Here is a 71,027-nt window from a genome sequence, read left to right on the forward strand (position 1 = left end):
TTAAAGACGGAGCTTATATAAATTGCGGAAAATAGGGTTATTTCGCTAGGGATTATAAAGATGGTTAGAGTTACTATATAATAAAAGGAACTAAACTAGCAGACGATATATATATACGAAGGGATAATAGTATACTATAAGGAATAAAAGAATGTTTAATTAGAAGTTTTGCGTTTTGTTATAACAACGTATGCCAAATTTATAAAGACGCTAAGTATAGTATAAGCTATTGGCTATAGAAGCCAGAGTTAAGAGGACTTAAAGGAATTAAAGAGTTAGATAAAGAATAAGATCAACTCTATAAGCTAGATTAAGATGTTATAGTAATATATGGATAAAGATTAGTAACAATAACAATAGAGTTAAAGTACTTATTAATTAGTAGTAATAAGGACAAAAAAGGAACTAACTGGGGGTATCTAAACCTTAATAACGTAATAGAAGTAGAGACTAAGACCACTATAGAGCAAGGTTTAGTAACGGGTATTATAACACCGTTAGATACGGCATTTATTACTTTATAAAACGGAAGGAGAAGTATTTATAAGGGATTAAGTAAGTAGACGACTGCTAGTGCTAGCTTACCACTTAATAAAGGTAAAAGGCTAAAGGCTTAAGATTCTTAAGACGAGATAAAAGAGATCTAAGATTCCGAAGTAAGGATAAGGATAGCTTAAGGACCCATAATGGACGAAAACCGATAGAGCAGAGTAGTAGCTTAATTTAAGGATATATAAATAAGTAAGGGATAAGAGTTCTTAAAGGTATAAGACTTTTAAGATAAAATAAGTAAGATTTAAGACTCTTAAGATGAGATGAGAATACCTAAGCCTAGTTAGACTAAGGTAGGAGTAAAGCTTAAGTTAAAAGCTAGCTTAGGATTAAGAATTCTATAGGACTAAGACTTTAATATATAAATAAGGACTATTAATAAGGGAATTAAGAAGTAAAAAGACTTTAAAGATCTACTTATAAGACGCGAAAAGAAAGAAACTATGGCAGAATTTAGGGCGAGAATTACTGCATGGCAAGAACAGAAACTAGATAAGAGATTTAGTATATTAGGCCGTATAAGGGATAGAGTACCTATATATAGGGTTACTAATAGACTTAAGATAGGCACATTAAGAGCTAAGTGGCTTACTAAATTAAAACAAGAAGAGGATTTAGGGATTTTAACTAGATTTGAAGAATGATATATAAAAGGCTATTATGACGTAATAATGAAGAGATACTTTCTAACGGATAAGCTGTATATACTTAAGGAGCTATACTAAAAGTAGTATAGGTAATAATATAACGATAAGTAGGAAGATTTCTATATATAGTTAAATAAATGAGTTATTTAGGACCACCTAATTATAGAGAAGGCTATAACTTATATTAAAGGAGCCTTAATTATAACGTTAAAGGATCTAGAGGAGTAATTAGAGGATTAGAGAAGCGAAAGGCGAATCTTAGTACTTATAAATAAAGTTGCAACGCTTAAATTAATACGAGAAAGGTTTAAACTTAAGAATAAAGACGAGCTAAAAGTTAACCTAAGACACTAAGCGTATTACACGTTGGTATGGATCGTATATATAGATAATATATATAATATATATAAAGTACCTAAAGATAAGAACCGGAAGTACCTAGTAAGGATATATTAGGCACTGGATAAGGCAAAATATTAAAACGCTAAGTATATATATAGTTAACACCTTATAGAAGTTTAAAAATAAGGGGACTTAATACTTTAACTAGGAAAATTCCTTACGGAAGAATGCCTAGATAGATAATAGTGGTGGGAATGTCTAGAAAATACCTATCTATAGTATATTAAAGATAAAAAGCGAACTAAGTATTAGCTAAAAGTAGACTAAGTATAAATAGGATCTAGTAGCTAATAGTTAGGAAAAGTAGAAGCCTATAGGACCAGAGGGAGCTAATAGTAGAGCCTTAGACCCTTAAAGGAATTTAAGAATAATACCTAAATTTAAGAGTTAAATAGTAAGATTAGTAGTTTAAAGTATTAGTAGATAGTAAAGTAATTAGGAACTATATATTACTAATAGCAGTTAAAAGGATAGGGCTACTATATAAGCAGAAGGAGCACCTATATTTATTAGTAATAATTTTAGGAGATCTAATAGCCTATAGAGGAGGCATTATTAATCTTAAAATAGGACCTATTTAGATAACTATTAAAGGGAGATAAATTAAGATATCTTTTAATATATTACTATTAGGAAATAATAAGGCAGTATTAGGAATGCCTTAGTTATAGGAATATAATCTAAAGATTAATTGGGTTATAGGTTAGGTTAATATTAAAGATACTTAATAACGTAAGATGTAATAATAAACTAAGTTAGTATGGTACTAAGTTAGAGCGATATATAAAGAGACTAATTAAGGATTAAGTTATATACTAAAGAAATACCATAAATATAGTAAAAAATTATAGTTACTAAAAAGTAAAAAGCTATTAGAGTATATAGTATAGGACTATAAGATAGAGTTAGAACTAGAAATAAGTCTAAGGTTCTTTTTAACCTATAAGCTTACTAAAGAGGAAGGTAGAGTATTAAAAGAGTTTATCTAAGAAAACTTATAAAAGGGATATATTAGACTATTATAGTTATTAGCGGGTTATCTAGTACTGTTTATACTAAAGAAAAATAGAAAGCTTAGGTTATGCATTAATTATAAACAGTTAAATAGTATTATAAAAAAGGATAAATATCCTTTACCCTTAATTAGCGAAATCTAAGATAGGATCAGTAATGCGCAAATCTTTATAAAGATAGATCTAAGATGGGCGTACTATTAGATTAGAATTAAGAAAGGCAATAAATAGAAAGCAGCCTTTAGGTTAAAGGAAGGACTATATAAGCCATTAGTTATGCAATTTGGGCTTATAAACGCACTAGTAACGTTTTAAAAGCGAATTAATAATGTATTAGGAGAATACCTCGATAAGTTTATTATAGTATATCTTAATAACATTATTATCTACTTAATAACTAAGGAAGAATACGTGGAATATATTAAATGGGTTTTAAGGAGACTATAAGAAGAATAAATGCTAGTAGCAATTGAGAAATATAAGTTCTTTATAAGGAAAACTAATTTTGTTAGATTTATTATTAAATTAAGTAGATTAAGTATGGACCTAAAGAAAATTAAAGCTATAGTAAATTAGTAAGAACTAGGAAACGTTATATAACTGAGATTGTTTTTAGGGTTTTGCAATTACTATAGGAGGTTTATGGCACAATAGTTAAAGAATATTAAGCTATTTACTTAATTAATAAGGAAAGAGGAACTATGGGTATAGGAAAAGGAGTAAAGAGAATTGTTTAAAGAACTTAAGGAGTTGTTTACCTAGGAACTAATCTTTAAGATCTATTAACTAAAGTTAAAGACGGTTATAGAAATAGATATATTAGACTTTATACTAGGAGTATACTTTATATAGAAATATGAAGATGGTTAGCACCTAGTGGCGTACTATAGTTAAAAGATAACACTACTAGAACTAAACTATGACATCTATAATAAAGGGTTATTAGGTATAGTTGCAGTACTAAAGAAATAAAGAGTATTCTTGTAAGGAATAGAAAAACTATTTATAGTTAAGATAGACTATAAGAACCTAATAGGATTCCTAATAATAAAGGAACTTAACTAAAGATAGGTTAGATAGGCAGAAACACTTATAGATTACTATTTTAAGATTTAGTATACTAAAGGTATAGACAATATACGAGCAGATGCTCTAAGTAGAAAGGCTAAACTATAAAATAATAAGAAGCTATTAGGGGCTTTACTACAAAAAGATATAGATGGATTAATTAGGTATAATTATCCAAAAATTATAGTAACTTAAGAAGATAAGCTAGAAAGAGTCTATAAGATACTAGAAAGCTTTTAGGTATAAAGAATTCTAAAAGCATAACTAGAAGATCTATAGATGGATATATATAAAAACCAAGAAGTATAGCGGAGCATTTTATAAAAGACTTTTATAAAGGAATAACTTAAGGACATAATGGAGCTATGGGCTTAGTGTTAAGACTCTAAGAGGAATATATTATTAATGGAATCTAGGGTTTAGCACGAAAAATTATTAAAGAATATTTAAATTGCTAAAGGAACAAACTAATAAGATATAAGCTATATAGAGGGCTATAGCCTATTAAAATACTAGGAAGACTATAGGAGGTTATATTATAGGACTTTATTATTAAGTTACTAAAGTTAAGAGATCCTATTACTGGGTAAGATTATAACGCGATTTTAGTAATAGTAGATAAGCTAATAAAGTGGGGATACTTTATAGCCTATACGGAAGAAATCTTAGTAGAAGATGTCGCTAGAATCTATATTAAGGAAGTGTTTATAAGATATAGAGTACTAAGTAAAATTATATTGGATAGAGATCTAAGATTTATAGTAGTATTTTAGGAGGTATTCTTAGCGGAATAAGGAGTTTAAGCAGTAACTTCTACTGTATATTATCTGTAGACAGATAGTTAAATAGAAAGACTAAATTAGACACTAGAGCAGTATCTAAGGTATTACGTTAATTATGTATAAAATAATTGGGTATTACTGTTACTAGTTATATAGTTTATATATAATGCCACACCATAGGAAGGAATAGGTACGTTACTATTTAAGGCGAATTATAGGTATAAGCCAAGAACATCGTTATCGCTATATTAAGTAAAGAAAACGAGTAGTATAGCTAAAGAAAGAATGGAGACTTTAATAATTCTTTATAAGAACCTTATAGAAATAGCTAAAGTAGTACAGCAAAGAATAAAAAAGTACTATAATGCTAAGAGATCTAAGGGACTAGATCTTAGGGAGGGAGATAAAGTATAGCTACTATATAAAATTTTTAAAAGTTAACAACTAAGTAAGAAGTTAAACTACGTTAGACTAGGACCTTTTAAAATTATATAAAGAATTTTACCAGTTATATTTAAGTTAAACCTACTAGCTAAAATAAAAATCTACCCTATACAGTATATTGTAATACTAAAGCTAGTATACGGGAATATTAAGTTACTAGTTTATAAAGCAGACACATATAGAGGATAAGAAGAAGACAAATAGTAAGTTTTAAGGATTATTAGTTACGAGGACATTAATAATAAAATATAGTATAAAGTAAAGTAGATAGGCTACGATAAGACTACCTAGGAGCTACTAGAAAATTTAAAGAATGCTATAGGAAAGGTATAGGAGTATTGGAAGAAAATAGGTTAAGTAATATTAATAAAGAAAGATTGCCAAAGAATAAGTTACCTAAGGGGGACCTAAAAGGAGCAATTGCCAAATTACTCGGAGTTGTTTTCCTCTCTGTTAGAGGAGAATTAGTTCTCTTATTACTAAGTTCCTATAGACCCTATTCTATAAGTTTCTACTCCTTAGAATGGACCTTTTTATAAACCTTCTTAAGACAAAGTAGATAAGTAGACGCCGTAATGCGAGTATTTAAGGCCTTCTGTTCTGTATTATAAGAACGCTTAAGCTTAGCTAGGGCCTATGCTAGGTTACTATTAAGCTTTATAGCAGTAGATTGAATATAAGACCCTATAATAAATTACTTAGGGAACTTAAAGACTATTAAGAGTTATAGGACGCGTATACTTAGCGTTAGAGGTAGAGCGAATATCGCAAGATAAATAAATATTTGCTTTAGTGCACTCCGAATATAATGAGGGTTGTTAAGAGGATGGACTTGCCATTGCGATATACACTAACCCCGCTTTCGTATAATGAGAATACGAAGACAGTATAATTTTACCAAGTAATAATATTGCAGCAATAGTACGGGTATGACGTTGCGCGTATAAAGAAGAGGATGCTTTAGGTATAATAAGTAACGATATTAACCAAATTAATTAGACGGACATTATACCTCTAGTAAATGACCTAGAGATACTAGGTATCTTTAAGGACGAAGATAAAGGGGAGGGAGATGGTGTTACGGACGCTTTAAGTACGATATTACGACTACTGGAAGAAGCTAGTTGGTTAATAGAAGTACGGTCTAGGATAGAACCGGTAGAACTATGTGACGAGGAATGGTAACTAAGGTTACATGACATGCTACGTAAGGAACGCGAGATATAAGAGGAACTTACGTAGCTTACGTACCTTACGTATATTACGTATAAGAAGGATTTTATAGGAGTACGGTTGTGTATTTAAGGACCCTTAGTCCCTACCTAGATAGTTCCTTCCTTGTAGTAATTCTCAGAATATAATTAGAGTTAATCTGTTGGGCAACCACTCCACCAGTTGTTATTACGTTGTTAACTTCCTGCTTTACCTACACACCTAGCCCATTAATAGGACCTACCGTAGTTCTTGCTATAAGGTTCCGTTACACTACTAAAGTTAAAAAATCCTATTACTAGATAGGGGTATAATATAATCCTAGTAATAGTAGACAAGTTAACTAAGTAGGGCTACTTTATAGCATGCATAGAAGAAATCTTAGTAGAAGATATTACTAAAATCTATATTAAGAAAGTGTTTATAAGATATAGAGCACTAAGCAAGATTATATTAGATAGAGATTTAAGATTTATAGTAGTATTTTAGGAGGTATTCTTAATAAAATAAGGAGTTAGAGTAGCAACTTTTACCGTATATTATCCGCAAATAGACGGATAGATAAAAAGATTAAATTAAACGCTAAAATAGTATTTAAGATATTATATTAATTATACGTAAAATAATTAGGTATTATTATTACTAGTTATATAGTTTATATATAATATAATACTATAGAAAGGAATAGGTATATTACTATTTAAGGTAAATTACGGGTATAAGCTAAGAATATTATTATTATTATAATAAGCGAAGAAAATAAGTAGTATAGCTAAAAAAAGAATAAAGATATTAATAAATCTTTATATAGACCTTATGGAATTAGCGAAAAAGGTATTAAAAAAATAAAAAGGTACTATAACGCTAAGAGATCTAAGGGACTAGATCTTAAAGAAAGGGATAAAGTATAGCTATTATATAAAAATTTTAAGAGTTAATAACTAAGTAAGAAATTAGATTACGTTAGGCTAGGACGTTTTAAAATTATATAGAGGATTTTACTAGTTATATTTAAGTTAAACCTACTAGCTAAAATAAAGATCTACCCTATATAGTATACCGTAATACTAAAGCTAGTATACGGGAATATTAAGCTACTAATTTATAAAGTAGATATATATAAAGGATAAAAAGAAGATAAATAGTAAGTTTTAAAGATTATTAGTTATAAGGATATTAATAGTAAAATATAGTATAAGGTTAAGTGGATAGGCTATAATAAAACTACCTAAGAACTACTATAGAATTTAAAGAACGCTATAGGAAAGGTATAGGAGTATTAAAAAAGAACGGGTTAGGTAATATTAAGAAGAAGCTAAAAATAAAAGAATTAGTTAAAGGTAATAGATAAGCCGGATTATTTAAGGGATCTACTACTAGCGTACTAGTTATTTCCGCCTTATCTTAATTAGAATTTTTTTTAGCCTTTTTAGCCTTAAGCTTAGATAAACCTTACTCTACTAAACGTAACTCCTTTAAGCGCACCTTTTTATAAACCCTTATTAAATAGCTTAGGCGAGTATAAGTATCTAGTTAAGCTTTTAGAGCCTAAGACGCCTTATTAGAATAACGCTAAACCTTAATAAGGGCCTTGGCCAGCTTACCCTTTAGTCTTTTAGCCACTACTAATATATAAGACCCTAAGGCAAATTAGATAAGGAACTAGACGGTTATAAAGAGTAATATAACGTATATATTTAGTATTAGAGATAGATTAAATATTATAGGATAATTATATATTTACTTATATACACTTAGCGTATAAAGAAGGTTAGTAACTAGACGGAGCCGCGATTATAATATATACTAACTTCTTCTCCGCATAATAAGAATAGGACGGCATAACTTTACTAAGTAAAAAAATTAATATTACTAGCTAATTATAATGATTAGATATAGAGGATCTAATAAGAGGTATTAAAAATAATAAAGGTTATTAAATTAAAAACGGGAATGTTATACCTCTAATAAATAACTTAAAAATAGGAGATATCTTTAAGAACAAAGATAAAAAGGAGAGGGATAGTGTTATAGACCTTATATTAATAGTAGTATAACTACTAAAAGAAAACATAAATAGGTTGGTTAAGATAGTATAGGAAGTACTAGAACTAATTAAGCTATAGAATAAAAAGTAGCTAAGTTACGTAACTAGTTACGTTATAAGTTTAGAATATAGGAACGTAGGAACGTAGAAACGCGACGTACTAACGTACTAATATATTAACGTACTGAACCTTTACTATGGGGAGAAGTTATATATTTAAGGACATATAGTCTCTATAGATAGTTCCTCTTCTTTATAGTAAATCTTAGAATATAATTAGAGTTAATCTATTAGGTAACCACTCCACTAGTTATATTTACGTTGTTAACTATTCTATACCTATATACCTAGCCCATTAACAAGTCTACCGTAGTATTTCCTATAAGGCTTTATTATAGAGTACTTATATAAAATATCTATAGAGCTCTACTAACACGTTTTGGCGCTATAATAACTTTATATAATAAGGTATTTCCTTTATTAGTTAGAAGATTAACTTAGTAGTTCTTTAGTTAAGTTTACCCTTTATCTAAGCCCTTTACTATTCTTTCGCTACGTCTTCCTACTCTATTTATACTCCTACTACTATAATAGTTATTTTAGTAATTAGCTGTGGTTTAGGCTTTATAGCTTCTTATTTTAGCTATAGCTTCCTAAGTTACGTTATTAAAGTAGTAAGAATAAGATTTTTTTTTAAACTTAACTATAATAATAGCGTAATAGAGTGCTAGTGCTAAAATAATTTCTAGTATAATGTCTAAGTATTTAAATAGGTGTCTTGGCTTTAGGGTAGGCTGTTAGTTAATAGAGCTAAGATAATAAAATATAGATAAAGTAGTGCTATATAAAAGTTAGAACTAAAGACCTAGATAGCCTCTAAAAAATACTAAAGAGAAAAATAAATAAAAGGAGTATAGAGAGAAAAAGAGGCTTAGAGAGGGGATATAATATTAACCTTTCTAAATCTAGCGTATCTATTTAAGATAGTCTATACTAAGATTATAACGGTAGTATATAGGCCGTAAGAGTAGAAACGATAGTTAAATATTTAGGGATTGTTAGCTAAGAGAGTATATATCTTAGTATTATTTATAATTGGAAGTTTAGTATTAAGGGGTGGGCGGAGGCCATAAGGGTAAGGCTAGGGCAGAAGTGGAATTTTAGGGAGAAAGAGCCGGTAGAGAGGGCAGTAAAGGCGATGAAGCATTTTATAGACATTAAAAGCGGCGGTCGGCTAAGCGAGAGAGCGATGCCCGAAAACGGGTGTCAGGGCCCGGGCCCCGCTAAACTTAACTAGGCAGCGCACCCGGACACAGACCACTCGGATACCTAGGATCCCGTTTTCGGTCTTAATACTATAGACGAGCATTAACGTTTCGAAGAAATGCGGCCATGTCTACCTTGTTTCCTTCATTGGAGACCTTCTCGCGACCGTATTCGGCATATAGTATTCGGTAATACCTATCGCAGTCTACGTTAAATATGAACCGGGAAATAATCTAGCTTGCTCGGCCGGCGTTGGTGGCTGCAGTAGTGCTAAAGTTATTGGCTAATCGTCTTTATAACCTTCGCTACGTACTAGATATCCGAATGGCTGAAGAATACAATCTGTCACACGGAGACGCAAGTGTATGATGTGTGAGGACTCCATAAGGTGGAGTCGTCATGAAGAACAAGAATATATACAACAAGCGAAGCTATTACACGATCGCAGAAAGCTCCTGTGAATGTCCACGTACCCCCTCCTACCAACACAATCTATACTACTATCTTCGGCGTATACGGGTTATGGTACTTCTGCTCTCGTAACTTCCCCCGTAGCGCTATACGGGGTATAGTTTTAGGAGCATTAGCTTTGGCAGCTTGTTAGTGGCCCTAATTAACATGCTGCGTCAGTTCTGCTCAGTTGCTTAATAATAGGAGGCGTCGTAAGGAAACATGATCGGGGTAATTCTGTTCTGCATTTTGGGCTGTCTAATTAGTATTTTAGATTGGGCCGTGTAGTTTCTTAACCGATATGCGTTCTCTTATATTGCGTTGTATGGGAAACCGTATATTGCCGCTGCGAAGGATACATAGATGTTCACTTTTTCTCTATTCTTTTTCCCCTGAACTTTGCTAACACTTGTCTGAGCCCGGAGTTCTTTATTGGCTAGTTCGACATAGAAGGCCTAGTGGCTTCACGTGATGCTGGGCCATGCGTTTAATATCACCCTTGACTTTTGATATAATGAATGCTAATAACCAAAACAGGATGATCAAGAATCGTGGCATTGATGCGCTTGTAAACGAATGCCTTATCGGGCCTGTACTTACAATGGGTGCTACATTCATCGCATATGTCTGCGCTCTCTTGGCATACCTTTATCTCATCTTCACGTCGCCCGCTTACAACAGCAGTGACACCTACACGCTAGTTGTTGTGGCTTTTGCGTTCTTGATTGGCCTTCAGATCTGCAACATCTTTACAACTCCGATCGATTCCGGCATAGATACCATATTCGTGGCATCAGCATGGGATCCGGAAGAGCTTATGAGAGACCACCCGGACCTTTACGGGCGAATGGTAGCAGTGTATCCGCATGTGCGGCTGTCGACGCCCAATTGGCCCAAAAAGACCGGTCCTTTTGGCGAAGCCAAATAGGACGTATTTTATCGGTTGACAGCAGCAGTCTATCCATGCGTAGAAAGGATGTCGCGTTAACCGAGGTTATGTGGCTTCGTTCGGATGAAAAACCTTTTCATCGAGCTGGGCTGCCTGTGTCTTTCAATGCGAATTCGCGCATTGAATCGTAAGTGCATAGATGGAACGTAGGTACCGGAATCTTTACCGCGCGAATGGCTGGGAGGGGCAACTGCGAACCCCAGATCCTAGACAGTAGAGTGGTTCGTCACATGGTAGGGCCGAAAGGTGGCGTAGACTAAAACGCGGGAGCTATTAACAATACCTCGTCGTGATCAATGGCGTCGTACCCCCATGGTCAATTAGCGTTCAGTGACAGTGTGTTGACATGTGCTGTGGAAATGGCTTCAAAGGAAACTGTTGAAAGCAGGGAGCCTAAAATAGCATGCCTAGCGAGTCTTATTGTGTTGACCGCCAACTGGCACCAAAAAGACCGGTCCTATTGGCAGTGCCGATTAGGACAATATATAGCCTCAAATTCTGGTCAACATATTGTGACACAAGGCCTAGCAAAATATTATCATCACACAGCTGGTAATGCCCCGAGCGCAGTCTGTGCTGGGCAGCAACGCCCTGTGACGCCTGCGGTATTAACGATTTTGGTGGGGCACAAGTTCCCCGTGGAAACAAATACGTAGGAAGCTTACGGGCCGTAACTCCACGACGACTGTTTTTGCGGGCCATCTCCATTAGGGACCTGTGGTCTTACTTTTGTAGTACTACTGCTGTGCTTTTATCGTGGCGCTGCCTCTGTCCAATTGAAACCTGACTGCCTGCATCATCACCGCACCGCGGGGAACTGACCAACTCAGAGCCCACTGAATCCCCACGCCTTGTGCCCCCCATTCTTGATTTGAATCCAGAATCGTCGACTGCACTTCTCACGCAGCTAACTTTGAATCACACCGCATTGTGGCAGGTGAGAGTTCAAATATTTTTTTCAGAACCTCTTTCCCCTATATATTTCTACTCGCTGACAGCTTGCTCAATCCTCTAGAACAGCTCAGCACCAACTTCTCCTCCAATCCCACGCAACGTCTCTAGTCCATCTGTTGGACTTTTCTCACCGCTTCGAACCCTACCAGACCTTCCAATTCCTCATCCAAAACACACAATATGTATGATAAGAAGGCAGTACACTTTGGAGGCGGCAACATTGGCCGTGGCTTTGTGGCCGAGTTTCTGCACAACTCGGGCTATGAGGTCGTCTTCATTGATGTCATGGATAAGGTCATCGAGGCTCTGCAGCAGACGCCCCACTATACCGTGACGGAGATTGGCGAGGATGGCGAGCGGACGTTCAACATCGACCACTATCGTGCTATCAACAGCAAATACGAGCTCCCAAAGGTCATTGACGAGATTGCGACTGCTGATGTGGTGACCTGTGCTGTTGGACCCAACATCCTCAAGTTCATCGCAGAGCCAGTGGCCAAGGCAATTAAAGCCCGCAAGCTGGACTATCCTATCGCCGTCATTGCTTGCGAGAACGCCATCAACGCTACAACTACATGGAAAGGCTTCATCACGTCGTACATTGAGACGAAGTTGGACAAGTCGATCCTGGACACGCTCGACACAAAAGCCCGCTTCGCTAACTCCGCCATTGACCGTATCGTGCCGCACCAGGACCCAGATGCAGGGCTGAACGTCAAGATCGAGAAGTTCTTCGAATGGTGCGTTGAGCAGCCGCCGTTCAAAGGCGCCAAGCAGCCCCAGATTGAAGGTGTGCACTTCGTCGACGACCTACAGCCGTACATTGAGCGCAAGCTCTTCACGGTCAATACCTCACACGCAACGGCAGCCTACTACGGCTACAACCGCGGCAAAGCCCTCATCCACGAAGCCATGATGGACAAGGAGATCCACGACATTGTGCGCAACTGCGTGCGGGAGACGGCGCACCTAATCGTGAAAAAGCACGGCATCTCGACGCAAGAGCAAAACGACTACGTAGAGAAGATCATTTCGCGTATCTCCAACCCGGCGCTGGAAGACAAAGTGGAGCGTGTGGGCCGTGCGCCACTACGCAAACTGTCGCGCAACGAGCGCTTCATCGGCCCCGCGGCGCACCTCGTCGAGATGGGCGACTCGTGCGACTCGCTGCTCGGTGCCGTCGAGATGGCGCTGCGCTTCCAGAACGTCGAGGGTGACGACGAGAGCTTCGAGCTCGCGAAGATCCTTAAGGACCATAGTTCTAAGGAGGCCACGAGCAAGATCACGGGCCTTGAGACTTCCCACCCGTTGTACGACCGCGTGGAGCAGATCGTTGCGAAGGTGCAGAAGAGCTCATCTCTATAAGCTCACTTACAGGCAGTAGAGCGGGCTTTGTTTTCCGCTAGTGACAGGGATGCTTGGGGATTTCTTTCTTACAGATTAACCTTCTGATATCTTGTCACCATAAAAGAAACTTGTTTTGACGAATTGACGCTTTTAAGTCATTTTATTTTCACCTACACCCCCAACTCCCATGTCTGTCCTTTTCTTTCACCGAGCTCTTGAACGAGCACTACGGTTATGACAAGCGGATACTGAACTTATAGATCACGGTGATACTCGTGGAATAGAGCAGTTTTGCAACTTCCCTGTGGTAGCTGTTTTTGAATGGCGGTGATGATTGATGAAGTGGCGTTGCTGCAGATGCCCTGTATTCGACACTCCGCATTCACTGGCCCGGATGGCCTTCACACAGCCAACACAATGATAAAGTAAACTAGCAGAGACGTAGCAAGATCTTCCCGGAGCCCAGAAACTTTTAGATAAACCTCCAGCTGACTATACCAGGTCTCCCCAGATCCCTCTTCTACATACACAGAACTTGGTAGTGGAAGAGGTAACAGGTGTATATACATGCATCAAGCTCAATACCAACCATTGGAGCGGAATGCGTAGCTCCGATTCTCATGTCGCTGGTCTTTTACGGCATACTATCAGGCGCAGATGCGCTTCTAGGTGAGGCAGATTATTAATGAGGCAGTTGCGATGCCGAGAATTCGGAGGCCAACGATGACTAGACGGCTGTTCTAACTCGGGCAACTGTGTGCTACTCCCTCCGCTATCGGTGAGGAAATGACGATAAAGAATGTCTGCTGGCGCCGATTAGAGTGGAGTCTTGGGGCGAACGCCCTGGGAATGAGCTGAGCTGGGTAAGGAGATAGGGAGCGTGCTGTGTTTCGGAGGTGTATCCCAAGGTATACTCTCCTGTGCTTCTCGCTTAAGCTTCCCAAAGGGGCGATCAACCGAAACAGCAAGCGCACAGCGACAACACTCCAACGCAAAGTACTCCTATGGCAAGGATTAGAGATTCACATCACCAGTGCTGCTAAATATTGCTATAGATTATTATTTGGCGATGACAGTGTGCAGCACCTTTATCTCCCGGAGACTTTCGTTATTTAATTTTGCTATATATATTTATCTTTTACTTCTAGCAATGTTAGTACCTAATCGAGCAGCGGAGTGTCAAGAGAAAGGTTTAAGAGGCCAACTAGTCCGCATAAGGGCCAAGGGGACGGCGTTGACAGATTCGATTTCTTAGGCGTCGGTGTCGAGGGAACGCCATCCTCATTCTTGATCCTGGCAGTAGCCTGCTTAACATTAAGCTTAATAAGGTCGTAGAGAAGGTCGAAAAAGCTAGGGTGATGAGTTTGTATATTAAAATCTGGTCCCTAGGTTCTAAAAGTTGCTGCAGATTGTAGTAATTTGATGTCGCGGATATATAAATATGGCCTAGAGAACCACGTTATAATTCTTCTGGTTTGATAGTCTACCTATTCTAGTAAGTGCGTGCCCGTTCAAAGTTATTTAAGTTAACAAGCACTCTCTTACCTACTATAAAACGTTACTTACTCCCCGTCTCTAACTGCTTTACTCACCCCGGCTCTTTGTGAGACTCTACCGCCAATAAGTAGCTAAATGTCATGCCATTCATCTGCCCGAGGCAGGCAACCAATCCGGGAAACGGATATTCCGAAGTATATATCATCGCTCTCCCCTCAGTTCTCTTCTTGAAACCTTCAAAGAAGTCACCTAAAAAGATTGCTAAGTACACATAACCCTTTCTCGGAGTTATTTCAGATGGAGGCTCGGATAATGAATGAAGTCCCCCGTGGAAGCAATGTTGCTATGAATGTGACGGCCATCGGAGAGGTTCCAGGAGGGTAAAAATGCTTATTATAATACATAACCTAGCTTCAGGAAGATAAACAGCATGAAAAGTAAATAATAACGAGCATCGCTTTAAGGTAGAGGTGAGAATCCTGATTGGGTGCTTTTAGTCGCTATCTTTAGACGTAAGGAATGTTAAGCGTTATTACGCCTTAAAGACGAATTGCTATCTCGACTACTGAGGATTGGGGTAAACCCTCTTGTCCGTAATTTCACGGCTCGCCTTTCGTGCTGGGACCCAATGAAGTTGCTCCAAAGCGAACCAAGACTAGAGAAATCTTCCAACCAGGACTAGAGGGAAATTGTCAAGATTTCCTTCGGACTGCTCAGTGAGATACAATTAAGCGCCGGTCTCAATCACTTTACAGACGAGGAAGCAAAAAGATCAAGAGCTTTCAAGTTCCGTGGCTCTAGTCGACAATAAGAAGCGGTGAAGACTGAGCACTCCATCAGATTATAGAAACATTGTTTATAATCGCTGTCTAAATCCTGTGTCCTAGTCAATCTAACGTAATGTAATGCAATGCCCTCCGCTCTACGAGGTATCGCTCTAGTGAAGATAACAGCATATTCATACCAAGTACTTATACCAAACTCTTCCCCTTCTACAATGCATCCTCCCTCCATCGACTCCTCACCCGTTGCCAACTCTCCATCTCCTTCTTCCCACCCTTATTTTCTAACCCCATGCCGCGCTCTATCCACTCCTGACTACCCATCTCGCTCAACCGGCTCAGTGCTCTCGCAAATGCAAAGCGCTCCTCGTCACCAGAGAACAAGGACGAGTTCTTCAACATCGACATGTTCATGCCGAGGTCGTCCATGAGGTTGCGCATCACGTCTGAGACATCGTGGTGCGTGTTGGCCTGAGGGAGCTCGCCTTTGAACTGGCCAGCGTGTATTGCTTCGTCGAGCTCATCATGTGAGAGAAAGAGCCCTGTTAGAGGGACGGCGGTTGTCATGACGAGTTTGGCCTGGGAATGTTAACGCCAATGCTCTTCTCCCACATTTCCTCTCTTCGTCTTGAACCCGGGTTCTTTGGTTCAAATATACATTATAACGCCCGTGAGAAATCATACATACCCGACTCTCATAAATGGCGTCAATAAGCGTGATAAATCTCCGAGCAAGATCCCGCGTTTTATGTGACATTCCCGGCACACTAGTAATAATAAACGCTTCGTAATTCCGCATCAACTCCAAGTAATCTGCCGCGCCTGCAGCTCGTCTAATGATTTCGTCAAAAGTGAACATAGCAGCTTTCCCGCTCGCTCTCGGCACGTTGATGTCTCTCCCCCAGACAGAATGCGTGGCCCGGTGCGGCGGATCGTGTTCGAAGTCTCCGAGAAAGCGAAACCAACGCTCGGCGTGCGTATCGGCAGCTTTGTCGAGCGGATGGTGGTACACACCGGACGGCGGTCGTGGGATTCGGCGGTAATCTGTGTGGGAGTCAAGGTTTATGACGCGGAGGCGGTCTTTAAGCATAGTGATAGCCGGGATGAACGATTCGCGCTGGATGCCGTTTTTGTACAACTCGTCCGGGTGTCTGTTCGAGGTCGTGACAAGTACTACTCCGTGGGACATGAGCGATTCGATGAGTCTGGCTAGGATTTAGCTCTTCGCACTCTTTTTCTCCTCCCGCATTCGGAAGCTATTTCAAGTCCAACGCATTGACACATACCGCCGCAGTATCATCGCATCTGCTACATCTGTACACTGAAATTCATCGAAACATAGCACTGTGCTCTTCTCCGCGATCCCTGCTGCCACAAAGGGAATCGCATCTATATCGTTCCCGTGTGCCATCTTCATTTTATGTAGGTCTTTATGCACATCTTGCATGAAGTTATGAAAATGTATCCGTGTCTTCGCTGTGATATTTGAGGGAAGAGTATCGAAAAATAGGTCCATCAGCATGGTTTTGCCGCTGCCCACATCCCCATACATGTACAAGCCTTTCGGGAGATTCGCAGGTATTTGTGGGAGTGCTCTTCGTTGAGATTTTTGGCTGAATAGGGAGGAGAAAAGAGATTTTTTGGGTGGTTGGAGAGACTCAGTGGTGGGTTGGACTACCTTGGGTTGCTGGTAGTGAGAGAGCATATCGTGGAGGTCTTCAAGGTTATGTATAATGCCTATACAGACATGTTAGATGAAGTTCTGAAGTACACAAGATACTTTGGGACGCTCATTATACCTCGCTGGTGCTCGTCATCTCGAAGTCTTCCAGATTCGACACGTGCATCGTACTCCGCCAGAGGGCCCTCTTTCTGGGACCCTTCTGCGTTTGCATGTTAGTGAAAGCTCTAGTTTTACACCATTTTTAGTAGTCATATACCAGGTTGTACTGTCGCTAGTCCTCTGTAGGTTCCTGCTGGTCCTCTCACCCTACTCATAGATTTTATTCGTGGCAAACTCTCCCTTCGGCGCGCTGCCTCAGCCCAAAGACGAGTCCGAAGGCGCATTATCCTCAAGCAATCCAAGCATAACGTCCTTTTGCCATCGAATCTTCGGCGAGAGCGATGCGATGCTCGAGCAAGGTAGCGGAAGGCCTGAAAGGCCTCAATGGGGTTCATGACGAGATAGTCAAGAGAGCGTAGGAAGACCACACCGCGAACGCTCAAGGACAGTCTAGTGTTGTATCATGTCTATGGTTTTTCTGTATCCAACAGTGGAAACCGCAAAAAAGGAATAAACACAGGCGGCCATTCTAGCACGGCTTGGTCACGTTGGCCTCGGCCATGTTGTCGGCATGACTTTTTCAAGTTTAGCTTGCGTCACCAAGCGCTTTGAAATTCCGCATTCGACACCAACGATTCCAAGCGTCAAGAATAATGTCAACGTGTGCTGGTACAACTGATACACCTGCTTCAATATTTCATTCATTCTTAAATGATTCTCTAGTTTTACAACTTGGTAGTCTCAGACTCGATCCTGAGACCATATTTTCCTTGACCAATCATACAACAGCGCGAAATCTACCGTCCAATCATGTATTTTTATTTTTATCTTTATTTTTCTTAAATTCAAGTCCACCGTCCAACAAAGCCATGGTACGGATAGGACTGCATTTTTGAGTTAAGTCCAGACCACTCCTTAAGCCTGACCCATCCGCTCCAGCAAAAACAGGGTCTATTATCAAGGACTCACTCTGTCACTGCGGAGCTTGTATTTTCTTATTCTGTCTCCCTGCGTATCATGGGAAAGACTTGAAACCTTAAAATTTCCTTCCACTTCACTCCCCCATCTTCCTATTTAGTGCTCTTAGATATGACGATCCTTGATTGGCTCCATTACATCCTCAATTTCTGGGTAATCGTCCGCAGGCACACAGATATATATTCGACTTTCAGGCAACTTACGCTTCTAGCGGTTGCAGAAAATATGAAGTGCCGTCATGGCGTCCCGCAGGTCGATGCGACGGGCGAGCTTCTAGGCTTTGAAGGGTAAAGGAGAGGACTCCATATCCAAAGGCGAGGCATTAGCAAAGTCAGCGAATTGCTGGATCCGGGTTCCTGGAAGCTGGAGTATGAGTCAGCGCGCCCCAAATGGATGAAGGAAAACTACGAGTAGGTTGGTTTTTCGTCGATAGCCAAGCTAAGAAGAACCATGGAATACAAGGCTAATGAGCCTTGGTGTATGCCGAGAAGTAAACATACATCTGCGTCACCCTCCCCACGGTCAAATAAGACGGCTCCACCGAAGAGTCGATTCAGCCCCAACAATGTCTGCAACTCCCTGGGGATATTGATCGAAGGCTTCATAAGAGTCATGGAAGAATACTGTTGGCCGGGGGTTGGGCACGTGATCGGGCACTGAATCATAAACTTTAAAAGGGTAGTGTTGTAGTTGGCTTGGGATTCCAGCCTTCGTATTCTTTATGAAATCCACCGTCCGGTTTTTGGAATAGGAGGACCGTGGTTTCATGGCAAGTAATAGCAGTTGTGTTGGCCGTCCGTTATCCCTGCATATCTCTACGGTATGGGATATAGAAGGGAGGTGAGGTAGCTGGACACCTGGATTATGCACCGCAGTATTGCAAAACCACCGGGTTCATACTTGAGTTCATGTACAATAAGTACAATTATCCGTAAGCTCGCTTCCATTTCCTCTAGAAAATACTGCATAATTACAATGGTATCGTCAAACGCTGTCATCTGTACCAACTGCCTCGTAATTCCCCCCTCTGCCTTCTGCCCTTCGCATAATCATGCGTGGAGGTGGTTCATAAATCTTTGTATAATCCACCCTTTGTCCTCCTAGCAAAGCCATACCAGGATCCTTACTTCCAAAAATCGGCGTTCCATCGCACCAAAAATCTTTGCAATTGGTAAAGATACCCTGCGAGAATGGGTTGCCACGATCACGTGCTCGGTTTGCCTGGGAGCCCCGGAAAGCAGTCGCGAAGAACGTGTCGAGTCCCAGAAGCCGTTTCCATTGTCCCCATACCGAGTGTTTTTTCTGGGTATGACGGGGCTGATCACCTGTGTCCTGGCCGGAACCGGCGCCATTTAGCGGTCCGCTGCCAGTTTCCTGTGACGTTGCGCCCGTTGTAACGAAGGTTGTGAGCGCTTCTGCTGGTGTATGGCTGTTGAGATGGCCCCTCATACTCTCAAACGTGGTCAAGGCCCTCGCAATTTGGAGCAGCTGGACAAGAAGAAGCATGGTTACCCAGGTCAGCTGGAACGCTGCCCAGCCGGTGAGAAGGATGGTGTAAGGGTCTTTATGCAAAATCTTGCATAGGTCTTCGGATATTACATTGCATGTCACTTCTTTTGGTGTTGGTACAATGGAGAGATCTTTTGTAAATTAGCATTAAATACCGTATTTAGAAATAATGACCTTCGAGACTTACACGCAAGTACCAACTGTACGAAGTATAGGATGCCGACTTCCAAACTCAAAACATACAGGACAAAATGGCGATGGTTATTGTTTGCAACACAATTGTTCACCCACGGGCAATGACTGGTAAAGTCAGTATACGAAAACCGTTATTAAACAAGAGAACATACTGATCAGATTTCGAAACACAACGATTACATCTCTTACAATGCCTACTCCGAAGTGGTTTCCGAACCATGCAATTTACGCAAAAATGATTTTCGTCGAATTGCCGTAACTCCAGAAGCTCATCGATCACGGCCTTTTGCTGACTTCGACTACCTAGTTTAGGGACGAACCCAGGATCTCGAACCATTGTGAAAATGTAGAAATACGCTGTTAATCCATAGAAGATCGCAAAGAATAGATTGAGGAAAGGGTTCGACATGTACGTCCCTACTTCTTGTCAGTATAACACATTTAGAGTCTCGCCTTCGACATCTTACATGGCAATACTGTGGTGATCCAGCGAACGCCAACCCAGAAAAGCGTGCCAGCAAATATTCCAGCTAAAAACGGCTATTTAAAATAATTAGCTAGGATTTCTATCGATTATTTTACGGAGGATATATTCCACTAACAGTGTGGTGTATGTTTTTCATATTAGGAGGCGCCCATCGTAATAATTTTTGAGCAACCCATTGCAGCGAGTACGCAACAACGAGTGCTATGGGAATCGCAGCATATACGACCATATGGCTGAGAATGTATAGGCCGCAAAATATGATGATGAATGGCCAGAGAAAGATGACTCTTGAGAGAAACGTCCTTGTGTCCTTAACCATGAAAGACAGGGGAAAGTCCCTTGAAGTCCCATCGGCATTGTAGCCACATTCTGAGAGAGCGCGGTGCCATTGTCGAAGGCTGTTCATTTCTTTTGCTGTTGCCGCAGGGGTTTTGCCGTCATTGTTCTTTGCAAATCTATCCGAGCCGTATTCAATCAACCTTTGCATTGAGCCTTGAGATCCTTTCACCAGCGCCCAGTGTAAAGCTGTAAACCCTTGGTCGTCTCTTGCGTAGACATTTGCGCCCCACCGTAAAAACAGATCCACACATGAGGGAAATCCTTTGTATGCCGCCCACATCAACGGTGTATGTGATTGCGCATCTGGGATGTCCACGGGTATGTCCTGGTGGAGGAGTAGAACTAACTGAAAAACATTCCCGTCAAGGGTAGCAGAGTGAAGAAGGTTAAAGCCTTGGTCATCGGTGAGCAGAGGGTCGGCGCCATGTTGTAGGAGTAGGTTAACCACGTAATAGTGGCATCTCTTTGCGGCCCATAGCACAGGAGTAGCGACCGCATCTCCGCCTTTGGCGTTTATGTTGGCGCCTTTCTGGATGAGAAAGTGGCATAAGGCGTAGTGGTTATTGATCGCAGCCCACTAGGTACGATAGATATGTTAGCAGCGTCCTCGAAAATTCCCAGACATTAAAGTGCTTGCGTGGGCGTACATGAAGTGGTGTAATGCCCTGTTCATCCGCGTAGTTGGCATCAAACTTCCCGCTATCAAACAGCTTCTGTATTGCTCCAATTTCGCCTAACCTTGCCAGCTGCATTATATCCTCCTCCACCGGAAGACTCGGCTTCGATGAAGGAATCTCGTTAAGCTCGACATGTTCTCCGCCGACTGGTTTCCCGTTCGAAGGGCTCTGTTCGGCGCGTGATGACGTGTGATTCGGCGTAGACATATCGGGCCTGGTTCTGACTAGTCGTGTAGAAGGGAGGATGGAGATCACCGACAGTTAAGCATATTGCTTGAGTCCAAGTTGAAACATAGGGGAACCCGTATTTTAGAAAAAGGTGTGGAGGGCGTTCGTCAGCCATTGATGCTTCAGCCCTTAAGGTTGGTGGCTGTGCACTGCCGAGAGATCCCGCCTATCATGGTCACCAAAGCATCAACCGTTTTAAAGGGACCCCTGAAAGAACATAAATACGGTGAGGCCTATCACCAAGGAACGGTTAAGAAAACGTATATTCCTCTAGCAACTGTTTGCTTTAGAATATGGCTCTAGCAAAGACCATATTCTCTCGAGTATCTGATAGCTTTGACCTCATCGAAGTTTATGGGATTTCATAATCAAAACATTTATTTTAACTCTCAGAGGATTTTCATTGATTATGAGGATATTTGATGAAGCAGGCTCTCACTATACATGACTTTCTAGACGAACAAATGCGTGCGCCTCACATTATCCCATAGGAACGCCAACCAAGACACCCACTTTTCTATCGTCATAGCATTTCATCTAAGTAGACTTCTTTGCGAACTCGACTCTCAGAATCAAGTGACCAAAGCCATCTAGGAAATTTGTCAGCAGGTGTCTCATCGAGCCGGATCAAGGTTGAGTTTCTTACAGCCATCCATCTTCTCACAAGCTTTCGCAGCATCTGATCGGTCTGCGTAGCTGACAAAAGCAAAGCCCTTTGCTCTTCCAGTCTCCCGGTCTTTTGCCAAAAAGACTCTTGTAACGTGACCAAATCGCGAGAACATATCCCTGAGGTCCTGTTCTTCGGCAAATTCGCTGACCTTTATCGTAAGTTAGCACTCGATCTACGCTAATTTCTCAAGAATACATACGTTGGTGACCCGCAGAGTAGCCAAGTCATCCCTCTCATACTTGCCACCCATTTTTTCGCCCGCTCCAGCACCACCTCTTCGCAGATGAGGAGGCACATAACTTGACCCGCCTTGGCCAAGAGCTCCTGGTTGTTCTTGCGCATCACCGTCCATTTCTGCGGCGCTAGGCTCACCTTCAGGCGCCATCGTATCCTTGAAGGGACATTTCGTTGTCCAGTGGTCACCGCTGCAAATACGACACTTAATCTTGGCATCCTTCAGGACGGTCTTCTTCTTCTCTGCCTCGCTCTTGTCTTCCGCCGACGCTTTCCAGTTCGCCATTGGCCTAAATGCTATGTTCTCTGCGATGCTGGTGGTGTCGGTTTGAGGACCTGCGGGTTTGCCCTTTTCATTGCCAAACTTCGCCCAATGCTTCCGCTCTGCGACGCGAGGATTGACGACTTGCTTCACGACTATCTTCTTAATCCGCCGTGTTGTTTTAACCTTTTTGCCATCTTCGCGGATACTCCATGTTATGATCGTTTCGGTGCCGTCTTTGTTCTTGATAATTTGCTGCTGTGGGAGCTGGATTGAATCCTCATCTTCTTCTTCCGCCCAATCGGTGCGTCTGTACAGAAGCTTGTCAGCCAGCGCATTTTAAAACAGAGATAAAATGTTACTAACCCAGCAACTCTTGACATGTTTGATGATACTGTAGTGGAGTTCCTTCGTTTTGGTGGTTGCGTCTTGCTAGGAGCAAATATGGCGTTGTGGGGCATAGAAATTATGCGGGCAGCGGTAAAAGTTTGGCGATCCCGCGCGATGAAAAAGGTCGGACGTCTCTCACACTTCCGAGGGTGCTGCAAGCCACAGCGGAGGCCGGCTGAAGCAATCAGGGCTCGTAGAAGCGAATGGAAGCCTAGTCAAATGCTTCCAATGTTCCTCTGAAGTCACATAATCCATGACAAAACTCCCACATTGCTGTGTATGTACTACGCCAAAGAGTTTCGCCACAACACCAGGTTTGTAAGCATCGCGATCGACGGTGACCAGAAATACCGAGATGATTAAAGCATCTAGTGCTAGCTCAAGGCTACCTTTCTTGGGCAAGTTAGCCAAGCTACAAGATAAGGGCGCCTTCTGCAGGGTGAAAATATATAACAAGCTCATGGAATGCGTCAATAGCAAATATATCTTAATTACACCACTATCGTCTAATGCATGTACTTATCCCGAGAGGTGAAATAATCACGGAGCCTTGATCCTATTGATTCTATTGGCCAGCCCTTACCGATAACAGTAGGACGAAATACACCAGCGGAAGGGATAACAAAGAGCTCCCCTCCAACAACCCCTAACCTTCACCCCATAGCTATACAGATCTTCGACTGCACAATACAACTCTCAGTCATGTCGAAAGCTGTGCTAATTACTGGAGCCACTGGCAAGCAAGGCGGAGCTGTCGTTAACACCTTGCTACCATCCTCCGATTTTACAATACTGGCAGTAACTCGCAACACAGCTTCTCCATCAGCGCAGAAGCTTGCGCAGAAGTCACCAAAGATTAAACTAGTTCAAGGAGATCTGAATGACCCTACAACCATATTCAAGAACGCGAAAGAAGTGATGGACAAGCCAATCTGGGGCGTCTTCAGTGTTCAGGTACAATCTTCCAACTCCTCGCAACTTTCCATAAAACGCATAACTAAATACAGCTTTCAAGGTCCCAATGGGCAATGGGCAGACAACCCAAACCGAGGAAAAGCAGGGCAAAGACCTCATTGATGTTTCACTCGCCGAAGGTGTCAAATACTTTGTTTACGCATCAGTTGACCGGGGTGGTGCCAAGTCCTCTAGTAACCCCACTCCTATCCCCCATTTCATCAGCAAACACAACATCGAGCGCCATCTGGAGGAAAAAACAGCAAACGGCGAGATGCAATGGACAGTTCTGAGACCCACCGCATTTTTGGATAATTTCGCCCCGAATTTCATGGGCAAGGCATTTGCTACTACCTGGAAAACTGCTCTGGGTGACAAGCCTCTGCAGTTTGTTTCCACAAGTGACATTGGATACTTCGCTGCACAAGCATTCATGAAGCCAGGGGAATACAATGGACGATTTATCTCGCTAGCAGGGTGCAATCTTACGTTTAACCAAGCAAATGAAATATTTAAGGCAAAGGTTGGGACGGACATGCCCACCACATTTAGCTTCATCTCGACTACATTCTTGTGGGCGGTCAAGGAGGTCGGAATTATGTTCAAGTGGTTTAAAGATGAGGGTTACGGGGCAAATATTGAGGAGCTGAAGAAGATACATCCAGGATTGCTGGATTTTGGGATGTGGCTAGAGAAAGAAGGCAAGTTTGAGACTAAATAAGTCGTGCGGGACTGATCTCTTTCAAATCTACCCCATTGCTGTTATTTCGTAAGTCTCGGTTCAGTGTGGTCATTTCGGTTTCTCTGAAGCAATCAATATTTCCTTTCTATATCTACTTCCAGGGAATTGTAAACTCGTAACGGAATAATGCATTGCGAATCTCATTTCTAATTCTGATTCCACTCTTGCACAATTGACTTCCTCATCCCAACGACTTTTCGACAGTACGGTGCGAGCGTCTCGTTGTGGTGCGCGTTGCTCATTACAACGGCTCCTCCGGTATCGTGGCAGAAAGGTGCCAGGGTCTCATTGATCGAATTTTCGTGGGTGGTCGCAAATTGGCCATGTAGAAAAGAGATTAACGAGTGAATACCCGAACACGAGCATAACCAATCCTTTGACCAGACGTTATATGGGGGAAGAAATCCGGGCTCGTGGCTGTTGACTGGACAATTTAGAATGAAAACTCTGAGATGAGGCTTTGGAGCCACTATATATGCAAGAGGTGGGCGAGTTAAAGGCACCCCTGATCTAACTTGGTGTTCACGGCTCGGCTGAGCGCCCGCTGAGTCGCTGAGCCAAGCCGTGAACACCATCGGTGCCGTCTGTGCACCTGTCTACCTCTTTATGCTCCCCAACAAGGACCCTCGCCCTGGAGTTCCCTCATAGACCGCGCACGTGAGATAAATCACCTTGGAGCCGTTCTTACCCTCGGTGCTTTCGTCTCTGGAGTCTTGGCCATTTCGTTCGGTGGAATCACCTACCCATGGAACAGCGGAAATATCATTGGCCTCTTCGTCTGCTCTGGCGTTCTCTTTGTTATTCTCGGAATCCAACAAGTATACACCACTTTGACCACCACATCTCGTCGGATCTTCCCCGTCGAATTCTTCAAATTTCGTACAATCCTCATCCTCTTCGCTATGACCTCTGCAGGCGGCACTGCAGTCTTCCTCCCCATCTACATGGTCCCTATCTTCTTCCAATTCACACGCGACGATACCGCCCAAAGCTGGCGTTCGTCTCCTCCCCTTCATCTTCCTCCTGGTCTTCGCCGTCATCGGAAATGGCGCCATTCTCTCAGCATACGGATACTACATGCCATGGTACACTCTCGGTGGTATCCTTGTCGTCACCGGAGGCGCACTCATGTACACCATCGACGTAGACACAAGCGCCTCCCGCGTCTACGGCTACAGCATAATTCTCGGGTTCGGCACTGGTCTTTTTGCACAAGCATCATTCTCCGTCGCCCAGGCTACTGTTGAACCGGAGTTTATCGCTTCAGCAGTGGGATTCACCACTTGTGCCCAAGTCTCTAGTGTCACCATCGCGCTCGCGATTGCAAACTCCGTATTCTTGAACAAATCAAAGGCTGCGATTAGTGTGATTCTTCCCGATGTTCCCATGGCGGATATCCAAGCTGCGATTACAGGCGCTGGAAGTGCGTTTGTTGCGAGTTTGAGTGGTGCTGTGAAGAGGGAGGTGTTGGTTGCGATTGTGACGAGTATGAGTAACGTGTTTGACCACTCCCCGGGCCACACCAGTCCTCGGGCCACTCCAAAAACCACCAAAAATCGAGAAAATCGCATTTTGATATCTTGACAACGGCTTTATAATAAATTCTAAAATTCTATAGCTAACCTTTTATGCCTATTCTAAGACTCTACTCTGACTTTGGAAGTAATTTATTCAGTAGTTTTAGAGGAATAGCAATTTAGCTCAAAATTGGGGGCTAAAACTCAATATCTTGATAATGGCTAGGCTTATTATTCTAGAACTTTAACAGGAGTCTTAGAATAGGCATAAAAGGCTAGCTATGGAATTTTAGAATTTATTATAAAGCCATTGTCAAGACATCAAAATGCGATTTTCTCGATTTTTGGTGGTTTTTGGAGTGGCCCGAGGACTGGTGTGGCCCGGGGAGTGGTCAAACATTATCTCAGTAAGCGACTCAGACGGCAAACGAGACAGTAAATCTCACTAGTACTTAACTAGTATAGCTTTATATAAAACCCCTGCTAGCTTTATTTAACCCCTGCTAGTATAAATTAACCCCTGTAGTTATAAGCGCTGTCTCGTTTGCCGTCTGAGGGCCTTTGGTGCGAAAATGTATAAAGGTCGACTTAAGACTGGTATCTCTTTTCTACCTTTTCTAATGCCCTGCTTTTACCCTAAATAACGTATTTTTAAAAATCTAATTGATTATATAATAATAATAATTCATTGCTTAACGTCCGATTCGGATCCCTATTGGGCCCACGCGGACTACTCCTTATATACATGTGGGGAGAAAACTCTATTTGAGAAAACCCCGTGATCCATCTCCCCGCCTTTTAGGACTCGCCTGCGAGGCGCCTGCGGGGCGCCTGTGAGTCACCTGTGGTGCTCCTACTACCTTACTTTTTAATCTCCTTGGGAACCACTGCTGCCGTAATAAGCCTACGGACGCGCTAGTATCGCATACTTTACTCTACTACTATAGAGTTATTAGGGGGCGCCCGTTGCTTGCCCCCCCTACTCTCTATTACTATTTCCCTTATAACCCGGAACTAGTTTAGTATATTTTAGCTAATAAGCTACTAGGTAACCGCCTTAAGGCCTTTTTATATTAAGAGCAGTATATTATAGTTCTCTATGCTAGCTACTAAGAGTATTACTTCTTAGTTAGTGCGTAAGGGGCATAACAGTATTACGTGTTTTGGTGTCTGTCTTAGCNAGCTATATTTATATCTNNGGCTACCTANTANGANACCNACNNAGTAGAGCTAGTCTTTTAGTCCTATTATTCCTATTCTTAAGAGTATTACTATTATATTTTCTACCTTTATTAGGCCTTCTTAGAGCCCTAGAGTATTTACCCCCTATAGCGTTAACTATGCTATAGCTTAGGTTCCTCTTGCCTTAGTTAGCCTCTATACCTTTAACTCCTATATATTTCTTTAGCGTTGGTCTAACTAGTATTATATTATAGTAGATAGTTTCCTAGCATTCTTTTATACTCTACTTTAGCTCCTTTTTCTTTTTTATTATTATCTTTACTGGCCTCTTATACGTTTTCCTTCCTCCTTTATATAGGCCTAGGCCCTAAAGTAGCACTATTTTTCTTTTACTTTCTTTACTTATTTCTCTAATATATCTTTCCTATTTTAGGGTTATTAGTTTATTCTCTTATGGGGCGCCCTAGGGTCCCTCTATAGTTTATTTAGGCGTGTCTTAATATACTTTATAATATTAGAGTTGCGTTTATTTTACGCCCTTTATATTATAGCGGCTTTAATATATAGTTATAGGGGGGGAATATTGGCTTCCTTCTTAAGTAGTGCTGTGGCCGTTCGCTTATATACGCCTATTATACTTTAGAGGTAGGCTATTTAGACCTTTTAAAGTAGTTTAAGGAGTGACTTAGGGGGGCCTTTTTTAGATTCTCTAATGGCCTAAATACTGGACCTATACGTTATAGTTGGCCGGATAACTACTGTATATAGTAGGCGTGACCTCTAGAAGTATAGACCCTATATAGAATTAACGATCCTAGATAATATAATGTACTATACTTAGCCCTTATAGGCCGCTTACGCTATATATGCGCTCTACTAGAGCTTACTATCTACCTATACTCTTAATACCCTTAGGCCCTAAACTAATTAACCCCTAAAGCCTTAGATGTAAATTATATACTAAAGATCTATAGATTAGTTGCGTTTTCTTATAAAATGGATTAGCTAGTATTTCTCTAGTAAGAATTAGACTCTATATTATCTTGCCTATTCTATATAGGTATTATAAGCTTTCTTTAGTATTTTACAATTCTCTACAGCTGTTAGCCCGTATATAATTAGGTTTATATTATTAATAAAGCCTATTCCCTAGGTTGCCCCTTCTTTAAAGGAGTTAAGTAAGTTGCTTATAAAGAAAAGGAAGAGTATAGGCGAGAGGGGTAAACCTTATAGTATTCCTGTTGTAACTATAATAGGGGGGCTCTAGTATCCGCTAAAGACTAATAATGTTTCTTTTTAACCTATAAACCCTTAAATAAATTATATAATCTATTCTGGGAAGCCTTTTGCCCTAAGGATATATAGGAGGCGCTTATAGGATATATTATTATAGGCGCCACTAATATCTAGGCTAAGTATTAATACTATAAAGTCCCTTTACATCGCCTATGTAGATTTAATAGTGGCAGCGAGTAGCGTAAGTGCTAATAGTGTTAAGCGGTTCTTTCTTACCCCTATTTAGCTCTATGGTAGTAGGGCGTATTCCTTAGCTATGTCTGCTATATGGTCCGCTATTACCTTTTCTAAGATCTTGCTAAGGGTGTTTTCTAAGGCAATATAGCGGTAGCTTCCTAGGATTAAGTAATCTGCTTTACCTTCTTTTTATAGGATAACCGTCATTATAGATCTTCCGAGTTGCGGGTAGTAGCCTATAGTAAAGTAAGCTTTAGCTATATCTATAAGCTAGGGTGCTATAAGTAGTCTATAGGTCTTTAGGGCCTTATTTAAAATCCTATTTAGTCCTAGTGCTATATTATTTAAAAGGCGGCTAATAGTTCTGGCCATTTTCTTTATTATTATGTCGCTGTTAACCTATAGGCGAGTTACTAGTGTTTTACCTATAATGTTACTAAGGTCTACTGGAGCCGGTTAGGGGAAGAACCTTTTTATAAGGATCTTTACCTTTTTATCGTTATTATTAGTGGCCTGTGATTCCCCTACTCTTTATAGGGGTGGTAGGTATAGGTCTTCTACTAGTTGCCCTACCTTTTTCTTTACCTATTTTGCTATAGCCTATAGGCCCTTATTATAGGGGAGGCTTAGGTTAAAAGTATGCTTATTTATAAATCGTCTTTAGTTATTCCTTACTTCTTTTTTTAGGGTATTCTTTAACTAGTTTCTTATATCTTTATATTATCTCTTATCTTTAGGGTTATAGCTACTTAAGTATTTCCTTCTTACTTATCATTAGCTAGTTATAAGAACCGCGTATTATACGGACTATATGTGTCGCGTATAAGGGCCCGGTCTTAAGACCGGGTAGTACTCTTCTAACCTATTTTTAATTGCTGCCTAGATTCTTTCTAGTCTTTAGTTAATTTTCTTAGGGGTAGCTAATAAGCCTTACTTGTTTAGTATTGGGTAGATTTCTTCTAGGTCTTAGAGTTGTTATTTAACTATATTAAGGAAGCTGTCTACCTTAAGCATCCTTATTGCGTATCTTTTACTATTTAGTTATACCTTAATATCCAAATTTAGCTATATCTAGATGGGGATATAGTCTAAAGTAAGTGCCTATTCTTTTTTGGGGTTGTATCTTTTAAGTCTCTAGTATAGGCCTTTGTCTATAAATATAAGGTTAATTATACTTCTAGCGGATCCTTATTGCTATATAATTGCTCTAGGGGGGATAGCTAGCTTAAGGCCCTAGGTGTCTATAGCTTTTAGTAGGCATTTTACCTATTATTTAGCAGCAACGTGGATACCCCCCTATTACGGGTAGTAGAGGTTTATGTCTCCTAATAGGATAAACTCTATACCTTTGGTTTTAAGTAAGCTTATTACTAATATAATGTTCTCTGTTTATAAGACCCCTTTAACCCTAGGGTTATATATATTAATAATTTATACCGGTCCTCTATATGTCTAAATTGTTATAACTATAATATTTAGATTAACTGCCTACTATAACTATAAGGATAGGCTAATAGTCTTGCTAATTATAAAGCACACGTATATAGCTGCTTTTGGTTTATATAGGAGCTAGAATCCTTAGGGGCAGTATATTAATTATGTATAGGTATTATAGTACGGCTTTTATATAGTAAGGATATAGTATTTCTCTAGGTCTAGGCTGTCTAGTAGGGGCCTTATAAGACAGTAGTTTATATTGCTATAGTTATACTGTATAATAGATAGGTGGCGGACCCTCGGCGAGGGTCTTTCGCCTCTTTATTATTCCTTACTTCTTCTATTTCCACTTTCTCTAGAATATTTAGAACTTTTATCTCTTGTGTCTACACCCTAGTTACTACTTATTTTATATAGAGCTTTTTATTCCTATGTCTTATATTCCTACTAGCGCTTCTATATCTAAATCTGTTATTATCTTTAGTTTTTTCCCTGTTCTTACTAGTTAGCTATACGCCCTTTAAAAGTTAGCTACAAATATTATATTTGCCGCATTAAGTCTAATTCTTAATTGTCTTGGTTTTAAGCTTACTATAGCTGTCTATAAGGGTCTTCCTATAGGGCATCCTCTCCCTTATGTCCCCTGTAACCCTTATATCCCTATATAGTCTAGTAATATCGCGCAGCGTCGCTTCTGGCTTATTAAGGCTTAGGATAGCTAGCCTAGCCCCCTAGTATTAAAGGTAGGAAACGCTAGAAAGGCACTTGCGCCCCCCTAGCTTATTGCTTGTTATTTCTATTTATATAACCTTACGTATAGTTATTCTTATAGCTATTAAGCCCTTACCTTCCGTCTTCTATATTTAATATAGTCTTCTCTCTTCTACGCCTTATATATACTTTAGTAGCAGTTTATATATTTTATTTAGTCTTAATTTAAGTAGTATCTTATATTATGGGGGCCTATATAGTGACCGCAGTACACCTATACTACGTATATGGATTAGGTGTGTCCCTATTATACGCAGCGATAGTATTATTTTAGGTATAGTCTGTAGTTATAAAGCCTTATATTGTATATAAGGCCGTTTATAATTATTTCTTTTTAGATAAGAAGTTTTTGCATTTCTAGTATATATATACTGACGATAAGGGAGCTATATATTTATCTAGCGTCTCCCTAGTAAGTCTCTAGCGACCCTTATATCCTCTTATTATTCTTATTATTTACTTAGTTTATATTTTCCTATTAAAGCTATTAGATTTAGGTAATCTTAAGTCCTAGTATAAGGCGTTCCGTTTATCTTACTATCTCCTATATAATTGCTGTGTTATTTACCTAGCGTCCCTTTTCTACCCTAAGGCTTATAGGGACCGCTAGGACTTTAACTAGGTAATTCTTATAGAGTACTTTTATGCCAATACGTTCTCCTAGCCTATCCTCTACCCTTATGGCTTGTTCCTTTACCTGTTAGTTCTTTAGGGTAACTCTAATATCTCCGCTCCTAAGGTATTGGACTATAATAGCGTTATAGACCTCTTTACGGATTTCTATAAGGACTTCTATTTCTAATTATCCCCTAAGCCCCTCTACTTTTTTTATATTTAGTTATATTATAATTATATACCCGGTTATTATCTTAAGGGGGGTAAGTTCCCTATACTATAAAAGCGCAGCTATAGCGGCCTAGGTGCGGTTCGCCGGTAAGGGGGGTTTTTATTTATTTTTAATTTTACTTAGCCGTTAGAGGATTTAATTAAGGGTTTACTAAAGGGGCGCCTAAGGTTTACTAAACTAGCGGAGCCATTTTACTAGCTATATTAGATTGTTATGGCTAATGGTTACTCCCCTATAATTCTAGGTACTAGACGCGTCTAGTAGGCTTTATATTTTATTAGATGCCTTCTTAATAAAGGTATTTCCGCTTTATAGTGTGGCATTCGCCCGTTTTTATTGTGGAGGGCTATTGCTAGGCGTGGTTCTGGCGGTCGCGCGTGAGTGCGAACCACCGTCGTTTGACGTGTGCCTCCCCTACGATACATGCATCTCAGGGGGATTCTCTGGGTGTTTTACAGGGTTCTTTTAGTTGGTTTTAGTCTTTTTGGGCTAGGTGCAGCAAGAGCTCCAAATTTCATTATAGAAGGAATTCTTATGGTTAATCGATTATATAACTAAAGCTATATTTTAAGAATATTTATATAAAAACCCTATAGTATAAAAGTAGGTTATTAAAATTATGGGTAGAAAGAAGCAGAGTGACTTTTTTGGGTCGACTAGCGATAAGTTTTAGATAAAAAATGCGACCGACTGCCCATATCTAATATTTTATATAATATAGCTACAACGTCGTTATTTAGTGCAATAGATAGAGAAGCTAAAGAGCTCCTACCTCGTAGTATTTTTATAATAACTAGACATTATTAAAGGGTCGAGATACGGCAGTGAAAAAGGTGATTTTGACGCTGCATTGCTAGAGCCTCGCCTGGGCGCAATTTTGTCGCAAAATATTATAAAATTCTACGTAAATCTTACCCAGCTAATAGCTTTATATTTTAATAAAAATCTAATCAATTATAGAGGAGACTAGTCTAATTCGACTCGTTAGCTTATTAGGTTAAAAAGGTATTGTTAGGGAGTTAAATATATAGGAGAGAGTGTCTCTTATACAAAATTGCGAAAATTGAAGTCGAGCCTCACCAAAGCTCGATAGGCCCTCAGACGGCAGGGCAAACTTAAGGTCGGTAGATAGCTGATTGGTTAAAAAAAGGTGGCGTTTATTTAGGCGAAGACTAGTAACACTTTAGTATTAGTGAGTGCGCCTTAAGTTCTGCCCTTGCCGTCTGAGTCGCTTACTGAGATAAGTCAAACACGTTAACGTGTTTCACCAGTCAGTGGGACACCCCAGTCAGTGGGACACCCCAAAAACCACCAAAAATCAGAAAATTAGTGCCTTAATCTCTCAACAATAGCTTAATAATAAATTATAAAATTTTATAGTTGGCTTTTTATACCTACTTTAAGACTCTTATTTAACTTTAAAGGTAATTTATTAAGTACTTTTAGAAATATAGGAATTCAGCTTAAAATTGGGGGCTAAAACTCGATATCTTAATAACGGCTATCAACGGCTAGGTTTATTACCCTAAAACTTTAATAAGAGTCTTAAAGTAGGTATAAAAGGCCAATTATAAAAATTTTAGAATTTATTATTGAGATATTGTTGAGATATTAAGGTACAGATTTTCTAATTTTTGGTGGTTTTTGAGGTGTCCCACTGACTGGTAAAACACGTTAACTAAGACTTACATCTTAGTCATCACTGCGGGCGCCCCCACTACCGTATTGAGCTTTGCGATGAAGAGGGAGAGGTTGTTTATGGTTGCTGGTGTTGCTCCTTAGTGTGGGAAGTGGTAAAAGCTATATAGATTAAGACATGGCGTTCTTCTTTAGATAGCTTCTATATGAGGGGAGGCATAGTGTTGAATCTCCAATTTTAATCTTGTCCTATTGAAGGTATGTTCTCCATGTGTTTCAGTGGAAACCCTCGTATTGTTCGAAATCTATAGGAGCAGCGTAGACGAAAAAGAGGAGGGACTGACCAACGCCGGGGAGAAGGAGATGGTGTTCTTATTTATTTATGATGGTTTGCAAGCGCTGTGGTTGGGGTGGTGGCTTGGTGAGGGAGGATTCTCGGGGAGACTACCCGTTTATTGAGGGGAGGGTAAGAACTTGAGGGGTTGTTCTCTGCTGGCAGAGCTGTTGTGTGGAAGTTAAAAAATATCCGCAGGGTTGAATTCTACTACAAAGCTACTCGAGTTCTGGCTGTGGTCATAGAATTGGGTATAATAAAAGAATTACCACTCTAACTGACTCCAACTGACTGATGTGCAACTTTGTCCACTGTCGAAAAGTCATGGTCATAGATATTGTTGAATGTCGCTGCCACAGGGCTGGCGTTTTTGTTTTATCTCTTTTAGCGGAAGAGAGGACTTGATAGAAGAACAAGGATACTAGGCTTGAATTGCAGCAAAGGGGCGTTGCCTTACAGAGTATACTCTGAACTAGACGGCAGTTGGAAAATATATACTAACCGATTTGAAAGAGTTTGAAGTCTTTGCCAATTTCTGTTTTCAGTAGTCCACCAATATGAAGATTACCGAGTGGAGTTTCCATTGGATGAGTTGGGCATTCATAGGCGTGTTTTGAGTTCTCGGTACCCGACAGCCTTGAATATAACTCCCCTTTCTTCTTCTTGCTAATTCGAGCGGGCCTTAGTGCGGATATCCTTTTGTGTGGGATTTTGGATGTTTGAGTTGACCGCCTGGAGACATTTCATTTGTAAACAATAACAAACAAACTAGGTGTAAGTCATTCGGAAATCTACTAATATTAAAAGATTCCAGCGAATATCATCTATATGGCCATCGGTCAAGACGTTCCAATAGGACTCAACGCAGCAAAATGACTAAATCCAACTTTAGGAGTAGCATGATGTGCATCCCCTAGCGGCGGAATCCCCACAGGGGGACTATTCCCAATGTAGTCCCCGTCGCAATGAACTACAGTCCACCTCTTCCCCTGCAATTCCCTCGCACCCTTAATCTTGTAATTCTCATACGGTTTATCTTCATTCATCAGCCTTTTCCAAAACCGATGGCTATCTGTCTTTGGATCCGGCTGTTCAAGCGAATGGAAAAGCCGCATCACCCTTGTTCTATCGTTCGAGAACCATTTACTGAGCAGGCTGAGGTATGCAGGCCAGCCGATTCCACCGTTTCTGACACTGTGAGCTCCATCTAGATCTCAGTGTTCTTGCCACGATGCATCAAAGAGCTGATGTGGATCTAGCTGCCCCTCCTCCTTGGGCGGAAGACAGCCCCAGTATTGCTGCGAGAAACCTGCTGCCCTCCACTTTCGCATAATGGAAATGACCGGATCGATTCCTCGGCTAAAACCACTTATGACAATTCGTCCTGGCATTGGGGGCACTCCAAAATTTGTAGACCAGATCCCTGCCCCCGGGGAACGCAGACTCCCGCCTATAAACCAGGATTTTCGATCTATCCCGCCAACGCTAGTCAAACCAAGATTGCTAGTCCTGCACTCGCGATATAGAAACACAGCTACTTCACGACACAGTCTGTAAATCCCTTCTCCTGATAAATAGGGGCCCCACGAACCATGCAGTGATCTACTTGGAGCGGGGTCTATTTGGAGCTCCAATGTGGATTCGGCTTCGATATGGATTTGGATTGGGCCTTCTAATTGGTAGATTAGAGTGGATCTACGGTTGATTTAACTCTTGGAGCTCCAGATCTATACCCAATTCGGACTACGGCTAAGGAGGAATAGAGCGCTAAGGAGTCAGTGCATAAGAGGAAGCCAATCAGCAACTCTCTTAACTCTACCACTAACTCACTGTCTAATAAGTAGTGTATTAGCCATAGAATATAGGACACCTAGTCATCCTGCCCTTACTACTGTCGCTTCTGCTGTTACGGCTCTGCATCTACACCTATTATTATAGTGTTATATTTAACTTTCCTGCCTCCGCAATAGAACGATTTCTCTTAGTACGCCCACCTCCACCATCTAACGATATTATCCTTGCCCCAAAATCAATTAATTCGAAAGCCGACGACATGAAGGAGGTAGTTGAGTTTAAGCTGCAAGGCAAGAACTACATTCGATGTAACGCCTTAACGAAGAAACCGAAGCATACGAAGCAACGCACGTCACCTATATAGCTTTAGGGTGAGGATCTACAGCTAAAGGAGGGCGACGGCTCGACTACATATTACTACTGTTATATTTGTAAGAGGTTGAAGAAGACGCAGGAGCTCTCTATCGTGTCAAGCGGAAGATTTACCATGTTGACTTACCTCGTTGAGGATTATAATATGGATAAAGCTATAGGCTTATTGAAGAAGCACGGCGAGACGGTTCCAACTCAATTAACGGTTAAGGATTATCCTGCCGAGAGGTCGCTCATTTGGAGTTGTAATTTTAATACCTTTAAGCAGCTGCTCGTGCGATAGGTCGTATATTGTTATATTGCCTTCTTCCAATTTAAGAATATCTATTTCCGTTAGCTACTATTCTTTACATATCTAGGGCTTGAGAAGTACTTACTAAAGGCCTCTAAAACGATTCGCGGTTGGGTAATTAAGGCGTTTAAGACGTAGAAGGGTAAATTGAGGAAGGAGCTTAAGAACGCCCGCAGCATAATCTTGATATCCTTTGACCTTTGGACGTCGCCAAATGCACTTAGAGTCCTTGGTGTAGTTGCGCATTTTATTAATTAAGCTGGCAAGCGTCGCTATGTAGTATTGGGCCTCCGCGAAGTTATTAGTGAACACAGCGGTAAGAATATAGCAGCCGTCCTCCTTGATATCTTTAAAGACTATAAGATCCGTGGTAATATTGGGTATTTTATGGCCGACAATACAGAGTTAAATAATACGTGTATTGATGCAATACTTTAAGCACTCTACCTAGGAATGTTAGTAAAGAAAAGGAAAGCCCGTAGGCTCCGTTGTTTTGGTTATATTATAAACCTTTGCGCCCAGGCCTTTATTATAGGAGTTAATGCAGAGAATGTATGTAAGGATTTGGCTGCTGCGTATCGCGACTAGGATTTTAAGAGGATAGAGGTACTTTAGAAAAAGCGCGGAGCTGTCGGATTACTCTATAATCTTGTGCGATACATTCAAATGACCCCCCAGCGCTATGCAGTATTCAAAAGGATTAAAATTGGAGGTGCTTTGGCTGAGTTCAATGGCTTAGAGGTATGTGCTAAGATCCTGTATAGAGCTTTGGTGTTGAGATTCGAGTTTAATTTTGCATATGACGTTAAAAGACAAGGGTTTAATTGGCTCGGCTATGGATTATTAATTCGCCGGAGGAAAATCAAAATAATTTCCCTTTATTAAATATTTGAATAGCTTTATAAAATCAATACTAATACCTGCCAGCTTATTTAAAACAATCAAACGCGTTGGAATTCCTTATTTTTAGCTATATCTCGCTCCCTTAATTATAGAGAACGTATTATAAAGTTCTGCTAGGAGTACACACCGGGCTTAGGCGTGAAAGCACTTGGTAAAGATGACCTACTCTCTACGCGCCATTGGAAGGAGCTTAAGCATCTGCACGATCACCTTAAAGCTTTTTATGAGGCCACTATTATAGTAGAAGGCAAGTATATGGGCCTTGCAGATCACTTCCAAACTCTTAACTGGCTTTTACTAGAGCTTGAAAAAACGTAGCAAAAGTTTACTGAGCTTGCCACCCAAAGACGTCGCACTGCAGAGTCACAAAACTATAAGCAATTAGCTGGTTGCTCAGAGGCTGCTTGGTAGAAGTGTGAGAAGTACTACTGCAAGGCAGATGATACCAGTGCCTATTACGCGGCGATCGTTCTTAACCCAATACTTAAGATGCAGTGGTTTTAGGACAACTGGGGGGAGCACGAAGATAAGAAGGTTTGGATTCCAAAAGTTGAAGCTCTTGTAAGAGAGCTCTGGCTTAAATATAAAGGCAAGCTACAAGGTGCGCCTTCAGTAAATATACAAGATTCTACACAGCCACCACCGAAGCCAAAGACTTATACTTCTGCTCGCAATTACAAGCGCCTTAAAACGGTGCACCCTGACGACGCTACCACTACGCCTATTACCATCGCCGATCGCCTCCAGGAATATTTGGAAACGAACTGCCTCCGCGTAGGCGACTTAGACGATTTTGACGTTATATAATACTGGGTAGATCGCTACGAGAGCCAGCCCGATCTTGCTCAGTTTGCCCTTGATATACTTGCAATACCGCCTATGTTAGATGAGTGCGAGCGGCTGTAAGATTCTCCTAGAGGACCGTCGCTCTTGCTTGCAAATGGATATTATTGAGGCCAATAAGTGCCTTCGCCACTGGTACGGGCCTCCGCGCAAGGGCACGTTTGACAATACGGACGTTGGGGTTACAGAGGGAGAGCCTATACCACAAATGGTATCACCAAAGGAGGCCTCAAAGGCTCGAGTTGCCGCGTATAAGGAAGCTATGGAGGAAGCCGTAAAGGTAGCAGCAGAGGCAGCAGCAAATACAGCGGCAAATGCGGTGGCAGAGGCACCCCCGGGGGAGCCAGGTGGGCCGGGTGAGCCAGTGGTTATAGAGCCAGATGATGACGAGACTGAGAGCGACGATGAGGGTGCATATGCTGTCTTTAAGGAGGCGATTGAGGTAGAAGATTATGAAGCTTCTTATATAGAGGCTTTGTAATTTAGGGTTAATTTAATACGTTCTTCCTTCCTGTAACCGACTACCGGACCTTGCATATTACCCTGTTTCACCTGCGTCAGCACTACCCTCGTATGTCTCAGATACGTTGGAAATGAGTCATGGGCTTCGGAGTTAGGGGTCTACTTTCATGTATTTATACCACTTGATTTCCATAGATTTACAATCAAGTTGCTCGTTTAATTCCCACACTGCAAAGCTTACACTTCCTTACCTTTTTCCTTACCTTCTGCCAAGACTTACTATTTATAGTATATATTTGATCTGGATTTATATTGGAGTCCTGGAGCTCCACCACCTCCTCAGTATATGGAGTGGATTTGGGGGTCAAATCCACTCCAGTCCAGTCCAATAAGATCACTGGAACCATGATTGCAAATCGGCATCACCATGACCGCCCGGCGCCGGCGTGCAATGAGATTGTACGCAAAGCCATACTCATCTAGAAGGTATTTCTTGCCAAGAGTCATATACTGTTGATCTCCCGGCTTCGTATTTTTCACGAGTCCAAATGGATACTTTGCAGTGTACGCTGCAGTATGTGGGCTGAAGAACACGACCATGTCGAGAGGATCTAGAGGGCCTTCGTGGTTGATATTGGGTGACCATACAGCAACCGCATACTGTGGGTCTTTGGGTGAGCCTGGGTGTAGCAGCCAGAAGAAACGTCTAAGAGCCTGGATGTCTGTCGGTGGATTAGCTGGGGCACTTTGGAATCGCCGCCAGCCCTTTGCTGATGCAGGAGGTTGCGTATCGGGTAATATTTTCTTCCCGCCCAATTCGACTGGGAGTGGATCAAGCCACTGGGAACGGTAGGCATAATAATGAGAGTAACGATCGTTGGGGAGTTTGAATATGAGGGCGCCGGGCAAGTTGCTCCCCGTCGCAGCCATCGCATCAACCTCGTTGTCCTCCTTGAATAAGGTGGGGGCGCCGTCTAACCGCCCAAGATGTATCGTGAACTGTATGCTACCGGATATGAGTTTGCGTTGCACAAGTGCGTTGTTCCATTCCCCATCCTTGAGGGTGCCCCTGAACTCCACGTTCTCAGTGACATAGAATGGGTGTGATATTGAAAGGTTATGGGATTTACTGTCGATGTCGATGCCCGATAGGACGAGAAAGCCACTCTCATTGGTATTTCCTGTCTTGACATCGAGAATAATTGAAGCACCTTCAACTGCTGTATTGTTGGTGTCTAAAACCCTCAAGGTTATAGAAGTCATGNCTGCAATGTGTAGCCTCAAAGCATTTGAAATGATGAAGAGGGCTGTGAGCCCTGGTTAATATTCCTCTATGGGCGAAATTGATAGATAGGTAGTTATGTGAATATGATCTAGCAATAGACAATACAATGAATTTCAACAAAAGTGCGCTCTAGATCTTAACTAGATCCTGGCCAGACCCCCGCTCATTTAGTTGCCGCCACAAAAGCCAGCCTAGAAATACAATTAGCTGTAAAATGGTCAGGGGGCACTTAGCTGCCTGATGTTAAACTTGTTTCGCGCGGGAATTTCCCGTTTCCCAAGTTTCTTGTGAAGACAGGTCACAGGAGAAAGCAGCTCAGCGGGTGGCTAGAAGTATCGGACCTGGTACGTGCACACTTAACCAATCAAAAGCTGCAATATGGAACAACAAAAGATCTGATTGGTCTAGAAAGTGGGGCTCGCACGTACCAGGTCCAATACTTTTGGCCACCCACTGTACATGACTTCTGCTCAAATGTGGGCATACTTGGCGAAACAGCTGATGGCCAACAACACTACGTTCTGGATGCAATAAGCCTCTGCTGAGGGAACAGAAATTCACCAGTCAAGGACCGTCAGCTCTTGTCCGCTGAGAAAGAACGACTTAATGACACATGCAGTTTCAGCCACTGAATCAATTGATTGCAACTCTGAGATGTAGAGTCTCCATCTTGGGGGGCTGCGAAAGCCTCTCAAAGGCAGTAGTAACCATATATTGGCCCGCCTTCACCCCTCCTCTAGGTCTCGAGGCTACCCTATCGTAAGGTCTAGCTTGCCAAAACAACTCATCTCAAACATCTCACTTTCACGGAAAATATGGCCACTACCGCAATTGTCCAGATAGACTCCCAAGTTCAGAAACTTGAAGAATGGAAGACGAACACAGCATATAAGGCTGGGGATCGTATAACCTTCCAAAACTTGACGTACGAGTGCGTCGAAAGTCACACGTCCCAATCCGATTGGATTCCAACCAACACCCCAGCATTGTGGAAGCGAGTTGAACCAGACACGAAACCGGATGATCCGCCAAATAACGAAGTGAAACCAGCCGTTCTTCCTTATGCTAGCGAGCTTTTTGGAGTATATCAGCCCCTGATCGGCTGGAGGTCGCAACTCTCCCATGAGACGCTTGCCAAAGCCGTCTCCAGGCGCGTCAAGCAGGCAGCTCTTCACGCCAACAAGCTCATCAAGCAAGAGGTACCAAGACTTACCATGGCCCAACCTCGCTTTGTCGACCGCACCGGGACGCAGCTGGGACGAGCACTGGCAGCTAGAGTTTCGGGAGAAGAGGGTCTTGATATGAATGCATTCTTGGGCAACGCAACTCCTGAGTCGTTGCTAGCAGGAATCAACAGCGGTACGCCGCAAGCTGACACTACAGCTACGACAGTTCTTCCTGGCAGCCAGGACATAGCAATGGCGGCCGTGCTCAAGTATCTTAACGAAAAGGCCCCTGCCGCCGTGCAACAGATGTTCCGACCTGGAATTGCTCATCTAGACCGAATCGTCGGCAGTGCAGGGTTTTTCACTGATGATCATCCTGCCAAATCAGTATACCTTTCGCCAATCGGTCTCCTGCATCAATTCCGGCAGTACTTTTTCCAGCTCGGCACTTTTCTTGGGCCGCCAGTCGGCCATGTCTGGATCAGCCCCGGTGGCACAGTCGAACTTGTTGAAGTCAATACCAGGCGCCAGCTAGTAGAGCAGATAACCGAGCAGTCTGTCGAAACAATTCAGAAGACCGAACTTGATCAGACAGACAAGGACGAGCTATCAGATGCCGTGAAAAGCGAGAATGCGAATGACATGAAGCTAGGCGCGAGCGCAACTGCGTCCGGCGGCATTGGGCCAGTCTTTCAGGCCAGCGGCACTGCGAGCTTCAATTTGGATACCTCTCGAAAACAGTCGCAGGAGCAGACCCACAAAAAGATGAGAGAGCAGAGTGCCAGGCTCTCTAGTGAGGTTCGGCAAAACTACAAGACAACTTTTAGGACGGTGACCGAGACTACGGACACTTCCAGCCGGCGATATGTCCTGCAGAACAAAACTGACCGTCTGGTAAGCTACGAGCTTAGCCGCAAAATGCGCAAGGTTGCCGTCCAGGTACAAGATCTTGGTCAGCGCTTGTGTTGGCAGATGTATGTCGACAATCCCGGCAATCCTTTGGGGACGGGCGAGTTCGTCTATGACACTGCCGCGGCACGTGACCCATCTCTAAAGCCCCCTGAGGAGCAACCGTATCCGGACACGTTAGTCAAGGTTGTCTCCGACTCTTTCCCGTATATTCTCAAGACGGGAGACAAGGAGTTGGAAGAAGATTTCGGCCCCGACCCAGACAATGCCGGTTGGGGTATGCATGAAAATGGCCCCCTTGAATCGAATGACCGGATTGCATTTATTCGCGACTACAAGCTGCCCACAACCCCAGCGGGTTACGTGTTGGAGAGAATCAAGTTGCTTGATTTCCACGGAGCTGCGGTCCAGTGGATTGATGATCTGAAGCTTGACAAGACTAGGGAGCAGTTCACCATCCAGTTGACTTCTGCCAACTTTGGGAATAAGGAGCCGATTCCCTTTGATGCACATGTTGAATACCTTCCCGACGCAGTCACCAAGAGTCGAATCGATAAGAAGAATAGAGACAGCCAAGCAGTGTATCAGGACCAGCTCCAAGCCGAGAAGGAAAAGTCATTCTACGAAACCCTGCGCGCGCGTCTCAAGGTCATGGGAAAAGTGCGAACACGGTCTCAGGAGGATATGCGCGCGGAAGAACGAAATGTCATCTATCGTAGCATAATTACTCGTCTTTATGGTACGGAACAAGGCTGGAAGAGTGACGACTATTATGCTGCATCAGAGATGATTCGCTACTTCTTCGACATTGATGCCATGCTGTACTTCGTCGCACCAGACTGGTGGAAACCGCAGACGAATCAACTCGCCTCTGTCGATGAAGCAGGCCATATGACCTCTGCCGCCATGACGCTTCAGCCGCTCAGTACCCGCGCAGCTCTAATTGGCAAAGCTGCAGTCCCTAGTAGCGGGCAGCGTCCATACTATCTTATCACCGAAGAGACGGAGCCCGCGCGTCAAGGATCCTCGTTGGGCTGGCTCATGCAACTTGATGGAGATAACCTCCGCAATGCCTTCCTGAATTCGCCTTGGGTCAAGGCCATCCTTCCCATCCGGCCCGGCCGCGAACGCGATGCAATCACCTTCCTCCAGCGCCAGGAGGTCGCTGGGTCAGACGGCCTCGACCAACCATATCCCTATGACAGCGATGAAGACCCACCCGAATACAAGGACCAGTCGATAAAGACGGTACTGCTTATAATAGCGGACAAGATCGCGATGGAGTATGCGGAGAGCTTGAAGCCAAAGGAGGTGCCAGGAACAGTTGATGGAGTCAGAAAGCAGATGGCACTGCCGACCGAGATGGTTTTCGAGCATGGGTTTGATCCGCTAGAGGGCGGAATCAAGTTCGATAATAAAGCTTTTGAAGTTTTCAGCCAGTGGACAGAGGTCTTGCCTACGGATCAGGTTGTAGCGACGGAATATGCTCTCAAGGGATTGTGAGCCATGCAATAGGGTAAAAGAGCGTTGAGAACCAAGCGAGGAGGCAGCAGTGTGTAGAGAAAGACTTAAAAAAGTGGTTTGATAGATAGTTCCTCTTCGTCTTTCATTTACTAAGTTCCAAGTCACCCGATCGGATCCGATTCGGACGTTAAGCAATTGTCAGGTGAAAACCTGAGTATATAGTTATATAGCTGCGAGGCACAGGCGACTCGCATGCGACTCGCCTGTGAGGCACGTGCAGAGCACGTGCCCCTAGGGAAACCCCTTCCTTACCTTTATCTCAGTTAACTCAGACCCTCGGAGAGAAAATCCACCTTACCTCCTGTAAACTCCTGAGCCAATCAGCGGCTGGCACCGCCACACCTCTATAACCCCTATAACTCCTATAAACTCCTAAGCTAATTAGCAACCGGCGCCGCAGCCTAACGTACGCCGCAGGCGTTAGTGCTTGCGCTAGCTTTAGCAGCCAATTATAGAGCGCTAAGGTGGATTCCTCTCTAAGGGTCTAAGGGATTATAGTCGCGTTTTATAAGAGTGTGCCACTCTTACTAGTAGACAACTGCTGTTTTACCTTTAATGCCGTATATTACCCCCTAATATACCACCGCTTAACTCGCCGATACCTCTATTTAAAAGCCCTCCTCTTACTCTATAGAATCCATCCATAATAGAGCCTAATTATGCCCCTAATATCTCTACAAACGTCTATACAAACGCCTGTACGAACGCCTGTATAAACGCCTACACGAACGCCTACACAAACGCCTGCACGAACACCTATATAAAGCTTTGCTTAAAGCTCTATATAAAGCCGTTTATAAGGCCTTTAAAAATAAGCCTAAATATAAGGTCTATATAGAGAAGCTCTCTGCTTAAAGCTCTACTCTGCTTAAAGCTCTGCTTAAAGCTCTACTCAAAGCTCTACTTAAAGCTCTATATAAGGCTCTACTCAAAGCTCTATTAAAGCTCCACTTAAAGCTCTATCAAAGCTCTGCTCGAAGCTCTGCACAACGCTCTACTTAAAGCTCTACTTAAGGCTCTGCACAGAGCTCTGTATAACACTCTGCTTAAAGCTCTACTTAAGGCTCTGCACAGAGCTCTGCTTAAAAGCTCTACTTAAAAGCTCTACGCGAGGCTCTACTTAAAGCTCTACTTAAAGCTTAATACGGGGCTCTAAATCTCTCCTAATACGCAGCACTAATATACTAGGAAGACTCTATAATCGTCTACATAAACGGCTCTATAATCGTCTATATAAACGGCTCTATAATCGTCTATATAAATGGCTCTATAAACGTCTATATAATCAATCAACCAAACGCCCGTATGAATGTCTGCACGTCTGCACGTCTACAGTCTATACGTCTATACGCCTGCACATGGCTCTGCATAAGGCTCTGCACGAAGCTCTGCACGAAGCTCTGCACGAAGCTCTGCACGAAGCTCTGCACGAAGCTCTGCACGAAGCTCTGCACAAAGCTCTGCACGAAGCTTTGCACGAAGCTCTGCACGAAGCTCTGCTCGAAGCTCTGCTCGAAGCTCCGCTCGAAGCTCCGCTCAAAGCTCTGCACGAAGCTCTGCTTGAAGCTCTACATAAAGCTCTACACGAAGCTCTGCACGAAGCTCTGCTTGAAGCTCTGTATAAAGCTCTGCTCAAAGCTCTATACAAAGCTCTGCTCAAAGCTCTGCACGAGCCTCTGCCTAGAACTTCCCCCCTACTACGAAGCAGCCCCTGTAGCACAACAGTTAGGTATAGTATAATTAGGTAAGCTGTTTATAATAGGGTATAAGAGGTACCTTATAAAGTTTAATAGTAAATAGAGTTATAGTAGTAGAGTACGGTCGCCGTATTAATGGGGGTGGTTAGGTAAATACGGGTTTAAAAACACGTCTTTAAACTTTAAGGCTATACTTCGCCCCCTAATACGTTAGTTAGCTAGTTTAATTAATTAGAATATATTAGTAGGAGAGGTTATAATGTAAATACATCGCGAACTATAGCAATAGCTGCTAAATTAGCCCTAGTATAGCTATTTAAATTTAATACGCGTTAAAGATAGTATACAAGTTACACCAAATACGCGCCTATAATCTCTTAGACGCTTTGCAAAGGAATTTTAGGGGGTATAGGGGGGCTAGGGGTAGCGCGAGATTCTATTAGCTTAGGAGTTCGCAGGAGTTAGTCTAAGCCGCTGATTGGCTTAGGAGTTTGCACGAGTTTGCAGAGTGGGGCCATGCAGCGCCACAAATTCCTTGGAGAAGCGGCTGAGGCCACCTGAGATAACCTTACCTCGCACCTCAGACTCCTCCTTCTCCCTTAAGGATTCGTCTACTGTACAATATACCCTATTGTTCTATCATTGGACTCCCTATCCACATCCTCACCTCACATTCGAATCCTTACCAATCCCCTTGGGAGGATAGCCGGTTTAATTTTCCATAATCCACGATGCCTCCGAAGATAAGATTAACGCCTACACTTAACGGCAATACGCCCGCGACACGACGGTAAAGCGCCTCAGCATCTAATGCAGACGAAAACGCTAGCAGCACACTAGCAGAATCTAAGCCACCTTCCGAATCTTAAGATTAGACATTTATAAACGCTAAAGACTAGTTTAACTTATATACCTGGGCTTAACAGGAGCTTAGCAAGGTTACTAGCGTCCCACCAAATACTGCTGACCTAAAGGAGCTAGATAAGCTGGCTAATAAAATAGCCAACTTACGGAGCATTATTAATTTAACGAAGCCCTTCCGTTGCCTCTCTAGTAAAGAGCATAAGTCGCGCAGCGAACGTATACAACGAACGAATCTCGACGCCCTAGTTAAGAAGTCACTGCCTGATATTGGTGGTACTACTCAATAGAAGTTCGACCGGTGGATTACTATAATTAAGAATCGATTTAAGATCTACGACGCTAATTACGACTGCGAGCGACGTACGCGCTGGGCTATTGAAGGTCTTATAAAAGAGAAGACAGTTGCCCAACTAGTGCATTACCGTCTGGGCGCCAAGGATAAAGGTCCTCTACTATAGGACGAACTTAAGACTATAGTCTAAGACCAGATTAAGAATCCTATAATAAGACGCTTTAAAAATGCTACTATGTACTATATAACTATAATAAAGGAGAACTAGAAGTTTAACACCTTCTTAGCCCGTATATATAGCTTAAAGGACCTCTTCTTATACACCTCTTTTATCGACCCTAATTAAGAGATAGACTTTTAGTTCTTGTGCCTCCTAACCTACCTATAAGCAGAGCTCTTCCGCTAGAACTTTGCTATACGGGTAAAAACCGCTAAAGACCTCTTTATAGAAATCCGCTATATAGAGTAACTGCTCTATACTATAAAGCTCGTAGAAGACCGCGTAGCTAGCAGCGGCAGACCCTTATATTTGAAGCGTGGTTATAATATAGGCTCCGTAGGGTTAGGTTTAGAGGACGGAACCCTAGGAAGGCGACGCTTTCCTAACTAAGCTCTAGGGGAGACTACTTAATAGCCGGATAGCTTAGAGGATCCTCTAGATGCCGGTAATACGCCTATATATTATAAGATAAATATAGGTAGTAACCGTAAAGAATACTAGCGGCAAACCGCTATAAATAATGTCTAACTATTAGGTAGCAGGTCCGTCTATAACTAAGGTCCTTTAACTAGGGTCTATAACCTACTAGTAACCCACTGGTAACCTACTAGTAGTAACCTATACTAATAGCTTATATATTGTTTTACGTAGAGTATCTAGTAAGTGTGCTAGATACTATATAAGACTAGGATAACGTATACCCTAAACGTATATTATACGCAGGATATTACAACCTAACGTTAAATACTAAGACTAGGATACCGTATACCCTAAACGTATATTATGTGTAGGATATTATAACCTAACGTTAGATGCTAAGACTAGGATACTATATACCCTAAATATATATTATACGTAGGACATCGCGACCTAATGTTAGATTTGGATACCGTATACCCCTAAACGTATACCTTACGCAGGCGTATTATGACCCGACGCTATATAGGGAGAAAAGGAACGTATTGTAGTATATATTACAATAAATACGCCCTAGGGCGAAGTCCGCCTATATACTTAATATAATAATAGGTACTAAATTAACCCTTAACGCTATATAAAAGTTGCGGGTTATAGACCTTATAGGCGGTCCTAGTGCTACTATACTAATAACCTAGCGCCGGCAGACTAGAGTGTCCTATTATTCTTATTAAAACTTTAACTAACCTAATAGCGCTAGACCCTTAGCCTAGGAGACGGTCCCTTGTAACAACCCTATAAGTTACCTTATTAGTACTGGCTTTGCGTAAAGCCTCGTACTATAGTAAGTAGTAGTAGTAGCTACCTTAGCCGAAACGGCTTATAGAACACCCCTAAGTTACTAATCCATCTATAAAGTATAAGGGACGCCTTTATACGCTCCACACGCGACCACCTAAAGGCGAGTTCCTGCTAGTAATACTTAAAGACTCCTAAGGTATAATAAGGTCTGGCCTTACTAAGGACCTCCATAAATACCTAGGTACTATAATACCTACTAACGCTTAAATCGCACCGCTATATACCTTATAGTAAGCTATAGCCCTTAAGGCCCCTATATAAGCCTAGTGGTATTACTTACTTAACTCTATTATAGATCTCCCTAAGTTTAAGACACCTCTTTATCCTTATAGACCGTTTTATAAAGCTAGTATACTACTACCTAGCCTTATAGCTAAAGCGTAAGCGAAAGGCAAGCGCTACTACTGCTAAGACACAGCCTATATTAAAGAAAGGTAGAGGATATTCTAAGGGATTAAGGAATAAGCTAACGCTTATAGTAAGAGTTGCGGTATATATACGGGGTGAAGCTTAATTTATTAATATCCTATATAAGCCACACTTTACCGCAACCTAGCGACTTATAGGCGACTCGTAGGCAAGGCTACAGCGCACCGCTAGTAACCCCTAAGTAATTAAAAAGTACTCTCCTAGGCCTAGACCTAGTCCGTCACTCTATATTACCTTTATAGACTGTTTATATATTAGGTAATAGGTCTATCTAAGACTAGGGTCCTTTAACTAGGGTTTATAACCCGCTAGTGACCTACTAGTAGTGACCTATACTAATAACTTATACTAAATAGGTCCGTCTATAACCGAGGTCCTTTAACTAGGGTTTTTAACCTACTAGTGACCTACTAGTAGTAACCTATACTAACGACTTATATTATCCTACACCCGCCTATAACTAGGGTCCTTTAACTAAGGTCTATAACCTACTAGTAACCTGCTAGTAGTAACCTATATAAACAACTTATATACTATTTTACGTATATGCTATATAGATAACGCGCAAGGCTAAAGCAAGGGTTAGCGGCGGGTTTAACGGGTATATAGCCTTACCGTCCTAAATCTGGCCGTATATAAGTAACCTATAACCTACTTATAAAGTATATACGGCGCTATACTAGTATAGCGTAAGGCTAAAGTAGGGTCAGCGGCGGATCTAATAGGCATATAGCTTTACCGTCCTAAATCTGGCTATATGTAAATAACCTACAACCTACCCGCGAGGTATTAGCGACCTACCTATATAAGCAAACTTTTAGAATATATCTACTAAATTTAGGCAACAGGATTAAGCTACTAGCTCTACCTGTTAAATAGACTAATTAGGATTTTCCATACCGGGTATACAAAATCGCTATTAGCTTAGTAAAATGCAGGGAAGTCTTAGCAAGCCAAATCTGACCAATTAGATAACTTTAACTAACGGTCGAAGTTCCTTAACATCTTTGCGCTGCGTAAGTATACCACCTATCTCTCTATACGCAAAATTAGGACACTCTTTCCCTTCTAATTTTTTCCTTCTAAAGGTTTTTATAGGGTTTTATTAAGGCCTAAGCATATAAAGGATTGGGGACAACCCTTTTTAAAGGGGGGGGCATTGTTAGGTGAAAACCTAAGTATATAGTTATATAGTTGCGAGGTATAGGCGACTTGTATACAACTCGCCTATAAGGCACGTATAGAGCACGTACCCCTAGGGAAACCCCTTCCTTACCTCGCACCTCAGACTCCTCCTTCTCCCTTAAGGATTTGTCTACTATATAATATACCCTATTGTTCTATCATTAAACTCCCTATCCACATCCTCACCTCATAGCAATAAATTATATTTATATTTATATACGTACTATAGTATCTTATATTAGGGCTTAGAGCTTCTAAAAGAATATACTTTCTAAAAGAGCTAGTTTTAGGAGATATATAATCCTAGAAAAATTGGTTATATAAGGAGGGCGGTAGTAAGTATCTTAGGATTTCTAAGCTTTTAAAAGTTTTACTTCTAAACGCCCTATATATCCTAGCAGAATAGAGCTCCTAAAAGCCTCTCTTCTATAAGTATTTATCCTACTCCAAATATATATACAGAAGTTTTACAGTGCCGCAAAATAGAATAATTACTTCTCTTAAGATCGCAGCCCTTTTAGGATCGGCTCTTTTAGATAAAGGGCCCTTCTAAAATTAACTCTTTTAGATATTAAGGCCGTTTTAGAAGCTCTATATCCACAAATCCTAAACTACCGACTTATATTATATAAGTCTCCTTCTTTTCCCCTAAGGATTTGTCTATCTATACAATATACCCTATTGTTCTATTATTGGACTCCCTATCCATATCCTTACCTTATAATAGCAGCCGTATATAAAATAGGAGAGATATTACAAACCCTATAAGTACAATATTACGACTACTAGGAGAAGAGTTAGAATTAGCTAAGTAGTTAATAAAAGCATAGTCTAGGATAGAATAAGTAAAACTATATAATAAAGAATAGTAACTAAGATTATATAATAAGCTCTATTACATACCTTATATATAAAAGAGAGTTTCTTAGGAGTATGGTTATATATTTAAAGGACTATAATCCCTACTTTAGATAGTTCTCTCTTCGTAGCAAATCTTAGAATTAATTAGAGTTAATATATTAGGCACCTACTCCATAGTTAGATTTTATTATTATATTTACCTATATACCTAGCCTATTAATAACTCTATTATAGTATTTATTATAAGGCTTTGTTATAAGAGAGAAATATAATTAAATATGCAATAGTCTAGAATCTAGAGCTTTATAAAAATTATAAAAATTAGTAAATTAATTATAACTCCTAATAGTTCTAATAGACTCCTAATAGCTTCTATTAGGACTATTAGGATCTTTAAAAGATACTTATACTTAGCTTTTTTTTTAGGAACCTATTAGGAGCATACTTAGACTATTAGAATTATTAGGGCCTATAGTACTTTAAAATATTCTAAAAAAATATATATATATAACTAGTTTAATTATATTCTAAAAAGCTAATGTCTATAAATATCCGTAGTAGCTAGATCTACTACCTCCCTAGGCCTAGTGCTTACCTATTTTTACCGCTTATCTACCTACCTATCTACTTACCTATAACTACTTATAGTGTCTAATTTAATTTATAGGAGAGGTCAGTTCAATTAAAGGCTCTAATTAATTCGATTAATCGATTAATTATATTAATTTAAATCGATCTCTATAGGCATTCACTAGCTATATATTTAAACGGTATTATCTAAGGTATCTCCTTAGGCCTTAATTTAATTCGATTCGGTAATAGGCTAATATTAAGACTTTAGTTCAATTTAATTAATCGATTTAATTGTTTATAGTTGTTGGGAATAAAGGCAAAGGGTCACCATATAAGGTATATTGCCGTCATATATAGCAAGTTGCCGTTACGTGCGGCAAGTTGCCGTCACGTGCCGCCGCGGTACTAGCGTGGTGAGGAACCATAAGTTCCTTACCCCTTTCTTTAGGATATATAAGAATAACAACTATTATACTATCTACGAACCGTAGCTACGTGATATTACCTTATATAACCAATACTAATTAGTAGTTAACTTTACTGTTATACTATAGAGCAGCTAGGTATTCCACTAAGAAGAGATAAGCCACTATACCAGTGCTACTTATGCTAGAGGAAGCTATCTTTTAAGGTTAGAACTGGTCCTAAATCTTAAATAAAACTCTTTTATAAATCTAAGGATCTAAAGGCTAGAACTAGTCCTAAGCCTTTCTAAGATTACGGATTCTTGCGTCTATTACGTAGAACAACACGCTTTATAAGTCTTTATAATTTAAGGCTAGAACTAGTCCTAAGCCCTATAATCGTAAATACACGTTATAAACGCGTACTAAATAATAAATACACATTATAAACGCGTACTAAATAACAATCCCTATATCAATAATACTTCCCTCCCTCCGAAAACATAGCTACGCCTACTTTAAATAACTAGAAAGACTCTTTACTACTAAAGGTAGCTAAGCACGCGAAACTTATTAATAAAGATTAGGACAATTTCGCCTTTAATATAATAACTTATACCGTAAAATAAGTTAACGGCTTTCTCCTACACCATATTATATTCTATTAAAATAGATATTATGCCGATTTACAACTATAGGAGTATTTTAGGGAGGATTTTATAGGATAGACTGCTAATATATAGGCACTTAGTAACATTAATATTGTTTAGGATTTTTAAGACTTCCTTTATAGGAATAGGGTATATATTACTAAAAACGGTAACCTAATTGCTAGCAATATTTAGGCCGTTATTATTAGTATGGAAGAACTAATATAGACGGAAGCTAAGATTATACATTAACTATAGAAACCTAAAAACAACCTATATTCTTTAGAAGGCAACTTTAATTTATATTAAAACCCCTAGAACGCTAACCTCCTACCTAAAGCTACTTTCCCACCTAGAGGTACTTACCCACTTAGAGTTGCTCCGCCTCTACTTTCTCCACTCTAGCTAACTAGTAAGCCTTTACTATAAGAAGTTATAAATCTAATAAAGGTATATTCGGACGAAGAGAAAAAATTTAAAGGAGAACTATATAATATACTTAGAGTAAAACTATAGGTCTTTTATAACTATTACAATAAGGTTAAAATTTAACGCCATTAGTACCATTACGCTTTCTCTATTATGATAAAGGGATAAGCAGTAATATTCTATTACGACTATATTACGGGTAAAAACTATAACTTTAATATAATACTTTAGCTCACTAGAGCCCACTTTAAGACTAATAAAAATCGCCAACTTTATATATCTAAATAGCGGGAGACTATATTTTAAAGAGTTATTACTTCTAACCTAACAAAGACTTATTTAGAGTGCCTTTAACTACTCTTTAATAAACTCTAGAAAATCTAACGTGGCCTTACCAAAACTTACTAAAACAAAAACAGCCTAAGGGACTAGGTTATCTTAGCATGCTATAGCGTTCCTAAGTATAACTTAGCGCTATATAAACCTATAGATACGTTTAAAGGAGTATATACTAAGCTACGCTCTACTATAGGTACTATAATACAAACATAAGAATCTCAACAGCTTTATACCAAAAACCCTACCTAACTAAGTACTCCCGACCAATATAATTACAACTAGACTAATTAAATATATAGTGGCCGTAGTAGGGAATATAGAAGAGGGTATAATTAATATTAACTATAAGGTAATTATAGAGGTCCTNATAGAGGTTTATTTNNAANTAATTGCTAGANNAAGTNCTANNTTTATAANAAGCTAAATTACTAGTTAACTAAACACTCCCTTAATAAGCGAAAAGAGGTATATAATAAGTTCCGTTAAAGTATAAGAAACGTTAAAAATTATAAGGTTAATACGGCCTACTTTTAAAGCTTCCTAGTTTAATATAAAGGCGTAAAAGATCTTAAGGGTAAGGTTAATAAGACCGAATAACTCCTTATAGATATAGAAATTAAGGACTACTTACCCAACCAATACTTTACTAAGTATAGTAAGGTAAATAGTATATAAACTATTACTATTCTTAATAACTAATCTACGCTCTATTCTATTATAAAGTTAAATATCTTTAATAAGCCAAAGGAGAGCTCCGCGTTCTCCTTTAATAATAAATACTTAGCGAATATCTTTTATAGTATTATACCAGATACTAGAGCCGCAGAAGTATCTATAGTAGGAGAACCTTAAGTTTAAGCTCTTTAACAACTTAATACTTCTATCTAGATTAACTAATTAATGGCAGGCTAATATATAATACGTTTTAGCAAGGGTACCGCAATCTCTCTTGGCACAATTAGGGTCTAAACCCCCTTAGGATATATTACGTTCCACGTTATTCCTATAAATACTCCATTTCTATTCTGCATTAGGAATATAAATAAATTAGGTATTAAGCTTAACAACCTCAAGAATATACTTATATAGAAAGATAATCGGGTGCCTATTATACGTAAGTAGGGTTACCCTTAGCTACTCCTTTAACAATTAGAAAAAAGTATTGCTTAGAGCTATTTAACTAAGTTAGAGTTACGTTAACTACACTATCGTTTTAGCCACCCATCCGTTTATTAATTGCTTAGGGTTCTTTAATAAGCAGGCCATAAAGTTAAGGTTAAGGCAATTAAGTATTTTATAAAGTACTGCTATTACTACCAAATAAACCAAAAGTCCCCTAGCTAATTTAAGTTTACCCTTAAGGATAACTACAACTTTAACTTTTATATTATTATTAACGTTATATATCTTAGCGGCAAGCCAGTACTCTAAGTTATTAACTTCTTAACCTTCTTCTAAGCCGCACGATTCTTAAAGGATATATTAGCTAGGAACATATAGGATACCCTTTAATTATACTAGATTAATATCTACCTAGAACCCCCTAATTAAATTGTCTATAATATAGGAAAGAACTTCTTATCTATAGAGTTCTAATAACAGATAAAGGCAATAGCAATTAAGGTTAAGGAAGTCCCTATTAAGGTATATAATAGCATTAGAAAAGTAGAGCAATATTACGCGCTATTACGCCGTATATATAAGATTATCTCTTTAGAACTAAAGGACGCTAGCAAAGAACTTACCTTATAAATAGCTATTAAAACTATTAACAATTCCGCTGGCCTAAATAGACTTATACCTATATTGCTAGTCTTTAGCGCCTACCCTTAAATAACTAACAATTCTTTACTATCTCCCTTTATTATATAACGAGCTAAGGCTATTTACAAGGCAATAAAGGAGGTGCAACGTCTCTACGCTATACGCTAGGTTAATAACGCACTAGGAATAAGAAATAGCCCAAATACATTAACTACGCTTGACCTACTACTCTAGTCTAAAGTACGCGTATAGCGTAAAAAGGGAGGATAGTTAGGCCTACACTAACTTATTATAATTAATAGTTAAACTTATACTATTTAGATGCCTTATAGACCCACTTAATTCCGTTTAACTATTATTAAGCCTTATTACAAAGATAATAATTCTAAGCCTTTGCAGGATACCCTAGAAGATACCCTAGAGGAGAACTACGATTAATATACTCTAGAAGGCGACTACAATCCTAATATAATTATAGTAGATACGCTATAACCACGACATAGTAGAGGTCGCCTAAAGGGATTACAAAATTGCTAACACCTTATTAATTTTAAAGAACAATTTGTTGCCGCTATTAAGAATAGAGTTAAGTTATTAATGGCCTTTATAACAGCCAAAGAGAAGGCTAACTTTAAGCTCGTAAAATAGCTCTAAAAGGAAGGTTGTATTATAACTTTAGGAGCTCCTTTTTAAGCATCTAATAAGTAGGAGATCGATGGTCTTATTATAAGAAGAGTCTTTAAATTTAAAAAGTATAACCTTACCAAATTTGGTAGAGTTCGCATCTTTAAGTTAAGAATGGTTAATAAGATTAAGGGTAAAGCTACTAACGCCCCATTTAAGAAATTAAGGCTTATTATTTAAGGTTATAATAATAATAGCAAAGAGGTAATTCTTATATAATCTCTTACAATTTAACAAGCTAGTTAGCGAGTTATTATTATATTAGCTCCCTCCTTAATAAAAAATAGAATGGCGGTTTATTTATAAGATATTACCTAAGCCTACACCTAATTAAAGACGCACCTTTAGCGCTTAATATTGGCATACCTCCCGGAGTAAATTCGCCACTAGTATCCTAAAGATATAATTATAGTTATGCTTAAGCCATTATATAAAATTACAGAGGCAGGAACTTACTAGTAGGCTACCTACAGTAAGCACTATAAAGAGAAGCTTTTAATAACTACTTCTATATTTAATCCTTGCTTCCTTATTATAACTACAGGAACCCTATTTAGAATTATTAGTATATAAACTAATAATATAATTATCTTAGGAGACGACTAATTCTTAGCTCTTAAAGAGGATAAGCTAGTAAAGGCAAATCTTATAGCAAAGCTAAAGGAAAAGCTTAATTTAATAATACTATTACTTTTAATAGATGCATCCTCTCCCTAAATAAGGATTCTATTACTTTACGCCAGAAGGGTTAAAGTAAGAATATCGACATTATTAACGTAAATTCCCTAAAGTAAGGATATGTGGAGTAACGCGCTTATAAAGCTTATATTACTTCTATTTATTAACCTAAGGCTTTATTTAATCTCTCTGTTGCCGCCTAACACCAGAAACTAACTAAGAATGACGTTCTTGCCCTAAATAAACGTCTTTCCTGGTAAATAAACCATCTTAATTGGGGACTACTCTATGTGCCTATTAATCTTCCTACCGCTAAGCTCTTTATATTTATTAATAGATTATTTATAAACAATAAAGATTTTAGCTCCTAGTTAGGATATAAGATTATTATTATAAACAAATTTACTAAAGAGAATAACTTTATAATCTATAGTAATTTTATTTATTAGAGCTTAACTAAGAGCAAGCGTATTACCCAAAGTATTTTAGCGTTAGAGATATATAAAATAGTTGGCGGAGTTAATATAGCAATTGCAATTAGAACTACCCTAAAGATAATTATAGATTAACTTAAACTTCCTATTATCCCTATAATTATATACACTAACTTATATTCCCTCTATAAATATCTAGTTAAGCTCGGTACTATAAAGGAAAAGCGCCTTATAATTAATATTATAGTACTTTAGCAATCCTATAAGCGTTAAGAACTCTTTAAGATTTAATAAATTAATAGCTAAGATAACCCAGTAGATATAATAACAAAGGCAAACCCAAATAAGGCACTAGAGACGTTTATTAACATAAATACTCTATATATATAAGTTAAAGGTTGGGTTAAAAGGGAGTCCCTAGAAATTTCTTAGTTATATAAGGTCTTAAGATATCTAGGAACTTCAACCGGCGGTTAAAGTTGTTTAATTAGTTAGATTCTCTTGCCAAGACCTTTTTAAAGGGGCAGACCCTAACTTAAACCAGCCAATTAGGATTTTCTATCCCCGAGATAGAAAATCGCTATTAGCTCGCTTACTACTAGCGCCTTAGCGGCCCTCTAAATAAGATACCTACCTATAACTCCTAAGTAAGAAAGCACTACGTGCTAAAAGGGAAATTTTGGGACAGCGAGACTTATATTATAATGGCAATAGTAAATAAGGAGGATTAATATTTATTCTGCTAGTTAAGTGGTATATATATATAGATGGCAACCATAAAAAAAGAGTTGTTAGTGTTAAGAATAAAGGCAAGGGGTCACTATATAAGGTATATTGCCGTTATATATAGCAAGTTACCGTTACATACGGCAAGTTGCCGTCACGTGCCGCCGCGGCACTAGTGTGGTGAGAAACTATAAGTTCCTTACCCCTTTCTTTAGGATATATAAGAACAATAATTATTATACTATCTACGAACCGTAGCTACGTGATATTACCTTGTGTAACTAACAATAGTATTTACTGGCTAGTTACTAAAATAGTTATTATCTAGTTCTAGTAACAGTCCTCTATAAGTAACTATTTTAGTACCCCCTTAAGTAGAAAGGATATAAAAAAGAAAGGGTAAAAAATAAGGTAGCTACCTAGGTATATAGGGAGTATACTTAGTAGAGATATATATAGAGATTATTAGGAATATAGCGGGGACCTAATAATACTACGTATCGCATGCGTATATAAGGGGGAGTCGCTTTAAAGGGAGGAGGCGTTCCTACTAAAAGCCTATTAGAATAGTTAGGAAAATTAAAATCCTATTAAAAGGCCTTTAGAATCTATTAGAAATATAGGCAAGTTACTCTTACGCGAGGCAAGTTGCCGTCACGTAAGGCAAGTTGCCGTCACGTAAGGCAAGTTGCCGTCACGTAAGGCAAGTTGCCATTATGTGTCGCCGCGGCACTAGCGTAGCGAGGAGCCTTAAGCTCTTCACCCTTTCTTAAGCAAGAAGAATATAGAATAATAATTATTATACTACCTATAACTTATAGATACGTAATATTACCTTATATTACCAACACTAATTAGTAGTTAACTTAATAGTTATACTACAAAACAGCTAGGTATTCCACTAAGAAGAGACGAGCTACTATACTAGTACTACAGTGCTACTTATACTAGAGGAAGCTGTCTTTTAAGGTTAGAACTAGTTCTAAACCTTAAATAGAACTCTTTTATAAATCTAAGGATCTAAAAGGCTAGAACTAGTCCTAAGCCTTTTCTAGATTATAGATTCTTGCGTCTATTATGTAAAATAACACGCTTTATAAGTCTTTATAATTTAAGGCTGGAACTAGTCCTAAGCCCTATAATCGCAAATACTTATTATAAACGCGTACTAAATAATAATCCCTATACTAACAACACTTCCCTTTCTATAACTCTATAATCTTTATTATAATACCTAATAATATAACCGCAAGCTGAAAATATAGCTATGGTCACTACAAACAACTAGAAAGACTTTTTACCACTAAGGGTAGCTATATACGCAAAACTTATTAATAAAAATTGGGACGAATTTACTATTAATATAATAACTTATACCGCAAAACAAGTTAATAGCTTTCTCCTATACTATATTCTATTCTACTAAGATAGCCACTATGCCGATTTATAGCTGTGGGAATATTTTAAGGAGGATTTTATAGGATAGACCGCTGACACCTAAATACTTAGTAATGTTAACATTATTTAGGATTTTTAAGACTTTCTCTATAGGAATAGGGTATATATTATTAAGAACGGTAACCTAATTACTAGTAATATTTAGGCTATTATTATTAGTATAGAAGAACTAGTATAGATGTAACGGAACCTTATAGTAAGAACTACGATAGGCTTGTTAATGGGCTAGGTATATAGGTGAAGTAAGTTAAAGTTAACAACGTAATAACAACTAGTGGAGTGGTTGCCCAACAGATTAACTTTAATTATATTCTAAAAATTACTATAAGGAAGGAACTATCTAGGTAGGGACTAAGGGTCCTTAAATATATAACCGTACTCCTATAAAATCCTTTTTGTACGTAATATACGTCTTATACACAAGGTACATTAAGTTCCTCTTATTCCTCTCGTTTAATACGTAGCATATTATATAACCTTAGTTACTATTCCTCATTACATAGTTCTATTGGCTCTATCCTAGACCGTACCTAAATTAACTAACTAGCTTCTTCTAACTCCTCTCCTAGTAGTTATAACATTATACTTAAAGCGTCCGTAATACCATCTCCCTCCTCTTTATCTTTGTCCTTAAAGATTTAAAATATCTCTAAATCGTTTACTAGAGGTATAATATCCGTCTAATTAATTTGGTTAATATTGTTGCTTATTATACCTAAAGCAATTTCTTCTTTATACGCCTAACGTCGTGCTCACACTGTTACTATAATACTGTCTCTTAGTAAGATTATGCCGTCTCTATATTCTTGTTATTCGAAAGAGGGGTTAGTTTGTATTATATTGGCGAACCTATCTTTGTAATAACCGTCCTTTTACTTAGAGTGTACTAAAGCGAATATTTATTCGTCCTATAACGTTTACTCTACCTCTAATGCTAAATATACGTAACCTATTGTCCTTAATAGTCGTCTACGTTAGGAAAAAATTTACCAGCATTTTTACAGCATTTGGCAGCATTTGGCGGCCAAATGCGCATTCCGCGCACTATAACGTGTAGCGTATAGTATCGACTAAGGTGCGGCATACTGCCGTATTCAATAATGCGGTGCGGCATACTGCTATATTTAATAATGCGATGCAGCATACTGCCGCATACTGCTATATTTAACAACGCACTGCTATATACTGCTGTATTTAACAACGCACTGCCGTATACTGCTGTATTTAACAATACACTGCCGTATACTACTGTATTTAACAACGCAGTGCAGCTAACTGCCGTATTTAACAATGCGGTGCAGCTAATTGCGCATTTTGCACTTAATGCGCAATTAATATATAATGCCCTCCTCGCGTATTCTATATATCTTGCTCTTCCTACACACTTAATAGTATTTGCTTAGTTTATATAGTTGGTGCAAAATTATATTATTTTAGATAATTTAATATATAGCGACGGTTCTCTTTTACCTGCCTACCTACCGACCTACCTACCGACCTACCTGCCTGCCTACCTACCTACCTGCCTACCTGCCTGCCTGCCTGCCTGCCTGCCTGTTTACCTACCTACCTGCCTACCTGCCTACCCGCCTGCCTGCCTGCCTGCTTGCCTACCCGTCCGCCCGTCTGTCTGTCTATCTGTCTGTCTGTCTGTCTGTCTGTCTGTCTGTCTATACCCACCCATCTATGCCTACCCGTCTATGTTACCTTGATTCGATCGATCGATCGAATCGTTTATCGTGTTCGCTGGCTGGTCGTTCGAACGGTTGTCGTGTGGCTCTGGCGACGGTCGTGTGGCGATGACGACGGTCGTCTAGCTCTGGCGACGGTCGTCTGGCTCTGACGGTCGTCCAGCTCTGGCGACGGTCATCTGGCTCCGGCGACGGTCGTCTAGCTCTGACGACGGTCGTCTGGCTCTGACGGTCGTCTAGCTCTGGCGACGGTCATCTGGCTCCGGCGACGGTCGTCTGGCTCTGACGACGGTTATCTGGCTCTAACGACGGTCGTCTGGCTCTGACGACGATCGTCCAGCTCTGGCGACGGTCATCTGGCTCCGGCGACGGTCGTCTAGCTCTGACGACGGTCGTCTGGCTCTGACGGTCGTCTAGCTCCGGCGACGGTCGTCTGCTGGCTGTCGTTTCTGGTGTCTTCCTAGGTAGGGAGGATGTAAGGAAGGGTAAAAAATGAGGTGGCTACCTAGGTGTATATAGGGGGTATACTTGGCAGAGGCACGTGTAAGAGGCTATCGGGAATATAAGCGGGGACCCGATGCGGAGCTTCGTGTAGAGCCTCCGTACGCAGAGCTTCGCGCAGAGCTTTGTGCAGAGCCTCTGTACGCAGAGCTTTATGTAGAGCCTTGTGTAGAGCTTCGTGCAGAGCTTCGCGTAGAGCTTCGTGCAGAGCTTCGCGTAGAGCTTCGTGCAGAGCTTCGTGTAGAGCTTCGTGCCAGAGCTTCGTGTAGAGCTTCGTGCAGAGCTTCGTGCAGAACTTCGTGCAGAACTTCGTGTAGAGCTTCGTGTAGGGCTTCGTGCAGAGCTTTGTGTAGAGCTTCGTGTAGGGCTTCGTGCAGAGCTTTGTGTAGAGCTTCGTGCAGAGCTTCGTGCAGAACTTCGTGTAAAAACTTCGTGCAGAGCTTCGTGCAGAGCTTCGTGCAGAACTTCGTGTAGAACTTCGTGTAGAACTTCGTGCAGAGCTTCGTGCAGAACTTCGTGTAGAACTTCGTGCAGAGCTTCGTGCAGAGCTTCGTGCAGAACTTCGTGCAGAGCTTCGTGCAGAACTTCGTGTAGAACTTTGTGTAGAACTTCGTGCAGAGCTTCGTGCAAAGCCTTCGTGCAGAACTTCGTGTAGAACTTCGTGTAGAACTTCGTGTAGAGCTTTGTGTAGAGCTTTATATAGAACTTCGTGCAGAGCTTTATACAGCATTTAATTTTACTTTTCTGCCATTTTAGCATTTTCTAGCATTTAGCAGCTAAATGCTAATATTTAATTATAAATGCAGCATTTGGCGGCTAAATGCTGGTACTTAGTAATAAATGCAGCTAAATGCTAATACTTAATTATAAATGCAGCTAAATGCTAATACTCAATTATAAATGCGGCATTTGGCGCTAAATGCTAGTACTTAGTAATAAATGCCGCATTTAGCTGCTAAATGCTAGAAAATGCTAGAAATGCTAGAAAATGCTGAAATGGCAAAAAAGTAAAATCAGATGCTGGTAAATTTTTTCCTGACGTAGTTCCCTAATTAATTTATTTTAGGGTCTTATATTTAATCTACTGCTACGCGGCTAGATAATAAACTGTCTATTACTCTGGCAAAACTATACCGTTTTTATAACGCGGAATATAAGGCTGCTAAAGCTTAGCAAAGAGCCCTTAATTCCCATCTTGCTACATCTGCTTAGTTAATCCGTCTTAAGAAGGTTTATAAGAAGGTTTGTTCTAAGAAGTAGAAACTTATAAAATAAGGGTTATAAAAACTTGGCGATAAAAAAACGGATTTTCTTCTAATAGAGAAGGAAATAGATTTAAGTAGTTCGGCAACTACTCTTCCTAGGTCCCCTTTAGGTAACTTATTTTTTTATAATTTTTTTTTAAATACTGCCTAACCTAATCTCTTCTAATACTCCTATACCTTTTCTATAGCGTTTTTTTAGATTTTCTAGTGGTTCCTAGGTAGTCTTATTATAGCCTATCTACTTAACCTCGTACTATGTTTTATTATTAATGTCCTTATAACTAACAATCTTTAAAACTTGCTATTTATCTTCTTCTTATCCTCTATACGTGTCTACTTTGTAAACTAATAGCTTAATATTCCTATATACTAGCTCTAGCATTGCGATATACTGTATAGAGTAGATCTTTATTTTGGCTAGTAGGTTTAACTTAAACGTAACCAGTAAAATCCTTTATATAATTTTAAAAGGTCCTAGTCTAACGTAGTCTAACTTCTTACTTAGTTATCAACTCTTGAAATTTTTGTATAGTAGCTATACTTTATCTCCCTCCTTAAGATCTAGTCCCTTAGATCTCTTAGCGTTATAGTACTTTTTCATTTTCTCTTATACCTTCTTTGCTAATTCTATAGGGTCTATATAAAGATTTATTAGTGTCTTTATTCTTTCTTTAGCTGTGCTACTCGTTTTCTTTACTTATTATAGTAACAACGATGTTCTTAGCTTATACCCATAATTTGCCTTAAATAGTAATATACCTATTCCTTCTTAAGGTGTTATATTGTATGTAAACTATATAACTAGTAATAGCGATACCTAATTATTCTATGCGTGATTAATATAATACCTTAGATACTGCTCTAGTATCTAATTTAATCTTTCTATTTAACCGTCTGTCTATAGATAGTATACAGTAAAAGTTACTACTCTAACTCCTTACTCTACTAAGAATACTTTCTAGAATATTACTATAAATCTTAGATCTCTATCTAATATAATCTTACTTAGTGCTCTATGTCTTATAAATACTTCTTTAATATAAATTCTAGCGACATCTTCCGCTAATATCTCTTCTGTGCATGCTATAAAGTATCACTACTTTATAAGCTTATCTACTATTACTAAGATCGCGTTATAATCTTGTCTAGTAATAGGATCTCTTAACTTTAGCAACTTAATAATAAAGTCTTATTGTTGGGAATAAAGGCAAATGGTTACCATATAAGGCATATTGCCGTCACGTATAGTAAGTTGCCGTTACGTACGGCTAGGGGTGGATTTGCGGATGTCCGAATTAATTACGGTCAGGTTTCGGACAGTCACTAGCGTCTTTTAAAATCCTAGGCCTCTCATTGGTGTAACCTTAATTTAAGTTATCCGCACGGCCCCCCACTAAAACTATATCGTCATCTTCCTTACAATTTAAAAGCTCTACTACCACCAATATATCTACTAAGCGTGGTAGAAATAAGGATCTTAATGTCGCAGCCGCCTTCCGGAAGTTCAGGAAGGATGGTGCGAAGACTGAGCAAGCCCAATGCACCCATTGCGGCTACGAACAATCGTGGAAAACTAACCTACTGCGTGCTCACCTGTCTAGCTGCGAGAAATACAAAGCCTCACTATTTGCAAAGGATTTAACTAAACTACAGCTAAAACAAAGTTAGATTACTGTTCCAGCACTTAAACCTATTACTTATAAGGCCTTATAACTTAAATATGCTATAGCAGTATATATAGGAGGCCTACCGTTTAACCACTACCAATAGGAATATATAAGAGCCGCCATCAAAGCCACGCATCCAGGGTTAACTCTTCCTAATCGCAAGGACCTTACAGGCGTCCTACTTATAGGTAAATATACTACTTTCCTAGTAATAACCATAGAAAATAGTATACTAACTTATAAGCAGATTGCTACAAGACTGTCTATAGCAGCGTCCTCCCTCATATTTCTGCCAGCACCTCACTTAATTTAGTAACCGACGAGTTAATAAATATCAGAAAGCAACGAGTACAGAACCTCTACGCAAGCGTACCTAGCTTTGGCGCCTTTTATATTAAGTTAGAAGTCTTATCCAAACAAACAGTTAGTGCGAAGTGGACGGCAGATTGGCTGATTAACGAGGCCACTAAGCTCACTAATAACAATCTATCGCGACTTAATTCGTGGGCGACGGACACTTGTAATACGATGAGGAGTGCTTAGAAGGAAGCTGCGAAAGATCCTCGCCTGGCTCACGTCTTCTTCATACCTTACGATAGTCACGGCCTGCAGCTTCTGGTAAAAGATATTATTTAGGAAGTTATCTACTTCGAGCAGACGGCAAGTGAAGCTCAATCAATTGTTACCGCATTTTAGGCGTCACCAAAGCAACTCGGAGCTCTACGTAAATGCATGATAGAAACCAACGGTAAGGCGACAGCCTTCGTTCTATCGTGCATCACTAGATGGGGTACTCAGCTCGCGATGGTAAGAAGCGTCAATAAGAAACAGGCAGCCCTGCAGAAGTTCTTCCTTAATTAAACGACAGCTCTCGAAGATATGAATAAAAAGGACTTAGCGATTAAGAAGCTTAACACCTTAGTATGGGATAAGGGCTTTTGGCAAAGGCTTCAATTCCTATGCAGATTACTCGCGCCTATCGACAACGCCATTAAGATAAGCGAATCTGATGGAACCACGATAGGTGACGTAATTCCTCGCTAGAGGAATATTAGGAATTATTTAATTAAACTCTTAAAGTCGCCGGAAGCCCTCAAAAATACTAATATAGCTTATATTATTAATCGCACATTTAAACCACGATACAAGACTTAAATTAAGGACCTCCACATCGTTGCCTACCTTCTTAATCCACGCCACGCCGGCGACGTCGATTTGCCTTATTATACTAAGCCGTAGTAGAGGAACATACTATACTACTTCTTCGTAAAGCAGAGAGTTAATTACGTTGCCGTAATGGAGCAATTTAACGAGTTCTGGAGGAAGGAGGGTTGCTTTAATAGAGGCCTTCCAGTTTGGCAGTATGCTAAAAGGAAGGAGATCTTTTGGGAGTATATTTAAGCTTCCTACCCTAAGCTTAGCCCTCTAGCTTTACGAGTTACTCGTACGCCTGCCAATTTAGTGCCATCAGAATATTCTTTTAGTATTCTAAAGCTACTAATAAATAAGTTTCGAGCCCAGCTGACGCCGTAGCACGTCAACATGCTATAATATATATACATTAACGAACGAGTCCTTAACTAAATCCTACGACGAAACGCAACACCCAAAGAGCTTATAGAAGTGGAAGATAAGGCGGTAGAAGTAGGGGAGGGTTATATAGAGAACCCGGCTTTACAGCGGGAGTTAATTATAATTCAGCAGCTTTTAAACTAGGAGGCCGGCCGATTTAAAGCCTCTATATAACACTACTAGCTTAATAAAATTCTATAATCGCCTAACGTTATACATCGTGATATTATCTCCAAAATTTCCTATATAAAACCCGGAGAATTATTAAAATCTAGGCCTTTAAAATATAGAGGATCCGGCTTAGAATTTCGGTCAGGATCCGGACATTCCGAATCCGGTTAGATTAGGATTTACATTTCGGACGGATCGCAACCCTACGTACGGCAAGTTGCCATCACGTGCCGCCGCGGCACTAGCGTGGTGAGGAACCTTAAGTTCCTTACCCCTTTCATTAATCAAAACAATAGAACAATTATTATACTATCTACGAACCGTAGCTACGTAATATCCCCCTTATGTAACCAATACTGATTAGTGGTTAACTTTACTGTTATACTATAGAGCAGCTAGGTATTCCACCAAGAAGAGACAAGCTACTGTACTAGTGCTACTCGTGCTAAAGGGAGCTGTTTTTTAAGGTTAGAACTGGTCCTAAACCTTAAATAGAACTCTTCCACGAATCTAAGAATCTAAAGGCTAGAACTGGTCCTAAGCCTTTCTAAGATTATAGATTTTTACGTCTATTACGCAGAATAATACGCTTTACGAGTCTTCGCGATTTAAGGCCAGAACTAGTCCTAAGCCCTATAATCGCAAATACACGTCCGAACGCGTACTAAACGATAAACGCATACTAAATGATAAATATATATTACGAACGCGTACCAAACGATAATCCCTATACTAATAACACTTCCCTCCCTCTAAAAACATGGCTACGCCTACTTTAAACGACTGGGAAGACTCCTTACCACTAGGGGTAGCTTCGTACGCGAAACTTATTAATAAAAATTAGGATAAATTTACCTTTAATATAATAACTTATACTATAAAATAAGTTAATAGCTTTCTTCTATACCGTATTATGTTCTACTAAAGTAGATACTACGCCAATGTACAGCTATAGGAATATTTTAGGGAGGATTTCGTAGGATAGACCGCTAACACCTAGGTACTTAGTAATGTTGATATTGTTTAGGATTTTTAAGACTTCCTCTGTAGGAACGGGGTATACGTTACTAAGAATAGTAACCCAATTACTAGTAATATTTAGGCCGTTATTACTAGTATAGAAGAACTAGTATAGATAGAAGCTAAGATTATTGTTACGGCATTGACGCGCGTAACCTGGATAAGGCCTAGTCAGGGGGGTTCGCTTACGTCTTGGCTCTATGTATATAGACGTGTCCTTTCCACGACCTTTTTCTGCTCCTCATCTTGATATCCGGGTCAATAGACTACCAATTGTACAGGCTTGCATACGTTCTACGGCGCCCGTGCCTCGATTGACTGAGTCGCTGTAACATTATATTAAGATCCCTCAACCGATCGCAGGCTGTTGTATCCTAGGTTAAAGAAGCCCTGTGGCCTAGGGTAGTTGATGGGTGACGGAGCCCTACATACTAGCAGGCAAAGGAAGGAAGGAGAGCCTAACTTCTATAACAAAGAAGGCAGGAGATGNATACTCTGAGACAAAGCAAGGACCAAAGTCCTGTGGTGGCTGGGTTGCGAGAAGCTTAGTCCCTACACCGCGCAGGCACCCTCATGTTTCTTTTTGTTTTATTTCGATTCTTCTATTTAATTCTCCCCGCTAGACGGTAATTCTTTCCGACCGTACGAGCTCGTTGACCGACCGACCGACTGACTGACGCGTACATCCGTCAACCGAACGCGTACACCTACCTACCTACCGATCGATCGATCGACCGACCGACCGTACGTCTGGACGCTTGCACCGTACTGCTACCTAAATAGTCCTTTTTGACTGATACTAAGCCACGTATACTGTGAGGAACGAAATCGGTTGATACTGAGACTAGTGCTATACACTGGCTGCGAAGAATGACCCCGACTGATACTGAGTTGTACGAGCTTCGAGAACAAAATCACTAGGACTATCAACGCTGGCATCACTCTGCTACCGACCACCGACTATGCCGCTCTGCCTATAGTCCTATAGACCTACGGTAGTGCCGATACGCCTACTACCACAAACTATCGACCGACTATTGATCGTGCCGATACGCCTGCGATCCACGACTTCCGCTTGCATCGTACTGCTACAAACCAATCGATAGCTCGAGCTCTACGTTCGACCTGCTATTACAAGACAACCGATAGACGAGCTCTATGCTCGACCACTATCGTTACCGCCGCTAGTACCGTACTACTACCCGAACACAGCTGCTCCTGCCTGCAGCTAAACCTTAATTTGACTTCTACTGCTCCCGCCCGCAGTATTACAACCGACAGCTGCTGCTACGCCTGCAGCTTGACCTTAATTCGACATCCGCTGCTCCTGCCTGCAGCATCTCATCGACTACTGCTGCCCCACCTGCAGCAAATAACTATAACTGTATAAGAGGTAGAGGACAAGCACCTAAGGATAAAGCTTGAGGGCAAGCTTTTTTGAAGGGGGGGGTAATGTTACGGCACTGATGCGCGTAACCTGGATAAGGCCTAGTCAGGGGGGTTCGCTTACGTCTTGGCTCCATGTATATAGACGTGTCCTTTCCACGACCTTCTTCTGCTCCTCATCTTGATATCCGGGTCAATAGACTACCAATTGTACAGGCTTGCATACGTTCTACGGCGCCCGTGCCTCGATTGACTGAGTCGCTGTGACAATTATACGTTAACTATAGAAACCTAAAACCAACCTATATTCTTTAGAAGGCAACTTTAATTTAGAACGAAACCCCTAGAACGCTACTCTTCCACCTAAAGGTGCTCTCCCACCTAAAGGTGCTCTCCTACCAAAAGCTACTCTTTCTCTACCTCCGCTGCCTCTAGCTTCTCTACTCCAGCTAACCGGTAACCCTTTACTATAAAAAGTTACGAATCTAATAAAGGTATATTTGGACGAAGAGAAGAAGTTTAAAGGAGAACTATACGATATACTTAGAGTAAAACTATAGGTCTTTTATAACTGTTGTAATAAAGTTAGAATTTAACGCCACTAGTACTACTACGCTTTCTCTATTATATTAAAAGGACGGGCGGTAATATTCTATTATAACTATATTATAGGTAAAAACTATAACTTTAATATAATACTTTAGCTCACTAGAGCCCACTTTAAGACTAATAAGAATTGCTAACTTTATATGTCTAAATAGCGGGAGACTATATTCTAGAGAGTTATTGCTTCTAACCTAATAAAGACTTATTTAGAGTGCCTTTAACTACTCTTTAATAAACTCTAGAAAATCTAATATAGCTTTACCAAAACTTACTAAAATAAGAACAGCCTAAGGGACTAGGTTATTTTAGCATGCCGTAGCGTTCCTAAGTGTAATTTGGCGCTATATAAACCTATAGATACGTTTAAAGGAGTATATGCTAAGCTACGCTCTGCTGTAGGTACTATAATGCAAACATAAGAATCTTAATAGCTCTATACTAAAAATCCTACCTAACTAAGCGTTTCTAACTAATATAATTATAACTAGACTAATCAAATATATGGCGGCCGTGGTAGGGAATATAGCAAAGGGTATAATTAATATCAACTATGAGGTAATTATGGAGGTCCTTATAGAGGTTTATTTCGAAGTAATCGCTAAAAGAAGTGCTATATTTGTAAGAAGCTAAATTGCTAGTTAACTAGATACTCCCTTAATAAGCGAAAAGAGGTATATAATAAGTTCTATTAGAGTGTAAGAAACGTTAAAAATTATAAGGTCACTATGGCCTACTTTTAAAGCTTCCTAGTTTAATACGAAGGCGTAGAAGACCTTAAGGGTAAGGTTAATAAGACTAAATAGCTCCTTATAGATATGGAAATTAAGGACTACTTACCTAACCAATACTTTACTAAGTATAGTAAGGTAAATAGCATATAAACCGTTGCTATTCTTAATAACTAATCTACACTCTATTTTATTATAAAGTTAAATATCTTTAACGAGCTAAAGGAAAGCTCCGCGTTTTCCTTTAATAATAGATACTCGGTAAACGTCTTCTATAGTATTATACTAGATACTAGAGCCGCAGGAGTATCTATAGCAGGAGAACCTTAAGTTTAAGCCCTTTAGCAGCTTAATAGCTCTATTTAGATTAACCATTTAACGATAGGCTAACACACAATTTATTTTAGCAAAGGTACTATAATCTCTCTTAGTATAATTAAGGTTTAAACCCCCTTAGGGTATATCACTTTTTACGTTGTTTCCACAAATACCCCGTTTCTATTTTGCATTAGAGATATAGATAAACTAGGCGTTAAGCTTAATAACCTTAAGAATATACTTGTATAGGGAGATAATTGGATGCCTATTATACGTAAGTAGGGTTACCCTTAGCTGCTCCTTTAATAACTAGAAAAAAGTATTACTTAGAGCCATTTAACTAAGTTAGAGTTACGCCAACTACACCGTCGTTTTGGTCACCCATTAGTTCACCAATTACTTAGGGTTCTTTGGTAAGTAGGCTATAAAGTTAAGGTTAAAGTAATTAAGCATCTTATAAAATACTACTACTACTACTAAATAAACTAGAGGTCCCCTGGCCGATTTAAGTTCACCCTTAAAGATAACTATAACTTTAACTTCTATATTATCGTTAACGTTATATACCTTAGCGGTAAGCCAGTACTCCAAGTTATTAACTTTTTAACCTCCTTCTAAGCCGCACAATTCTTAAAGGATATATTAGCTAGGAACGTATAGAATACTCTTTAGTTATATTAGATTGATATCTACCTAGGACCCCCTAATTAAATCGTCTATAATATAAGAAAGAACTTCTTATTTATAGAGTTCCAATAATAAATAAAGGTAATAGCAATTAAGGTTAAGGAAGTCCCTGTTAAGGCATATAATAGTATTAAAAAAGTAGAGTAATATTACGCGCCATTACGCCGCGTATATAAGATTATCTCTTTAGAACTAAAGGACGCTAGCGAAGAACTTACCTTATAAATAGCTGTTAAAGCTATTAACAATTTCACTGGCCCAAATAGACTTATACCTACATTGCTAGTCTTTAGCGCCCACCCATAAATAACTAATAATTCTCTACTATCTCCCTCCGTTATATAATAAGCTAAGGTAATTTATAAGGCAATAAAGGAGGTGTAACGCCTCTATGCTATATACTAGGTTAATAACGTACTAAGAATAAGAAATGGCCTAAATACCTTAACTGCGCTTAATCTGCCACTCTAGTCTAAAGTACGCGTATGGCGTAAAAGGGGAGGATAGTTAGGCCTATATTAACTTATTATAATTAATAGTTAAACTTATACTATTTAGATACCTTACAAACCCACCCAATTCCATTTAACTGTTATTAAGCCTTACTATAAAGATAACAATTCTAAGCCTTTACAGGATGCCCTAAAAGATACCCTAGAAGAAAACCACAATTAATATACTCTAGAAGGCGACTACAATCCCAATATAATTATAGTAGATGCGCCACAACTATAACGCGGTAGAGGTCGCCTAAAGGGATCACGAAATTGCTAACACCTTATTAATTTTAAAGAATAATTTGTTGCCGCCATTAANAATAAAGTTAAGTTATTAATGGCCT

General features: G+C 40.0%; 10 protein-coding genes across 10 annotated transcripts; 6 read left to right on the forward strand and 4 right to left on the reverse strand.

Moving 5' to 3' along the window:
• Positions 1-10,105: 10,105 nt before the first annotated feature.
• K441DRAFT_688917 (uncharacterized protein) lies at positions 10,106-10,854 on the forward strand (the record flags this gene model as incomplete). Its single annotated transcript, XM_067652246.1, has 3 exons — positions 10,106-10,114; positions 10,431-10,751; positions 10,834-10,854. 3 exons carry the CDS (start codon positions 10,106-10,108, stop codon positions 10,852-10,854), a joined length of 351 nt encoding a protein of 116 aa, XP_067500939.1.
• A 637-nt stretch (positions 10,855-11,491) lies between these two features.
• On the forward strand, positions 11,492-13,463 carry K441DRAFT_641615 (mannitol-1-phosphate dehydrogenase). The gene is made up of 2 exons (XM_067646658.1): positions 11,492-11,769; positions 11,848-13,463. The coding sequence occupies exon 2, from the start codon at positions 11,967-11,969 to the stop codon at positions 13,149-13,151; it is 1,185 nt and encodes a 394-aa protein (XP_067500940.1). The 5' UTR covers positions 11,492-11,769; positions 11,848-11,966; the 3' UTR covers positions 13,152-13,463.
• Positions 13,464-15,622: 2,159 nt separating this feature from the next.
• Positions 15,623-21,587, reverse strand: K441DRAFT_575124 (uncharacterized protein; the record flags this gene model as incomplete). The annotated part of the gene is made up of 10 exons (XM_067644143.1): positions 15,623-15,991; positions 16,101-16,617; positions 16,699-17,149; positions 17,212-17,284; positions 19,164-19,813; positions 19,870-19,982; positions 20,030-20,294; positions 20,345-20,417; positions 20,480-21,280; positions 21,351-21,587. 10 exons carry the CDS (start codon positions 21,585-21,587, stop codon positions 15,623-15,625), a joined length of 3,549 nt encoding a protein of 1,182 aa, XP_067500941.1.
• Positions 21,588-21,783: 196 nt separating this feature from the next.
• K441DRAFT_664725 (eIF-3 RNA-binding subunit) lies at positions 21,784-23,378 on the reverse strand. Its single transcript, XM_067649394.1, has 4 exons — positions 23,141-23,378; positions 22,478-23,084; positions 22,255-22,426; positions 21,784-22,198 (listed from the first exon to the last, which is right to left on the reverse strand). The coding sequence occupies exons 1-4, from the start codon at positions 23,233-23,235 to the stop codon at positions 22,146-22,148; spliced, it is 927 nt and encodes a 308-aa protein (XP_067500942.1). The 5' UTR covers positions 23,236-23,378; the 3' UTR covers positions 21,784-22,145.
• A 282-nt stretch (positions 23,379-23,660) lies between these two features.
• On the forward strand, positions 23,661-25,339 carry K441DRAFT_641626 (NAD(P)-binding protein). The gene is made up of 2 exons (XM_067646659.1): positions 23,661-24,118; positions 24,180-25,339. The coding sequence occupies exons 1-2, from the start codon at positions 23,867-23,869 to the stop codon at positions 24,837-24,839; spliced, it is 912 nt and encodes a 303-aa protein (XP_067500943.1). The 5' UTR covers positions 23,661-23,866; the 3' UTR covers positions 24,840-25,339.
• Positions 25,340-25,456: 117 nt separating this feature from the next.
• K441DRAFT_679662 (uncharacterized protein) lies at positions 25,457-25,915 on the reverse strand (the record flags this gene model as incomplete). Its single annotated transcript, XM_067651290.1, has 1 exon — positions 25,457-25,915. The coding sequence occupies one exon, from the start codon at positions 25,913-25,915 to the stop codon at positions 25,457-25,459; it is 459 nt and encodes a 152-aa protein (XP_067500944.1).
• An 11,670-nt stretch (positions 25,916-37,585) lies between these two features.
• K441DRAFT_575036 (uncharacterized protein) lies at positions 37,586-37,738 on the forward strand (the record flags this gene model as incomplete). Its single annotated transcript, XM_067644134.1, has 1 exon — positions 37,586-37,738. A coding segment is annotated over one exon (153 nt), but the record flags the coding sequence as incomplete, so codon positions are not given.
• A 732-nt stretch (positions 37,739-38,470) lies between these two features.
• On the forward strand, positions 38,471-39,085 carry K441DRAFT_664728 (uncharacterized protein; the record flags this gene model as incomplete). Its single annotated transcript, XM_067649395.1, is given in 3 exon segments — positions 38,471-38,529; positions 38,542-38,759; positions 39,015-39,085. Coding segments are annotated over 2 exon segments (262 nt in total), but the record flags the coding sequence as incomplete, so codon positions are not given.
• A 176-nt stretch (positions 39,086-39,261) lies between these two features.
• On the reverse strand, positions 39,262-39,988 carry K441DRAFT_679663 (uncharacterized protein; the record flags this gene model as incomplete). Its single annotated transcript, XM_067651291.1, has 2 exons — positions 39,262-39,280; positions 39,387-39,988. The coding sequence occupies 2 exons, from the start codon at positions 39,986-39,988 to the stop codon at positions 39,262-39,264; spliced, it is 621 nt and encodes a 206-aa protein (XP_067500947.1).
• A 651-nt stretch (positions 39,989-40,639) lies between these two features.
• K441DRAFT_698489 (carbohydrate-binding module family 12 protein) lies at positions 40,640-43,883 on the forward strand. Its single transcript, XM_067653068.1, has one exon. It carries the CDS (start codon positions 40,826-40,828, stop codon positions 43,586-43,588), a length of 2,763 nt encoding a protein of 920 aa, XP_067500948.1. The 5' UTR covers positions 40,640-40,825; the 3' UTR covers positions 43,589-43,883.
• The last annotated feature ends 27,144 nt before the right edge of the window (positions 43,884-71,027 follow it).

Source organism: Cenococcum geophilum (assembly GCF_001692895.1).
Source record: "Cenococcum geophilum 1.58 unplaced genomic scaffold K441scaffold_39, whole genome shotgun sequence".
NCBI classification, from domain to species: domain Eukaryota; kingdom Fungi; phylum Ascomycota; class Dothideomycetes; order Gloniales; family Gloniaceae; genus Cenococcum; species Cenococcum geophilum.

Excerpts from the sequence above, each read along its gene's own strand:
- K441DRAFT_641615 (XM_067646658.1), top strand. The coding sequence starts at position 11,967 with ATGTATGATAAGAAGGCAGTACACTTTGGAGGCGGCAACATTGGCCGT.
- K441DRAFT_664725 (XM_067649394.1), bottom strand. The coding sequence starts at position 23,235 with ATGCCCCACAACGCCATATTTGCTCCTAGCAAGACGCAACCACCAAAA. Across the intron at positions 22,427-22,477 it reads CTACTCTGCGGGTCACCAAC|GTCAGCGAATTTGCCGAAGA; the intron begins GTATGTATTCTT and ends CTTACGATAAAG. Across the intron at positions 22,199-22,254 it reads TTGTGAGAAGATGGATGGCT|ATGGCTTTGGTCACTTGATT; the intron begins GTAAGAAACTCA and ends CAAATTTCCTAG.
- K441DRAFT_641626 (XM_067646659.1), top strand. The coding sequence starts at position 23,867 with ATGTCGAAAGCTGTGCTAATTACTGGAGCCACTGGCAAGCAAGGCGGA. Across the intron at positions 24,119-24,179 it reads GGGGCGTCTTCAGTGTTCAG|GTCCCAATGGGCAATGGGCA; the intron begins GTACAATCTTCC and ends ACAGCTTTCAAG.
- K441DRAFT_698489 (XM_067653068.1), top strand. The coding sequence starts at position 40,826 with ATGGCCACTACCGCAATTGTCCAGATAGACTCCCAAGTTCAGAAACTT.